Source organism: Ruditapes philippinarum, unplaced genomic scaffold (assembly GCF_026571515.1).
Source record: "Ruditapes philippinarum isolate M1 unplaced genomic scaffold, ASM2657151v2 ctg2927_1_1_1_1, whole genome shotgun sequence".
Lineage (NCBI taxonomy): Eukaryota > Metazoa > Mollusca > Bivalvia > Venerida > Veneridae > Ruditapes > Ruditapes philippinarum.
Genome location: NW_026866518.1, coordinates 49,889 through 121,977, shown reverse-complemented (window position 1 = coordinate 121,977; position 72,089 = coordinate 49,889). Strand labels below are relative to the sequence as shown.

At 31.5% G+C, this 72,089-nt stretch overlaps 2 protein-coding genes across 2 annotated transcripts; one reads left to right on the top strand and one right to left on the bottom strand.

The window, feature by feature from the left end:
• Window positions 1–17,470: 17,470 nt before the first annotated feature.
• LOC132732728 (uncharacterized) lies at window positions 17,471–44,819 on the top strand. Its single transcript, XM_060719209.1, has 5 exons — window positions 17,471–18,182; window positions 41,058–41,454; window positions 42,676–42,846; window positions 43,186–43,391; window positions 43,990–44,819. The coding sequence occupies exons 1-5, from the start codon at window positions 17,886–17,888 to the stop codon at window positions 44,218–44,220; spliced, it is 1,302 nt and encodes a 433-aa protein (XP_060575192.1). The 5' UTR covers window positions 17,471–17,885; the 3' UTR covers window positions 44,221–44,819.
• A 6,737-nt stretch (window positions 44,820–51,556) lies between these two features.
• Window positions 51,557–68,840, bottom strand: LOC132732738 (protein kintoun-like). The gene is made up of 5 exons (XM_060719225.1): window positions 67,188–68,840; window positions 57,638–57,799; window positions 56,848–57,017; window positions 55,731–56,050; window positions 51,557–54,397 (listed from the first exon to the last, which is right to left on the bottom strand). Exons 1-5 carry the CDS (start codon window positions 68,805–68,807, stop codon window positions 53,718–53,720), a joined length of 2,952 nt encoding a protein of 983 aa, XP_060575208.1. The 5' UTR covers window positions 68,808–68,840; the 3' UTR covers window positions 51,557–53,717.
• Window positions 68,841–72,089: the final 3,249 nt, after the last annotated feature.

Here is a 72,089-nt window from a genome sequence, read left to right as displayed (position 1 = left end):
CTAGCCACATAATTACTCTCCTGTGAATGCGGATGGACGGACTTTTCCGGGGAGCATAAAAAGCCCAATGAATACTCCAGCATGAATAAAAACTTTATTTGCTTTTTTACGTTACAGTAAAAATCTTAATGCTTTTATATTCAATATTTCATGTTATTCGCACACTATACATGACTAATGATATTCGAGTGTCATTTTTTTACTAATCACACATCCCAGTGAGTTCACGACAGCCATTTACAAAGGTCATGCTGACAAATTTTAAGTAAGTTCAAACAGACACAATACACGCTCCTACAGTCGAGAATTGGAATCGGCTTAAACAAATTTGAGCCGCGTCATGACAAAACCAACGTAATACGTTTGCGACCAGCATGGATCCAGACCAGCCTGAGCATCCGTGCAGACTGATCAGGATCCATGCTGTTCGCTTACAAACCCTATAACAAGTAGAGAAACTGACAGCGAACAGCATGGATCCTGATCAGTCTGCGCGGATGCGCAGGCTGGTATTGATCCATGCTGGTCGCAAACGCATTACGTTGGTTTTGTCATGACGCGGCTCATTTAACAACCTAACAAGAATTACAATGAGCTAAATATTTTGCTTGAGAGATGGTCTAACGAGGCATATATATATAGGGGAAAACTATCATACTCAACACGGCGTCGGCGTCGGCGTCTGCAGCTCCCTACCGTTGTTAAGAGTTTGTACCATTCTACTTTTTTCACGACCTATAAAGATGTGTCTTTAAAACTCGTAACCAAATAACGATTATCACATTCAGTTCTAACCAAGTGAATACAACATAGCCATAAAATTTGACACAATAATCAGGGCTGGGAATCAAAACTGCATCGTATCCTACAAAATGTAAACAAACGCCGCCATCTTGGAGCGAAAAATGTATGTTTTTGTTTATAACTCTTTTTGTTGGAAATTACTGAAAACAAGATATATGTATTAACACGCTACACTATTTTCCGCTTCGTTCGGTATATGTTGCTTGCACAACTATTTTGTAAAACAAAAGTTATAGCGAACTTGCAACTCGAAGCGGGGCAGAATTTTTACGAAAATGTGCGGATACGACGCAGTTCATATTGCTTTATCTATCGTTTTTTCCTTCAAATCAATTGCATACTCGTTTTCAGTGTTCACCATAAACTTCGAAACATAATTTTGCATAATTTACTAAACTTTCATTTAAAAGAGATGTTTATTTCTTAAGAAAATAATCAGTTTTACGAAATGATACGACTCAGTTGAAAATAAAATATGATACGACGCAGTTGTATTTTCATTGCAGTTAAACTATTTAAATTATGTGCTAGGTATGCTAATAACGTCCAACAACATTTCTTGTTTACAACTTAAGTTAAAAGCAGAGGTCACTCATTGGTTTCATAAAAATGGAAATGTAATACAATTCAATTCAGGCTGCATTTTTCGGTCGCATTTTAGTACTAATCATAAGCATCTTCAAATTCCGAAAAGCTGTATCAAATGCAATATACATTGAAACACGTGATCGCACACCCATATGACAACGTGTTCTAGTGTTGCCTTAGCATGCTTATAAACCGTGAGTTCGAAATGGGAGTGATTACTATTTTTGATACCAAATTCAATATTCCAGTGTAACCTCTCCTGGACCCTGTATTAATCAGGAATGACCTTTTTTTTTTAAAAAAAAAGAGAAAGAATTACAAATTTTGAAACGGTCTCTCGCTATCGGGAATGCGCAAATTGCATGCCTACCTTTGTTACTTGTAATTAGCAATAATTTCCGTCAATTCCGTTATTACTTATGTCTTTTACGTGCCGATTTATTGTATTCATTTTCTTAATAATCGATGAGAACAGATGAGCTTTATTATTTGAAACTGAACATTAAATTTTTAAAATTATATTATAAATGGTTAAGCTACAATATATTTTTGCAAGTAGAGGTTATGCGTTCCGTTTAGTCATTTTATGTTCAGCGCCCTGATTTTGTCGTATTGCCATTCTTTATCGCCGATGAGGAAAGGTCGACGGAATGTATTTTCTATATTTGCACTTAAGTATCATTCTTCTCCATCAAAAAACTTTAAATTTTCAAAATCGTGTTGTAAACATATGATACAACTACAAATTATTTTGTAAAAAAGGTGTCCGTTTTGCAAAGGTATTTTACGCTATGCACCGATAAATTTGATACAGATATAGGCAGACATGATCTTTCAACAGTATTGAAGAATTATTAAGTTTTCACAATATTGAACAGAAAATTTAGGTCAGATTATCGTATCGAATTTTCAACAGACTAGAGACATGACATCTTAACATACCTTCATACTAAAGTGTGATTTTTATTTGATAATGAATTGCCTGAAAACTTAAACGAAAGTTTTCAGAAAATGACTTCACAGAGGATTACCCCCTGTTTACATTGAAAATTTCTCTGCTAGTCATACCGAAATAAGAAATTTAAATTTTATTCTCTTTATAATTAATTCAAATATTTATAATCTTAAAACTTCACGCCAGAAGTTAATAAAAAAAGCTGCTTATTTGTACAGCTGACGTTAACAAATTTTGTTGAAAAAACAAATCAGACAAATTGTGTCCGACCGAGGCCGAGCTGTTTATGTTTACTGAATTCAAATCACTTGAACTGAACTGCTATGAATTCGAAAACCACCAGGGACTTTTTATTCTTTCGTGCGGAAAACCTATCAAGCTAGTTTCAAAATGTCGATGGTTCTCTGCAGGTACAACATTTTGCCTGAAATAATGGACAAAGGCTGAGGTCCTCGCCACTAGTAAAGCTTATGTGTAGAGTGAAAGTTTGAAAAGAAACCACAAAAAGCAGTCATTACCCAGAACATGCAGAACCATAGTTAACATAGAGCGTAGCTAGCCAAAATGAATTCAAGTTAATAGATTTCTACAATTTTTTGCGAAAAAAATTAGGGATAATATTGAACATACAGGAAAATATAAGAAATTATTTCAGATATTATGATCAATAAGGTAACATGTTCATGTTTAACTGAAAAGTAGCTTCCGCAATGTAAACTTTCAAATGGACATATAGATAATCAAAAGCAACAGAACATTGCTATACACCGCAAATAATCTGTGTTTTTTTATTAGCGCAAGTGATGAATTATATTGCCAAAAAATACAACTGCGTCGTATCATATTTTATTTTCAACTGCGTCGTATCATTTCGTAAAAATCATTATTTTCTTAAAAAATAAACATCTCTTTTTAATGAAATTTTAGTAAATGATGCAAAATTATTTTTCGAAGTTTATGGTGAACTTTGAAACAAATATATAATTGATTTGAAGGAAAAAACGATAGATAAAGCAATATGAACTGCGTCGTATCCGCACATTTTCATAAAAATTCTGCCCCGCTTCGAGTTGCAAGTTCGCTATAACTTTTGTTTTACAAAATAGTTGTGCAAGCAACATATACCGAACGAATTGGAAAATAGTGTAGCGTGTTAATACATATATCTTGTTATCAGTCATTTCCAACAAAAAGAGTTATAAACAAAAACATACATTTTTCGTTCCAAGATGGCGGCGTTTGTTTACCTTTTGTAGGATACGACGCAGTTTTGATTCCCAGCCCTGATAATGCCCCATTTACGAGCTCTCGTTAAGATTTCCGTACCAACACACGTTTATTGAACCATTTGAGTTATTTCTTTTTACATTATTTATAAGTATAATGAAAACTTATAATTTGTTTGAACCATTTTCAAATCCTCTTTCCGAAATCGACCAGTATTGATGCCATTGAATGAAACTTGGGACCCTCGGAGCTGAGAGGCAGACACTTTAACCACTGGGAAACCGCTCGGTTTAGTTGTTTTGAACTTGTTGATGCTTTAAGTCGAGAGGACATATCTAATGTCCAGTTTAGAATTTCGTTTCGGATTATGGTACAATTTGACTTATGTACTAAATATTTTGACACATCGGTAACAAGTGGCCTTTACATCCATTTCTAAGCAAGCGTACATTAACATTGATTTACACTATCAAGCACAGGGAGAAGTCGAGGACAACAATGAATCTACGATGAACGAAAAGGTAAATAATGCCGTTTCAACAATCTACAATTGAGAATTTTAAATCCAACTATTTGTTTGATCATATCATAACCTTTACATTTTGTATATGTTATATTATGTCACATTCTAACTATATTAAGTACGTGCTTTTCTCCAGAATTTTTCTAAATATGATCTATTAGAAATTATAAAGATTGCTATACATCGCTTTCAAGTTAGCAATGGATCTTGTTTGTTGAATGAATTGGCGGTATTCGCGTCATATAAAATAATTATTGCGTATATTAATTTTTTATCAATCTAAATCCTTTGAGCAATGGAAGGGAAATAACTTTACGAGTGCGATATGCGTGTTCATTGCTGAATTATACGCTTTTACAATATCAAATGCTTTAAGCATTGTGTCATTTATTTGGGGTTACAAAACATTCTATCAAATAAACATTGTAGGGATATTTTTGAGGTCCTCCGATACGCATACATATTTGCAATATCCGGCGATTGAGGCTGTGTTAGGGTTAGGTCGTTTCCGTTTCCCTATGCTAAAATTCTGGAATAGTTTGGTCAATTTTAACAGTGGTTATTAAATCAGCGTTCGATCAAGATTATGTGTTCGTAGATTGGTCTTTCCAGTTGTTTAACTTATGACGGTGCCAGATGAGTCGCGTGTCCAAAATGACGTCATTTTACGTAAGGATGGCTTCACTTTGTTATTATGACTGAAGTTGTAAATTCATAGGCTTCTATGAAAAATAGTAACGGATGAATGATATTAAATGTCCATGAAAAATTTATTTATTAAAGTTCAATGGTAAAAATATGATACAATATGCAAGCAAAATAAGTAAGTGGCGTGTGTTTGCCGTCCAACGCGTACCTGCACATGTTACAAAACGTGTTACCGCCCAAAGCCAGATACCCGATGGACAAATATTCCGATCGAAAGTGGACCACACCAGATATTGATACTAAGTAACGGTAATTAATGTTACAATATTACATACTAACATGATTTGTGATTTTGTTACAAAATAACCGATGTAAATTTGCCAATAAATATTGGCTGTTCTTTTTAACATTTACTTCTTCCAGAAAAATAGATATTAAAGGCATCATGTTGATATTTTCCTTTACTGTTGTGCTTTCTTTTAAATAAACCTTATATTAAGTAACACATAGCAGACACTAAATCGACAGATAAAGGTTTCATATTAGTTGATAAAATTTACCAAACTCTTCAACAGAACAGAACAGAAACTGAATTTCTCACTTGCACAAAATATATCTTCATTCAAAAATAATCATTCAAATATTTCAAATATAAGTCATATCTCATAATCATATCAAAGTCAATGTTAGAAAAGTACAAGGTATTTTATTGCTTTATTTATAACTTCACAAACACAAATCACTTTTGTGTTATCAATGTAAGCATTTAGACACCATTTTTCACAATATGAATAAAGAAGATTTAAACTTTTGTTAATCTGTTCTGGTGAATCACCCAAAGTAACCATGTCATCAGCAAAAAGTAAAAAACACAGCTCCAAGAATAACTCTACATCATCACAAACAGAGAAAACAGTATCGGTTACTTCCCATTGACGAAAGCCTAGAGCGTTTTTCAAAGAACTGGAAATAATCGGAATAAATATTACAATGCTTTATAACGTTACAAGATTTAACCTTATCATACATATCTCTTACATAATACCTAGCAATTTACCTCTAATACCAATATTATATATAATTTGAGTTATAGCGCATTTCTGTGACAAATACACAGTATAAACGTTTAAAATAACATATTTAAACTTTGATGGTAAGAAAGAGAATGATTCTTGTTCATACACTGGAAACAATTCAGGCAAAACGTTTGATAATTTTTTATAGATTGCAAGGATCGTACTTACACTTTAATAAGAACTAAATAATGATAACAAATTTAGAGTTACCATTCATATAATAGTTCTTGAAGTATATATATATCAAATTTATTTACAAGGTTTATCAGCATGACATTTTCTTTAAACATATGTTTGTTTAGAATATGTGTAAGCATTCTAAGTCATCATAATAAATAAATCTTCCTCTTATATTGTGAAATATTTTGTGTAATGATATCATCATATGACCAACCGTTCTTTTTGTAATTGTATTTGAATGCACATTCAAGTATTGTTTTCTAACTTCCTCCTCCATGTCATTGTTTGTATTTGGGATGTGTCTCTATGCCAAAAGAAAATTAATTAATCATGTAACTTTAAGTTACTTAATAAAGAAACTTGAATATTATTTACTATTTACTTTTCACATAACGTATATCGGAAACATCAATTATATGCATACTGTTAGAATGAATAATCACTCCAAATTCTTGTAGATCGATTACATGTTAAATTACATTATATTTGTTTCATACGTTTGTGACTGTCTGTTTTTAAAGCAGACCAATTATTGGATCTCTTCCTGCCCGCTGTGATTTTCCGACACTGTCCCACGTAGAATGTATTTCGTCAAGATGGATATCCCCAACAATAAGAACATCGATTGTCAATTTCTGGCGTGCACGTGACCATATCTTCCCATTAGTGTATTCAAAAAACGGATTGTTTCGCAAGTTGATTTCTTTACATGCTGTCTCACACCATCTGATCACCTGGTCAGGTGTACATCTTCGAACAAGTAAACATCGAACGTATTGCATGTTGCCATAGTAATGAGCACATTCGAAAAACAGCCTCGGCTCTCGGGACTCGTTATCAACCTAAAAATGAAAGTATCTTTTGATAACGCCTATTACATACGATTACTTATAATGTAAATGAAAAAAAGTCATTTATAAAGGTTTCTAATATAGAGAAAAACGGAATCCCTAACGAACGCCCGAAAGGGCAAAATTAAAAATGTTGCTAGCACCGTTTGGTTAAGTTCCTTGATGGAAGTGGTAATTGCAACTTAACTTCCCCACCCACATCGGTCTAAATAGCATTCAACATTTAATCATGAAAGTAGTGAACTTTTGAATTTAGAATTTAGAATCAGCCGCAGATGTGCTCAAACAACATTTACCATGGAACATCCAATATGACCCGTTTGTATCATACCACGAAAAGCGGGATGTGATCCAAAAGTACAAGAATGTTTGTGCATTTAACGAAAAAACAAATGGACGAGACTTAATAAAATATAATTTTGAAAGATCAGAGGTAATGAACCCTGCATATCATAGCAATTACTTATTCACTTACCAGCAGATGCTTATGCGATTGTCAACTATTTTTTCCCATTTAGTTCAATAAGTTTCCTTTTAAACAGAGGAATATATCATTTTTGTATTATACCGGTTAACATTCCAACTGCAAATTTTTTCTTAAAATGTGCACACGTTTTAGGACGAGAATTTAATATTATACAAATAGTCGGGTAACTGTACTTTGCAATGCGTCATTTGTTTGGATATGTTGTAATGTCCATAAAAGTAGAACTTTTAGAAATGCATTTGAAAATCTGACGATCTCACTCAACCAACATGATAATGATTAGTTATTGCCTGTAATAATATACGCTTAAACACTGTCAATGACTCGTAACACACCTCCCAGAAGTTGCAAGCTAACGTTCAAAATTCTGATTTGTTCTTGAATATCTAAAAAAAGAAGAAGTGATCCCCTGGAAGCATTTAAAACAGCAAAATTACATGAAAATTGCAGACTCGGTTTAATTGAGTTTGTACATGAGGGATAGTGAAAAATTGCAACATCTCTCAATCCCCATAGCGACATGAGCGGTACTCAGTTCTCAACACTTAAAAGTGCTGGACTCGATTACTATTCGGTATTAAGGATCAGTATCCTCGGAAATGAGTTTTTTTCCATCTTTAGAAAGACAACCATGAATTTTAGAATGTTTAAATAATGGTTTTAGAGAATGTTAGATACTTATCACCTTAAGAAAGTAGCCATGAAAATGAGTAGCAAAAGATGTTTCAAGTACTTGATCAATGAGTAAAATTCTGGAAACTATAACATGACACTAAAAATAAAAAGCTTTTGAGAAATTAAATCAAAAGCATTTAGATCTATATGGCATAATGGACCTTTAAGTAGATTAAGTAGAAATGTGTAACATTAAGTGTTTATAAAAATCATATACATGTATGTACATCCAAGATTCTTTAAATTATATATTTCATTTTCATTTGTAGTTTTACAAGCAAGCAATCCTTAAATCTGCTAATACAGTTCAATGCTGAAGATAAAATAAAGGAGATTGTTGTTGAGCCATCACGTAATAGTGTCTTTATATCATATTGGTTGAGTTTAGAATATCGATGATAAGTTCACAATATCGATCAGAATAAGATACTGATAAATTTATATACTATATTTAAGTCGGTATTTATGAGTCAATGAAATTTCTAAAATGACGCTTGTGCTTTATTACACATGCTTACGTAATTAAATGGGATTCCAGTTGTTATTTTTATGGGATTCCAAACTATAAGAATCTTACACTGGCTGCCGGTACATGTATACCGGAATATCTAGCTCGAGGGTAACTGTTAACATACCGGAATATCTAGCTCGAGGGTAACTGTTAACGGCGGTAACGAGGCTCTGCCGAGTTTCCGCTAAACAGTTACCCGAGAGCTAGATATTCCCGTCTGTACCGACAGCCAGTGTTTGATTCTTTTTCTTGCATATTACATATCAATTATTTCCAGAACAGAAATTATGAAAACTGATATTCTCATTACGCACTTTTTTCTTATAGTAGCGTATGAAATTACAACTTTATTCATAACGGTAAAATGACGTCATCCTAAGAACGCAATTCATTCATAAAAGGCGCGCGGCAATGACGTCATTAAAATACGCGCCTTCTCTTACATGGGGGGTGTAAGAGCACCGATGTAAACGGTAGATAATCCTGTCTGATATGCAAGAAAGGAATATCAGGAATATACGCAGACGGGAAATATCTAGCTCGGCAATGCCTCGTTACCGCCGTAAACAGTTACCTTCGAGCTAGATATTCCGGTCTGTACCGGCAGCCGGTGTAAGATTCTTATAGACTTACATTAGACATGTTTGTATCTGTAAGGTAGGACATCAAATCGTGAGCAGCAAACACAATCCTCTTTGACCCGTATGGTGATTTCCTAGGTAGGATATCGGAGGACACACTAAACCACGTTCCCTGAACTTCTGTGTTACTAGCTAATGGAGCGGTTGTTGGAAGATCCGTGTCACCTCCTTTAATCACACGTTCAGTGTTGATAGCTCTTCTAGCTTTTATACATGTACAATGACAGATATACACAACCTCCTGCTTCCGGTCAGTTTTAATCCTTTCTATCAGCAATGTCCAATACCTGGTAAGAGTCTTTTTATCAAGATACTTTCTTTTTACGTCAGCCATCATTCAATATAATATTATAATGATTTAAATCACCTTCAACTACGCGTTGATGTTTTTGTATGTTTTATAAGACGTAAAAAATTTGGAATGAGCACTTCAAGCAACGTCCGTGGACTAACTATCTTTATACAATGTTTATGTACAAAATGCATGATCTAAATATAAACAAATCTACGCACTGTAAAGTATTTTTTGAGTGACTTGGTTTGATAAATAGTGACTTAATGTAAGTTCTAAACATACATAATCTTACTTATCGTAATATTTAGTAGCACAATTTATTAACGATATTTTAATAGTCATACATTGATACGACTGGCTTGTAAAATTAATTTATCATTTCATTATAAAGAAAGTTTAAATGCTTATATAACGTTTCTTTATAGATTTTTTTTAAGTCGGAGCCAAACAATGTGTATCCATATCATTTACAAATACGGTAGTTATTTTTACCGTCAGTGCATTGTTAAAGTATTTTGACAATATTTTGTTCGACAAATGTGCTTTATAAATAGTAACAAATGACTATAAAACTTTGTTTGTTTTTATATATTTTTTTCTTCAAATTTATTACTACATATATGGCAAAACATACAAAAAATGTAAATGGGAAAAACAAAACAATAGCAACAACAACTACAATACGAATACAAAAAAGGAAAACACATGTGTGATAATATGAAGCCTAAACATATCTTTATGTGATTTACATTTGTCTATTTTGTTTGTTTAGAGAAAGCAATTTCAGCACTTAAATGTATAATTATACATTGCTTTACAGTAAAAATTAATATTAACAGTTCATTTGTAATCTAAGCTTAAAGTAGCACATACAATTACATAATAACACACTTTATTGTATACCTATACACCTAACCGCCTCCGTGGTCTAGGGTTAGAGTCGATGACTTCTAATCCAGTTAACTCTCTGGCGTGGGTTCGATCCCCGGGAGATGATTTGGTAGTTTAGCGCGGAGGAAGCTAGTCTAGTACTGGTGTAACTCTCCAGGAATGATGGTTAGGAAACTACCCGCCTATATGACTGAAATACTGTTGGGAAAAGGCGTAAAATGAAACAAACAAACAAACAAAACAAAAAACCTTTACACCTATACATATATTTTTTCCCTAAAGTGCACGCAGATCTTGAAGCGCGCATACGCTTCTACGGACAGAAATTATGTTAGTTTCATGTTAGTGACAAATACGGTACCATATATGGAAGTACCGGACTATTTTCCACGTTGATTCCCATCTTAACTGTGCATTGCGTAACATTTGGAAACGGGAAGCAAAACTATTGAAGACGTGGCCACTTTTGCAAAAATCACATATGCATCCATCATTCCTGAACTTTATTTCTTTACAGTTATATTTCAATTTTTGAAATAACTGATTGAAGTTAAGTATACTGAAACTAGGTTTGTCTCAAAACATATAGGTATATGAGAATTATGTTGTGTTAACCTATAGCTCTTCAGCGCTTCTTATGTAAAATTCTTCCAAGTATAATTTCCAATAACCGTAAATTATACCATACCCAGACTATGGTATAATTTTCAGTTTTGAAGATCGAAGGAGTAAGTGTTTCTGGGCGGAGCTATAGGTTAAAACAGATACACCATTGGTGCGTTGACGATTTCTGGGTTTGCGTAAATTATACCATAATCACGTGACCTTTCTTATGCAACCTCACTCGACTTCGTCTCGTGAGGTTAAGGCATAAGAAAGGTCACGTGATTATGGTATAATTTACGCAAACCCAGAAATCGTCAACGCACCAATGGTATATCTATTACGTAGCTTACTGATGTCATGTAATTTGCTACTCGCAGCATGGGACAATGTGATATCTCATGACACCAATATCAAGTTTCCAACAAAATACAAAGCCACAGAAAGCTTGTATACAACATAATAGCCCGTGTGTATTGTTTGTCAACACTTGTATTTTATTTACTTTGAAATGAAGTATGAACAAACTAACTAACGCAAATTCGGTCAATGCGAACCGAAGGAGCTATTGAAACAAATTTAAAGTTTTTTAAAACTTAAGTAAGAATTATTATTGTTAAAGGGCATATACTAGTGATATCTTGATCATTTATATATCAAAATATTATCATACAATTCTACATTTTAACAATAATCGTGATATAAAACTTAACGCCAACTATGCTTGTCATGGAACAATATTCATCATGACATCTGTCATTGTGCTAGCACACACCTAGCTCAGGATCGTTTCCTGCACGCCTTATATTTCTACTAACACTGTCCCATTGTGGCTTTCTTGGTAATAATTTAATGTCAATATTGCCAACTACATAGACATCAACCGTAACATCTGTTTGAACTGTAGGCCCACCTCTTCGATGTGTCCAAATCCGCCCATCTTTGTATTGAAGAAAAGGATTATCCGTCAGATCTATCTCTTTACACATCTCTTCGCACCAAATAGCTAGTGGATCTGCTGCACGAACAAGAACAAGTCTAACATACTGGGCGTTCCTGTAATAATACGCACACTCAAAGAATAACTGCGGGTCTGTTATAACTGGTTCCTCTTCAGGTTTAGGTAACTTATGTTTTAAGTAACACTCTTTCTGTCGCCTGTTAATAGGTCTGTCTTTCTTCTTCTTATCTCTACTAATTTTACTTTTCTTTGAACCTGGTTTATATTTAGACCCATTTTCTTCGTCACTAGAAGCATCCCAGCGGTTCTCGTGATCATATACTTCTGGCTCTTTTATTTCCGTGCTCAAGTAAGTCATGAAGTCGTTCACTTTAAACAATGCCCTCTGAGATCCATATGGTGACTTAGTAGGAAGATCTTTGGATGACACTGCAAACCAAGTTCCGATCAGACCTTTGTAACTCGCCAATGGAGATAGTGCTGGCATATCTGTAGGAAAACCAACTATGACACCATTTTCAACAATATCAGTTTTAGCCTTTATAGAGGTACAATGATAAAAGAAATGTATTTCCTCTTTTTTATTCATCTTAACTTTCTCCAACAGTTCCTGCCAGTGCTCATCCAGTGTATCCTTCGTTAAACCTGGTACACCCCATTCTTTACGATCTTCGTGATCTGCCATTTTAACATTAAGATGAATTTAAAATAATTCGAATCGAAAGTTGATTTTTATTCTACTTCCTGTTAAAATACTACTTCCCGTTAAAGAACACTATGTAAACTGGTACTGTGTGTCTATATTTTATCGGAAATTAAACACTAAGGTTATCAATTGAATAATAAAATTAGTCAATACCTAACTTGATCGATTTTGAACACTGCGTTCGACGACTTAATGTTTATCAAAACTGATTATCGACAATACAAGATACGACTTGTTGTATGTTTAGTATGACATTATATTATCTTTATATCCAAAACATGATACATGTACTTTTGACATTATCATTTGATTACACATTATACAGAGGAAGTTTAAACGGTTATATGACATTTGTTTTTAACCAATAACTTCAAAACTCCATTTGTGAAAAATGGCCGTTTTCATTGAAAAGTCTCCCGTTAAAAGTTCAAATTGCCATAAAACTATAAAAACTGCTTCAATTCTTATCAAACTTGGCACAAATGTTGACTGGACCATTGCCTTTGTAACAACATGCTCAGGCTTAAATTTCCTGTTACCATGGCAACGAGGGGACATCAAAATTGCCAAAAAATCACTATTTTGCGTTGATTTTTTTTCATCAAAATTGATTTCAAAGTGCTGCAACTTTTCAATGGATTGAGATAGAGTCAAATGCTTTTCAGCGTTGGTTAAACGTTACCTAATGATCGATCTGGGGTCATTTTTAAGGCTCTCACAAGTCCAAAAAATCTTGGCAGGACACATTTCTTTCAGTATTTGAGGCCTAAAAGAAGGGGGGGGGGGGGTCGAAAGTGCGTTGTTTCGCGTATGTATAAGGTAAAGGGTTAAATGTTACATTTAACCGTTTTGATTGATAACTTTGACACTAGCATTTGGAACTTCACCGAGCGACCTAGGTCTATGTCTACCTTTCTCTTTAAATTAAAAAAAATAAAATAAACGCATACATTAATAAGAACTGTCGGAGGACAGCAACGCGTGACTATTCGTAAAAGTTGTCACAAGGGTGTTTCATTGAGTAAAATAATGCTTACCTATATGAATAAATTGTCCGAAAAAGGTACAAAGGCTTGTTATTAAGATGTTTTATCGAGTAAATCACTGAATGCATAAAATTGCCCCCCCCCCCAAAAAAAAAAGCACAAACCCTTCAGTAGTTATGGAGATACCAGCTTACTAGCAAAAACTTTACCAAGAATTTCTTGCCGAAAAAGGGACATTATTATGCAAAAAAGCAAATCAGAGTTATGGGACTTGTGCCAATCATGTTAGATAATCACATAGGTGTGTGAAGTTTGCATAGTTTAAGTTTATGCTAACTTTCATGAAACTCTTGAAAATGTGTTTAAGATCAAAATATTGTTAAGTGAACAAAGGAAGTAATAAACACATTGTAAACGACACTTACAATCCATCTAAATTACCAAAAAGAGGTAAAAATATTCATTTATTTATTTATTTATAAACAAAAACTCATGGTCCTTAAGGACATAAGAGTGAACAATCAAACAATACAAATAATTATACAAACATGGCATAGAAGTAATTTAAATTATCCCTTACTGCGTTAGTAACGCAGTAGAATTATGGTGATTGATAATGCAAAACCCAATCTTAAATCGCACATAACATGCAAATCAATAACTGATTCTTGAATCTCTTTACTTTTCTAAAAATCTGAATACATTTTTTTTTCAAGTTTGATTTTCTTGAAATATTTTGGCTCATCTGGAGGCGTGCAGCTTTAACTCATTCTATTTCCTTATCCTTTGTTTACAAATAAATATTATTTACCTCAAAGATGTAAATTGAATTAATTTTGTTTTCTTCGAATTTCCAATACGCTTTACCCAATGGCGGAGCCTGAATAATGCATCTCATTATAATATTCTCATGTTCTAAGTGACGTCACCGCGGACGTCGACACTTCCGGTGCGACTGCATTGGTATGCAAGAAAGTTGGATACTGAATAAAGAAATGTAGAAAGGAAGTCTAATAAAAAGAAACATTGCAATGTCAGTTACATATGAACTATTTTATAAATGTTGAACACTTTCATAAGAGATAAAGTAGACAGATTTTATAATTTTCAGTATTTCAAATACTCATAAAAAAACAACAAAAGAATTGTATCATTTGGATAATCTTAAAATGTTGTTTGAAAATAAGATAATCAAACTCTGGTATGACCATCCTAATGCGGAAGAGTATTTAAATAGGCTCGAACTACTGTAAACTGCATTGACATTTAGGGCCGTGGGTTCAACCCCATAAAGATTTCTTTTTTTTTTCTTTCTGTTTTTTCCTTTTAATATTATTAATGTATCTCTCATATGCTTTCGAAAGAAAAGGGTGTTTAATTTTGTTTAATTGTTTAGGTATTTATTGGCTAAATAACGATTAATCGTACAACAAATATTGTACGTGATAATTTCAAAGTCTCAAAGCTACAAGTTAAAAGTATTTAATTATTTACAAAATCAAGCAATATATTTTGAGAAAATTGAGAGAAACTTATAACAGCCGCTCATTTTGGTTTAGAAAAGTGTAGTTAGCGAAACTCTGTCATTTATTTTCTTTGTTTGTTTTGTTTTTCTTTTAGTTCAGTGTTGTTACTATAATACAAATCAAGTTTTGTTTTTTAACGTCTTTATTTGATCTTTGATCTCATTATTATTATTGTGATTTACATGTCATTTAACATGACCCTTGATTGGAAATAAAAGTTATCATTTTCTATTCTAATCTATTTTATTCTATTCTGTTTTATTCTATTCTATTTCATTCTATTCTATTCTTTTGGTAAATTTTAGGGATTGATTTAATTACGCTCTGGTCAAACTTATGTTAAAAGGGTGGGGTAGGTTAACTTAATACATTTTGAGTAGAAACAATCATTTTGCTTGTGTGGATTGTTAGCTGAATGTTATTATTTGTTTCTTAACAATAATTAATGGATAAAATAGGTTCATCATTTCTTAAAAAGGGCGCTCCTAACATCCAAGCTGAAGTTCAGAAAAATGACCATAACTCGTTTTCTGTACGGTAAAGTTTGTTTAAAATTTTGCATTGCAAATAGGGTGTCCTTTAAGGTATATATCTGACCTATGTCGTCAAGTTTTCAGTTCATAATAGTGCCCGTTAGGGTTGTCATACCTTAATTAAATGACGTTCAGTTTTGACGCCACTCACCTCCGTGGATGTATATTTTGCTGTGTGCCTTGATTCATTCGTGGGTCTTCATTAATATAAACAAATTGTTCGCGTAGTTTTACTCAGTTTGTGAAACGGCTATGCTCATCTTTATTTTGGTTCAATCTATTCAAAGGGACTTTAATAATTGAGCAACCAATATTACATGGCCTGGTCAGACTGCATGGATGTAGGTACTCGTGGGCAAGGGCCAACCACGTATGCATGGAATGTCAACCGATGTATTCCTAAAGTATTCCTTTAGCAGTAAAGCTGAAAACAAAAAACAAAAACAATATGATCTTGACAGTGAGTAAATCAAAATCGAAAAAAATAATGTAATACATCGGGGATAAATTATTCTCAGTTGAAATCACCATTTAGGACTTACTTTTAGTTAACACCAATTAGGTCGATTGTGTTGGAAGCTATAAGTTTATTGAAACACTCTCGAATCCGTTCCTGGAACCAACCAGTACTAGGCAATGAATGTAAATTTTCTAGCTCAAGGAAACAACGGCTTGTCCATGACAGGGTTTGAATCCACACGGTCAGAAATCCTTAGATTACTAGTCCGACGCGTTAACCAGTCAGCCACGCCGTCGCTTACTTTTAAAATATACTATGCTCAAAAATATTGATAATTGCCCTTAGTTTATAAATATAAAATAAACTCACAAAAGTAGATATGTAAAGTTTCAGTAGATATGTTATGTTTCAAGTTCTACGCACTATAGGTGGTCACAATATGAATGCATGTATTTTATAGTGTCATTAAAAAACTGGCAGTTTTTCTTAAAAAGGAACAACTTTAATTTACACGTAAAAGGCAATGCAGCTTCCCATGCATAATTTATTAATTCTTTTATTCAAATTAGACATATTCAGTGAGAATTTCATAAATTTCAATAAATTTCTGTGATTAAAATAATTTACTCAAGGATGATGAGCATAGTGCATCTGAAAATAAGCAAGTTAAACAGAAAAAACATATATATATCTTTATCAAAATACCGTATATTAATCTACATGTATTTTATAAAATCAAAAGTAGAAAGGGATAACTCTTAAATGCAAATAAACATCTGAAAATTGTGTTATCTTTCTTTAATGTCTTAACAAGAAAGATAAAAAACCTTGAATATATAATTAAACTATAAAGAAGAAATATGATCGACAGCGAAATAAAAGAAATAAGATATTTCTTAATCCATGTGAAAAAAAAATTAGTTTCTACAAATGTTGCATTTAAATTCTAATTCAAAGTAAAGCTAGAACAATGTTTTTCGTATATTTGATTAATTTTAAAAAATAAAATTTAGAACCTGTTAATAAAATATCCCGATTATTTTTTTTACAAAGTTATCATTGTAACTTTGAACCATTTGTCATTCTAACGCGGCGGCATTATTTCTAGTAATACACCAGATTCCACAGATTCTCTCAATATGCTTTAAAAGTCTCAGCACGAAATTAAAATTATTTTTAAAACATTTTACATGGACTTTTTTTTTCTCAAGAAATCAGTAAATATACAGAAAGTAATTATAAAACAGACAGCACGTTCTGTATCCGCCAGAAATATCAGTGGTGCACATATGCTCGAAAGATGATTAATAAAGATTATTTTCATGTCTCTTTTTTATTTAGCTGTTGAAGATGCGTATCAGTACGCCTCTATGGTAGTAGTAAAAGAGTGTAGATGCTGAAAAAACTCGTGAAATGATTTCTGTGCGGGTAATCAGAAATGTCAGAATGTTAGAGTAACTGCATCACTTACATGCGGGGGGATTACTAAAACTTGGCTAATAGTCGTGTTCTACACCGTGTTCACATAGGTACGGAGAGAAATGGATGTTATTGTAAGAATAAGTGCCTCGGCTGACAAAAACTTGGAATTATCTGTGAAATAAACAGAAGGTTATTTCATAGGGCTAATAAAACACAAATATTCGCTTTTATTTATTTATTTGATGGAATAGAAATTCTTAACGAATATACCGGAAATTAAATTTTGATTTGTACCGCATATATAGTTAAAGTTTATTTGTTTTATGTGCATCCACGATGTCCGCAGATCTTGATAATCAACCGTATGATAATGTGGAGTTTCCTATACGGAGACCCGCACCTGGAACCCAAGGGGGCTGGATTAGTCCAAACATGACCCAAGCCCAAAGAGACCATTTGGTGATGGGTTCTGCCACCAAAGAGAGGACACACACACTGGCACCAGTTGTTGAAAGTGGGACGGCAGAAGAAGAAGGAGAGGAATCAGAGATTAAGGTCGAAGATCAAAGACAAAAGATCGGCACTCCAACAACTTATACAGCCGGTTCTACAGCGTCTTCACAATTCAATAACGTAAGTTATAGTTGAAAAACAGTATTATCTTCATTAGTATTGGTGTCATCATATAAATTAATCTAATATTTTAGATAACTTAAGTGTATTAGTTATAATATTGTTCCCGACATCATCATCTCCATCATCATCATCGTCATCGTCATTATCATTAACCGGAAAATTTTCAAAATATTTATAATTTTTTCACCAGGATTATTTATTTATTAAACAGAAGTGTGTTTTCGTTTATCTTCAGTTGGTCTGCATCTTACTTATTTTATACCTAATTCTCACAAATGTGTTTCCACTAAATATAGTTTTAATACTTAACTTTAATAATGAAATTTGAGAATGATTTCTTTCCTTTACTGGATGTTGCATTAAAATGACCACATTAACATAATTGCATAGGTAATGTAATTGTTGGTATACCAGGTGTTTAATATATCCAATACTATCTCATCAGGTCAATATATCTGATGCATTATACAGTCACTCGCTAAGTTAGACAATACTTTTCATCTTTTACATTTATCAAAATATGTAATCTGTTAATAATCACAAATATTATATCATTTGATCAATATATTTTATGACATGGACTCTTAGTGTTTTATGAAGAACAAATCCCAGCACTTGTCCCATTAAAATGTATTTTACATATTTGTAATGCCAAAGCGTATTCATAAGATATATCATGTCTTCGAGTTAAATTGGAAAGTTGACTTCCACTCCTATTTCGCTGTATAATGCTACAAGGTGAAGTTATTTAACTACAAGGTATCGAGGTATATATTGTATAGATAAGTATATACAGTGGGGGAAGTTTATCACCTGCAGAAACCATTATAAAGATGATATCTTACCTTAGATATTCACAATGCACTCATTCTGTCTGTAAATATTTGTTGTAATGATAAAGGAAGATTCTTAAAGCTCCAGTCTTTAACTGAATAAAATTCTGATAAATTTGATACACATTTTGAAAAATATGATTAATCAAGGGCTAGTAAATTTCTGAAATCCGTATAACAATTATATAAATTTTATCTATATGTAAGGTATATGTTAGATATATGTCTTATGTATTTGTCATGTATATGTCAGGTATATGTCACAGGTTTGGTAATATCTCCTTTCAGTTTCTTGCAATTTTACTACAATTCCTTTTCTGTATGAATGTATTTATGTATATATATGCTATTTTCATAAGCGCATATTGAAAAGCGCGATTACTTGACCAGCTCCTATCTGCTAATTTAACAGAATTAGCAAAACATCTTTTGTCGTTTTCATTGCATAGTCTTTAAAATGAAATATACGTCTTGATTCAATACACATTTTTTTTCATTTGAATACGACAAGAACATTTAGTTAATTCTAGGTTAACTTTAAATTTACCCCAACTGAACATCAAAACCTCTTCGTATTTCGATGGACGCTGTTATTGCTATAAAGTAAAAGCAATAAACTCCGACAGAGGAATGACAAAAAGGTGTCGGAGTTTGAGTAATGTGTAGTTTTGTTTGGCAAAATTACATCTGGAGCTAATAGTAAATGCTCAAGAATAGTGAAGAAGTCAATTACACAGGTGATTTTAATACAATAAATGTGTTAATATACCTTTACCAGTTATAATAGTACTTCACTAAACTCATGGCATTTTCTATTTCTTTTCTCACGAACGTTTATCTGATTCTTTTTGATAACTGCTGTAAATTTCTTTAGATAATTAGAAAACTTAATCGTTTCGAACTTCTTGTTTATAGACATAACCTGAACATTCAGCACAGCAGGTAATTGTTATCAACAAGACATCTTATTTTTTATCCGACGATATTTTCACAATGAACTTTAGAAATGTTAGGTTGTATCCAGTAAAGATAAGAAAGTTTGAAGAATGTTTTTAACAGAGACTGTTTCTATGACCATTTTGAAAATGCACGAAATGCGAAAAAAAAACTAGCAAAAAGATAAGATGAAATTAACAATCAGAAACTCATAACCATGGCAAAAGCAATTCTACTTCCAATTAAAGAAACATTTTTTGATTTAAACATATTTTATTGCTCTTTTTTTTTACACATTTATAACATTATATTATCATAGTATCAATACAAAAGTAGCAAAAGGGTTGAACCACGAGTTCTTACAACATCAGCAAACGGTTCTTCCCTGATATATTGAATTATCTAATAATAATAAGACAGTTACAAACCAAAATGTATGATAGTAGAGCAATTAGGGAAAAATGCACAAGGAGAAAGAAGAAGAAAAGCATTACATAAAAGGAAAAAAAAAAAAAAAAAAAGGGGGATAGAGTTCAGTAAGTAGGGATATCAATTAATCGTGGCAAGTAGTACAGATAATATAAAAAATTAAGATTCAAATCTACACGATAATTTAATAAATAATTGTACCTTATCAAAAATAAATAAGTTATTCTCATCAGAAAGAGATTCTTTTCCAAACAAAAGGGTCTTTACGCTTAAAGGATGGAAAACTGCGAGTTGAGCGGAATAACTGCACTCTTATTTCGTTATATTTGGGACATTTTAAAAAAGTAATGTTCGGCATCTTCAATACTGGATGTACAGTAGCTACAAAGTGAGTTATCTCGTAGATGATTTTTACAAAGATCCGCATTAAGATTACTACATTCGTTTCTAATACGTGCATGGTAAACAGATAAACTTCGATCTCCGTATACAAAATATTTAGGAAAACAGTATGTGGTTTATAAATTTCTTTGAGACGAGATTTAAAAATATTAAGAGAAGCCGCATGTCTAATATGATCATCCAAATTGTTCCATAACTCTATGGATGAAGGAATGAAAGATTTTGCGAATATTTGTGTTCTCCGTGCGATTGTCACATAGTTGTTATCATTTCGGAGGAAGTATGGAGTAGAATTAGCGACCTTTTTGGGAAAAATTTAGTAAGTATTTGGGAACATTTTTTTTAGGGTTTTGAAAAACTATTATTTTTTTTTGCAAAATTTTCTATCCGAAAAAGATCCCCACCCAAATTTTCTCAAAAGAAACGGCTATAATACCATCTAGAGGCCTTTGGACAACACCCCGTGTAAAATTGATTTTTCAAGAGAATGTTTATATTTCATACAGCCATCCCAAAAACAGGGGAGGATTTTTCAATTTGGCGCATATATGATAAAAAAATTTGATTAATGATTTCGTTTGAGTTTAAATTTCAATGATTCATTGAGTTAAACTTTAAACTGATGTCATAATATTATTAATTTTTTCTGCCATTTTCCATTTTTCAAATTAAGCCCAAGATTTTTATCGTTTTTTACATAAGAAATTGGGTTTTTTTCAAAAAAAGAAAAGGGGGTTTCCATCATTTAAGGAAAAAAAACATTACTTCTGTTTTATCTGGATTAAATTTAATTAACCACTTATGGGACCATTCTTGAAGAGTATGTAGATCGGTATTTAATGTGTTTTCTATAAAATTCATATTGCTAGAGGAAATCGACAACGAACTATCATCTGCAAAGAGGGGGTTATGCTTAATAGATTATCCGCAATATCATTAACGTAGATTAGAAATAGTAACGGACCCAGGACTGATCCCTGGGGAACGCCCGCAGTAGTTATTTTCTCACTTGAGAAAGTTGAATTTTACAAAAACTTTTTGGTGCCGATTTAAAAGATAGTTGCTCAACCAATTTAATATATCGCCATCAATACCGTATTGCCGCAATTTAAATATAAGCCCTTTGTGCCATACCCTATCGAATGCTTTCGAAATGTCACAAAAATATCATACATGTAGATTGTTTTTTGTCAAAGGCTTGAGTAATTTGATGATAAATATCAATAAGTTGAAAAAACGGTGGAATGACCCGGTAAAAAACCCAGACTGTTGGTGATATATAAGATTATTAACATGTAAATGATTATAAATGTGCTTAAAAACAATTCGCTCAAATACTTTACCTACACACTTATTAGAGAAATGGGTCTATAATTCATAGGCATGTTTTTACTGCCCTTTTTTATATATTGGCATTACAACTGCTGATTTCATGAATTAGGGTAAATATTTTCGACTAGAGATCTGTTAAATAAAATACCTAGTGGAGCACAGACAGAATATCTTGTTTCTTTTAGCATTGTATGACTAATTTCATCTGGTCCACTTGCTTTATTTGTAATTAACGTTATTAAGATATCACTTATTTCCTGATCGCTTATTTGTAAACTAGAAAATTTGACATTACTTTTAGAAACAAAATCTGGTAGGGACGAATGGGTGTCGTCTACAGTTGAGACTGAAACAAAATAATCGTTAAGACAATTTGCTTTTTCTAGATCGGTGAAGAAGTAAGTTTTGCCAGGCGAATTTTCTATGTAAAGTGGGGGAATACTCTCACAACCTTTGTTTTCTTTAATTAACATTTTTTACGGTTTTCCAATATTGCCTGGGATTATTACAATTAAGATCAGATATAGAAAGTTCTAAGTTATTATAAAACTTCTCCTTTGCATGTTTAATCATATTGCTCACTTTATTTCTATACCGTTTGTATATTAACCAGTCAGATTCTTTATTTTGATCTAATTGCTTTACATTTCTGTCTATCCCCGTTTACGACTCATATTTCTTATTACTGAATCATACCATGGTTTATCCTTAGGCCTTATTGTGATGATATTTGTAGGTATACATTGTTGAGCTAAATTATGGAACCTTTTTGTAAACAAGTCACAGGCTTCGTCAATAGTATTTAAATTTAGAAAAAGACCAATCAGTTGTGTTAATTAATTCATTAAACTTTACAAAATCCGCTCGTTTGTAGTTCCATATACGTCTCTTATAAGGTATAGAGGGTAAATGGGAAGATTTAATAAATACATACGTTCCAAAATGGTCACTTATTTCTTTTGGAGTGCAATGAATTCCTGACGTTAAAACAGTTAAATTATTTTGAAATTACTATTGGATCTAATAGGGTTGATGTTCGAGCAGTAACACGTGTTGGATCAGTAATAATATTACGCATACCATTTAATAATAAGATATTTCGAAGATTATAATTACTCGAATTTAGTTGGTCTTCGTTTATATCACCAAAAATTGTTATGTTTGGACAAAGTTCAAAGGCCTTTTCTATACACAAGTTCATTTTATCCCAATAATCATTAGTAAAATTTTGAGGTCGATATGTGTAGTACATATCAAAATTCTTTCTTGCGTTTTTCTTATTTCAACCCAAACAGACTCTTCAAAAAAGTTTCGAGATCATTTAGTCTTTTTGAGATAAATTTATCAGATACATATATAAGCATTCCGGCAGAATATGAATTACCGTCTTTTCTATACAAATTACTATATCCGTCTAGAGAAATTGAAGAGTCAGTGACATTATTACTTAAGTGAGTTTCTGTGAAGCATAAAATATCGTAGTCTAGCCAATTATCAGAAATGAAATTCATTTTGTTGCGAATGCTTCGTATATTTTGGTGAAATATGGAAATACAGGTTTGAATTTGTATCTCACTATCAGGGCCAGGATTTATTTCTACATCTCCGCATAACATTATCTTTAAAAACATAAAATTTGAACTGAAATTGGTTTCGCATAACGAACTATTTGTGTCGCGGGTGGTCTTTAAGTAGGCTCTTTTACTGTTATTTAAATGATAAAATTTCTTATAAAAGAATGAGCAGACCAGAATGTAGCCATATTTGTAACGAGCGAAATATCAACCTAAATAATTTTGCACAAAAATGAAACAGTACGAATTTCTCACGATAAGAAACAGAGTTACGTTCTGAACTTATTGCCACACAAATTAAATAATCCGATTGCCGCCCGATATGAATTTAGGCAATTACCCATTTGGATATTAAAGAAACATTGTCAGATTGAGGGCGTGTTTATGTTGCACGTGCAAGTGTGTCCATATTTAACCTCATATCATTCAGATACATGCTTCACCGAGATAAATTTGCATTTTGAAATAAATATACCAATATGTGACATCATTAATGATTCAGGCTTCATTCATGTAATGTGATGATAGTGAAAATCTCTATGCTCAATTACTTTTAAACATGTATATTATACATGCATTTATGCAATCGATTAAAATAAACAAAATAAAGCAAATGTTAATATATACATAATATGCTAGATGTTGAAATTAGTTAAACATCATACAAACACAAGGCATGTGAAAATAGAATAAGGAAGAGAAAGTTAACATCTGTTTAAATCATTATGCAGGTGAAAACTTATCGTAAAAATTTACCAGTGAAAAGTCAGGTCTATTTTCATATGGTTGGTATCCACAAAATCCAGAAAGCTTACAGACTGAAATAATTGACCTTGTATATGTATTTTACAAAATTATGTACACATTTTTAATAGCATTACTTAACTTTCTTCATATATATATTTTTTCAGAAAGCGTATTTTAATGTTATAATTGTACGAATAAACGACTTTTTATACAAAGTCTCAGTAAACATTTTGAAAGTTTACATATCTATGAGTTTACCGTATATTAAATGTTAGGAAATAAATGCACATTGCAGATTTTTCTTAATTAAACAAAAGATTTACCCTCGATGCATTATATCTTCACATTATTTTAATTTTCAATGCGTTGTAGTATAATAATGCACTTTTTTCGTTTATGCGTTGTAATTTACCATTCAGTTATTATATATTACTGCGAATTTGAACTCGAACAATGTATTATTCTACAACAACGAACTAAATATTGGTACACAGTATTAAAAAAAGGCAATTTTTCGAATCAGGTATTTTAGTGTTGAATTATAATTTTAAACTCCTGTTGCTCATAAGTAATTGATTGACCAATTAGCATTTAATTGATTGACATTTATTCCTCATTAAAATGTCTATTATCTCCCTACCAACCTGTGAGTTAATGAAGCATTCTATACACCAGTAAACTCTGTTAGCAATTAGGTACAGAGCAGCAAAACTTAGGTATTATAAACAATAGAATATAGCCAATGATTATAAACACCACATTGTTTTTCCACTAAAATAGAAACACAATTTCTGACTCTGTAGACAAAAATAACTTTGTTAGTATGTTTGTGGAAAGTAGGTTATAAAATATGAATTATTACCAGAATAATTTGTGATATAAAATATCGTTAATTCAAAGGCTTTGTACTCCTCTGCACTTGATCAAAGTTAAAATTTTACAAGTTGAAACCAAAATCTAACTACATGTATAAACACTTTTCGTTTTGTAATTATAAACGTATGATAACAACTGTCCTCTCTTTATTCAGTTATGTTCAAAATCTTTGTTGAAATCTCTGTCCAAATCTTAACGAAATCAATAAATGTTATAAATTGTATCACATGACATTTTAGGTTCGTATCTTTAACAAACCGTCTTAAACATGAATATATGTTAAAAAAAATTAGCTAACTATTTCCAGATGTCTCATGAAAACATCTGTTTACTTACTTTACTAACAACGTTTCTGTTGCATTTTGAAATATCATTTAAAATTATAGTTTACGTCAATTGAAATGCTGTCATAGAAATGACGAACAAAATGCAATATTCAATTCAATCATTAACATATGTATACATTAGATTCTGGTTTGTATTCTCTGAAACGTAACATGTGTATAAATCTCATCGTATATAAAGATGAAACTTTTAAAAACATCTAGAGTTTAGATTAATGTAAACTCAAATCTTTATAGCACTTTATAATGTTTAGTCTGGAAACTCAAATATTTGTTACAGTTAGTGCAAATGTGCATGTGTATTTGTGAAAAGGAAAAAAAAGAATTTGTGTTACACATAACTTGTCAAGCAGGAGACGCTTGATAATTGTACGAATTAAAGCGGTTTCTTTCTTGTCTTTTTTGAAATAATGTTCAAGTATTATAAAAAAGTAAATGAGGAACGCCAGAATGTTTCTATATAACAGTGATAATAAACATACCTGACGTTTTGTAAAACACGTATGATATCTAGGTATATATAGAGAGACGGCAATTATCATGTGGCACCACACGTCTACCAGTGTAATTACAACGTTCATATTTTATGATAGTAAGTTGTTTATGTACCCTTATAATTATCTCAATGTCTTACCCCTACATTAATAAATATTGTACAAGAATGCTACACCATACAACAAGTACACTACAGTCTATTGTTTTAGATCAATGCTATAGAAGCACAAGCTGGTTATCATTCGAATTTTGTTTCCAAATTACACTATAGATCATCTATAGTTGTTTTTTTAAATGCGTATCTTTGCGTTTATATAAAATCAAATATAAGAATACATAATTAGATTTAAATTGAATACATACATTGCTTTAATTGTTGTAGTTATTGTTATTTTTTACAGTAGCTAGTGACACAATCTTAAGTGAGGTTTATAAATTCTTCATGAATATATCAGATATCCCTAAATATACGAGTGTTATGTAGAGAACTGATTAGATAAAATGATATATAACTGTTCAAAATGAGTTTTTCTTAAGTATTACGCACGCTAAAGCTTACTGTACATTAAGTTTGCTTTGATTTTCTTTCCCCACAAATTTTGTATTACTCTCTGAAGAAGAATTTAGCAATACATATGATGCACATCTTTTTAAAGATGTTTTTTCCCGATACATTGTGTATTCTGACGTGGTGATAAATTTGTATCATTTTTTTTTACTTGCTTGGGTCTTTATTTAAAAATTAATATTGGATAAACAATAGTAATTATACGTGTTGATGTAGAATTATCAGCACCCGTTCATTAGGTCATATATAGCTTAACACATATAATAAGAAAGTATATGAATATTTACCATAACAAATCAACTACGTTATAATTATGCACACCTGTATATAGCATACCTGTACAGTTTTCTCTGACCTTAAAGACATTTATTTATCTAAATGAACTAAAACAATCTGTCAGTATTCTCAGGAATGAGACTGTTATCAAAATTACTTCATTATGTTTCCAAAACTGTAGATAAGATGTGTCTGCAAGTCTGCAGTATTGTCTGAACGTATTTGAGAACGATGTATACAACTTCTTAATTCTTTCTGAGTCAAGTCAGAAGAAACGATTATGTACGTTGGTACGAAAATATCAGTTTTCATAATTATTTAACTGCTAACAAGCATATTACAACAGTTGTCTTAGGTACGATAGAAAGTGTGTTTCTTTAACATAATGCTTTAAAAAGCCGTTTATAAATACACTATATAAATGAAGGCTGTCATTTACAAAAAGGCACCAATGATAACATAGCATGATAACAGCTGTTTCATTTTAATTTTGGATTTTACATGAAGAAAATTTATATTGATATAAATAACAAAAACAGCAATATATTTTAGTTTTCGTCAACGATAATTAATATCCAAAAGCAATATTTTATAGTTCTTACTCATTTGAATTAATTGTATCATAAAAATCGTTAGAAACTCATGCCCAACCCCCTTGCATATTACGTATGAAGACCTTTGATTACTTTTGGGTCTGGGAGATAAGATTTATATTTGTATTCATGCTATGCACGACGCTTGTTTAAATTTGCCTTACATTTACGTTCACGTTTAATGTTAAAAAGAATAATTAAAAAAAAAGTTATTCTAATTTCATGATAACTGTAGAATTTGAATTTGGTACCGCCATTACATGAAGTAAAAGCTAAACTGAAATCAATTCAAAACATCTATCAATTCCATGATATCATGAAACACGGGTAACTATATCACTGTATTCAATTATTTTCCACATTTTTGTGAAACATGAAAACAATCCCTTCGCATGAAGTAGCAGGTGAAACAACGTAATAAATTATCGTCTGCTAAACTGGCATCACTTCAACATAAGTTGATGAAGCAGTTAAAACATAAAAAGTAAACAAGCTATCAACAAGTGATGACACACTGAATGTGTATAATGGCAAGCAACAAAAAAATAAATAGAATTAAAGCATAATGCCGAGGGTTTATGCCTTTAGCAACTGATTTAATAATTGATAATTAAACAAATATGTTGCTTTTATCGATGAAATTTGTTTCACCTGTTTAAAAGATTTATTCAACTTTATAGTTCGTTTGAGGCTATATAACACCGCTTACATAATCATCTATTAAACACATTAATACTACGTGCATGTAATCATTCTAATTATCAAGCTATCAACAAAATAGTACTTGACTTCACAATAGTGTTTTATAATTTAGATCATGAATATTTAATGCGTTTAATAATCTTAACAATATAATATTAAAGTTTATTTGAATACCTATATTTTTGAACCAGATGTGAAAAGGGCAACATTTGTAAAAAACATTTGTAAACAAAAGATTGCACGACGGACTAACAAAAATGTTTTTGCGATACAATCATAACCTAACTGAGACCTATAATCACAAATATGCAACCATTTAAACATGCATCTCATAAATTACAAGTCTGAAGACATAACAAAATCCTATGTTGCATTAAGACTTACCTGAATTTTGGGAACATTAACGGTTTAATCTTCCAGGCATAATAAAAAAGAACATTTGAGAGGATGGATAGTATGCCACAAAATTCACGGTTAAATTTGAAAATGGCATGGTAACTAGGTGTAATAAAAGTCTTGTAGTCATATATGAGTTCGCCCGTTTAGCTCAAAAGGCAGAACTTTATAATCCAGGGGTCGTTGGTTATAGAAGCGTAATTTCTCCGGGACAACTGATCTCAGAGATTGAGTCTGGTATGTGTGATAATTGACTGTATTCGCATGTATATAATAATTCTTTTGATATCTCAATTGTTTGTCATAACGATCTCAGATTGATAACCTCTTGATAAAACGAACCCAACTACTGCATGGTCACTTGCAAAACTCGTTAAAATGAAACCATATCAAGTAAGTGTCAGAAGACTAACTTGATGAGAAATACATGCCTTTCAATATCGTTTGTAGTCGGCAACCAAAGCACTGGTAACTTTAGATTTGGTAACTTTAGTTACTTTGATCAGTTACAAAAACGTCTCCGGGATAGATCATTTGACTTGACTTGTTATTCTTGTGCTACCTTACTTCCGTCCATTGACAGACTACCACTACAGATAATTTATGTTGGAAACTAATGAAGAAGCAATCACGTTGAATAATTAGTGTATCTATCATCTTTGCTCAAATGATAGATGTTTCTTTGACTAGTAATTTCCGTGAACAATTAAGATAGGATTAAATACGCTCTATATTTTAAACAGTATCACAAACAACAAAATACTTTTTTCTGATTTTTTATTTGTTCCTTTTTTTACTGAACCACAAGATACCTATTCGCCTGGAATGGTAAGCTAGTACAAGATGGTTTTTTACTTATGTGACAGAGAGCAAGAAAACGCTGTCTTGTACAAGATATAGTCTTCGAATTTCAATTTCGACAAGTTATTGAGAATTATATAATGGAGAAATTACAAACACAATGTAATGTCGATTCTTGTACATCACTGATCTGCAGTCATATTAACCACATTTTGCAGTTCTGTCCATCATGATCTGAAAATAATTTCCAAAATATAATTTAACCAGTTCACTGACAGTTGACTGGCCTATCTATTATGTAATTACTCTGATAATTGGATTTGAGATCTGTGCAATGTTGTTTCAAAGGCAGTCATAATTTACCTAAATTATCACATATAAGTATATTATAGAAGGATATCTGGTTTCATTTATGTAACATTGGAATGAAGTTTATTATCAGAATGATATGAAACACGTGCAACGTACAGACATTCCTCATGATCAGAAGCTTCCACTTAATGTTGTCTATACTCGATGTTACTAAAGCAAACTGAAAAACTATAATTGCTTTTAAATCACTACTGTATCTTTAATTAATTGTATCTAATTTAAGAAAAACGTAGGTTTGATATAGAGTTTAAGTCAAGTACGAGTACTAAAACAATATTGATGTAGCCACTTTAAAATGTCTTTGAGACTATAGTTATGCCATTTGCACCATTGTACGTAGCTTTATATCTATCAATCCAATACTGTTAAATCCAATATTATCACACCAGTCTAGTAGATTTGCTGCATGTAAGAAATTCTAAAAAAAAACTTATTTCTTTGTTTGATACTGTAGTAACAATTAAAATATCAATATGTTAAATTGTTGTACTTGTAATTACTGAGGAGGCACAACACGTAACATATTCTATAGGAGTTTAAATTACAATAATAATATTCTAAACTTTACTTTATGCCATTTGAATATTTTACATATTTAGTGTAACGGAACCTTTGAGACTACCTGTTACTGCAATGTGGTTGACATGCTTATTGAACTATTACAATTAAAAAAGTGATGCCATGTGCCCCTAATTTCAGGTTAATCATGATGATACTATTATATAAAACTCTTTTCATCAACAGATTTACACACATAATTTTCACTTTTCCTTAAAAAAAACAACAGATATGTTGAAATAGAAAATAAATATGTTTCAATCAGTTACGTTTTTTCGGACAGAATACAAGTGTATACAGTACCCATTACGTCTTGTGCTTTAACGTGACATGCAACATGATTAAAAATTCTGATAACATGGTTATAAATTACTGTACTTATTCCTGATTCACGAAATTTTATCATCAGATATCATGTAAAAAGAAAATTTTCCTACGCAATTTCGATTATGAGCAATCATGGGAGAATATGAGGAATTCGGGAGTTACCGGCTTGTTGAAAGTTGAGTACTTTTTTACTCATTGCCTCCACAAATATGTGGCTCCAGTAATCGATAAAACATGCCATGATTTGAATATTATGTGGCTATGTTAGTTAATAAAACACATAATGGGGTTTGTACATTAAAAGTACTACAGGTTTAAAACTCCAGACCCAAATTAAAAACAACAACAACACAATATTGATAGAAAATCTAACAATAAAACCATATACATGTTGTATATTGCTGTAAAAACTTTAATGCCAATATTGCGAAAAAGAAATTCTTTGTGTCATGAACAAATTGTGCATACAAATAATATGAAGACATAAGTATAAAGCTTTTTAACTTGCAGGTAGATCTACAAACTTATTCCAACGTATAGTATATTCTGTTAAAATCCATTTAATCAAAGTAACATTCTAAGAATGACAAATTAGTTTTTGTAAGTTGTTATAAATTTTATATCCCTAATGTATATTTCAGATAAGATTTTTTGGCACTGGAATAAAAGTTATAGCGCAAAAAACATCATTACAGGATTCCAGACACAAAATGAATTCCGGGATTGTTTTCATCCTGAAGAAGTACGCCTAATGTGATTCAAATTTTAGTGAATGTTCAACAACAAGCATACAATTTATATATTAATAGCGCTTTCTTTGTCACCGTTATTCAACTTATATTTGTAATTAATCGACAACATTTCTTATTACACTTGTGTTAAAAGTTTAAAACATGAATGATTTCAAATGTACATACTTTCAGATATTGATTCACGTTGTATAATTTAAAACATTGGTACATACAGTATATGTTCCTTAATTTAATAAGTAAGCACAAAAGGAATGTATTGAATACCAATTTTCGCAGTACTACATTATCATTACGTGTTGTAGAGAGATTGTATTATATCATGTTCTGTAAACTGTATCTTCTCAAAGCATTATTGGGCGTTTTGAGAATTGTTCATTGTTAGATATAACAATCAGAATATAATCAATGTTATAGAACGGGGAAGACCCTTGAGATATCATATATTCAATAATGATATTATCTTAAATCTAACAGTTGGTGTTTTATCATTAATTTAATGGTAGAATATTTGCTGCAACTATAAGTCTATTCATCAATATAGAATGTAATACAAAGTAGTAGGAGAAATAATAGACACCTGGTGTGTTTATGCATTATGTTTAATAACACTTTAGATGTTAATGTTTATTTGAAGTGAGGTGCAATTTTGGTATGAATTGCACCTTTAGTGTTGTTTTATCAAAGGTTCTTGGAACAGAAACAACAAACAAATTGTCAGACATTTAATAAGTCGGTGTACCCGAAATAAATGTCGAATGATAGATAATAAACAGAACAGAACAGAATATAAAATAAATATAATATACAATATATTATAAAGTAGTAACAATTATCGGAATAGTCTAAGAAGTCTTATTCTGCATGCAGTATGATAAAATTGACAATATATATTATATTAGTACATTTTTGGTGTCGTTTTTTGGCAAATTAATATTAAAATCTCACTATATATTAATCAAACACTCCCGTGAAGTAAGCTAATGCATCGCACTTTGTGGAAATAAGTTATAAATTAAAAATGTACATTGATATCAATATTGGACAATGATTATTATTGGTGCTATGTTAGTTGCGCTGACTTTATAGTTCTTGAAGTCATTTATTATTACAATTTTACTTGAGACCACAAGGTTTAATGAGATGATCATGTAATCTTATCATGGGATCATCGGCCTTAAGATCGATGAACAGTAGAATTACAATCTAAAATGAACTTTTAAGTTAGTCTCGTTTAATTTACCTGTTCTACTGCACTGGGACACCTAGTTATAGACAATGCTCGCATTTTTATAAGCCGTGAAAACTGTGTAACCAAAGAACCGTGATGATATTTTGTCAAAACTGAAAACATAACGTACGAAATCATATATGCAAAATCTATATACAATAAAATGTGTACAAGGTAATGAACATTAAAAAAAAGATTTTTTCTACCTAATTATTACTGCACAGAACATTTTGTATATCCGAGTATTTGCTTGGATGAACAAGAACAACTTTATCCAGGGAACTAACCAAATACCCCTTATATTATATATTATATTAACAAATTATACCTTTACATTTCAAACAAATAGAGGATCCATATGTTCTTCCAATTACAATATACATATTTTTATTACGGAAACCAAATCATTATAATGTACTTGATAGAATACACGATAATCTTTACAATTATATCTGGATAGTTTTTCCTTCCTGGTTCACTTTTTATTAGCAGACATCAAGAGGTAATAAAATATATATTACTCTGATTGAAGTTTTGGTTACTTTTCATTTGTTTGACTGATTTATATACTGAGAAAACATTCACACATGTTATGAATAATTTGGGCATCATTTGAAAATGAACGCCGGCATTAGATAACAACCATTAATGTCATTTTACAAATAACGTCAAAAGACGTTTACGTTGTCAATGAAAAAGTAAATTACGAGGGTTGTTCGGAAAGTTTTGAGACAATATGATTTTCTCTGTTTTATGCATTATGTTTAATAACACTTTAGATGTTAATGTTTATTTGAAGTGAGGTGCAATTTTGGTATGAATTGCACCTTTAGTGTTGTTTTATCAAAGGTTCTTGGAACAGAAACAACAAACAAATTGTCAGACATTTAATAAGTCGGTGTACCCGAAATAAATGTCGAATGATAGATAATAATACAGAACAGAACAGAATATATAATAAATATAATATACAATATATTATAAAGTAGTAACAATTATCGGAATAGTCTAAGAAGTCTTATTCTGCATGCAGTATGATAAAATTGACAATATATATTATATTAGTACATTTTTGGTGTCGTTTTTTGGCAAATTAATATTAAAATCTCACTATATATTAATCAAACACTCCCGTGAAGTAAGCTAATGCATCGCACTTTGTGGAAATAAGTTATAAATTAAAAATGTACATTGATATCAATATTGGACAATGATTATTATTGGTGCTATGTTAGTTGCGCTGACTTTATAGTTCTTGAAGTCAATTATTATTATAATGTTACTGGAGACGACAAGGTTTAATGAGATGAACATGTAATCTCATCATGGGACCATCGGCTGGGCATTAAACCTTAAGATCGATGAACAGTAGAATTACAATCTGAAACGAACTTTTAAGTTAGTCTCGTTTAATTTACCTGTTCTACTGCACTGGAACACCTGGTTATAGACAATGCTCGCATTTTTATAAGCCGTGAAAACTGTGTAACCAAAGAACCGTGATGATAGTTTGTCAAAACTGAAAACATAACGTACGAAATCATATATGCAAAATCTATATACAATAAAATGTGTACAAGGTAATGAACATTAAAAAAAAGATTTTTTCTACCTAATTATTACTGCACAGAACATTTTGTATATCCGAGTATTTGCTTGGATGAACAAGAACAACTTTATCCAGGGAACTAACCAAATACCCCTTATATTATATATTATATTAACAAATTATACTGTTACATTTCAAACAAATAGAGGATCCATATGTTCTTCCAATTACAATATACATATTTTTATTACGGAAACCAAATCATTATAATGTACTTGATAGAATACACGATAATCTTTACAATTATATCTGGATAGTTTTTCCTTCCTGGTTCACTTTTTATTAGCAGACATCAAGAGGTAATAAAATATATATTACTCTGATTGAAGTTTTGGTTACTTTTCATTTGTTTGACTGATTTATATACTGAGAAAACATTCACACATGTTATGAATAATTTGGGCATCATTTGAAAATGAACGCCGGCATTAGATAACAACCATTAATGTCATTTTACAAATAACGTCAAAAGACGTTTACGTTGTCAATGAAAAAGTAAATTATTCTTGAAATGTTAAAAAGTAAATATGAAAAGATAACGATAAGCAAATTTCAGAAATTTTATATTTATTTCAAGAGCTAAAGAATTGAATATCTTAAAGAATTCAAAATGTCTATTTGAAAAATAGTGAATGGTGTTAAGTGTTGTTTTCTCATGCCGGCGTTCAATTTGTAATAGACACGAAAAAAGCAAAAACCGAAAACCTTACTTATACAAATATGGACACTGACTTCTAAAAGCTTTAAAAATATGATCAATGGAAATCTGAACTAAATAACAAGTAAACAGTACCAGGCCCTATAGTTGCTAACAAACGATAAATGCCAAAAATGGAACAAATTTAAACTATATGCTGTGAATTAATACATGCATGTATGCAAGTTGTATGTATTTATATTACATATACAATTTAATATACAGTAATATCAGCTATTACCAGCAGATAAACATCTTTATTTGAGGATTCATCTGACAAGAATTATTATAACCTGTTGTCTATTGCACACCTGTATTCTTTGCAATGGTCTTATATACGACCACAGACTCATTACTTTATCTCTACAAAAACTGAAAACATGCCAAAATGTACAAGATATATATTTGTTCACTTTGAAATAATTATAAAAGATAACACAACTGATAATATTGGGTGGTCTTTTTTCATATTTTGAATAATTCACATTAGTTGAAAAAATATTTTTACAAGTACAAGTTCTTATAAATACTATAAGTGAAACATCACGCACGCACTCAGGCACGCACGCGAGAATGCAATAACTTATATATAAGTACGCAAACCAAAATGACCATGCCGTAGGTATTGTTGTTTACACAATAAAATCTGCCTAATTGTGTACCGTCTAGTAAGTATAGTTCTAGAAGACATTGTTGTTGTATAATCAGCCTAATGAAGAAAAATAATAACGAATTAATCTATTTTCCCTTGTATATTCTAACATTTTCTGGGTGCAAGACAAACTGCTTTATCTTGAGTTTATATGAACACTTTAGAAAATAACAAATCCTAGGTCGTTTTAATCTTGTTGTTTATAAGTGATTTTTATTTTCTTCCGAATTGGCAAGGTCTTTGTAATCAACATGGCATCTTAAGAATTACAAATTAGTTTCTGGTAAATTGTTATGAATGTTTTACTCCTGATGCACTTAAATGATTCTTGGCAGAGAAAATCTAAGTCGTAAAAAGGCAAAAAAAAACACAACAACATTTTGAAAAACTGCTTTAACTCAGTATTGGTCCTGAAATTTAAATTAAACTAACTCTGCAAAAACCACCAATCCATATCCAGTAAACAAGTGTCACAATTATGTTTGTATAAATGGTTTTTGTTTTTTTTGTAATAAAGAAGCCAGTAACCGATTTTCTGTGTTTAATTGAAATTTACAAAAGTTATATTAACGTGAAAAGGAACGCGGACATTGAAATGAATTCCTATAAAAAGCGAATATAAATAGTTATCTTATATACATAACGAAATGTATGATATTTCTAAGTCGTGTAATTTGAAAAAAAAACATTTACGGCATATTCATGTTAACAGCATAAAATGAATGACAGTGTATAACAGATTCCCCGAGAGTCTTGAACAAAAGAAGAAAATTAAAAGACAAGGTTTGATTTTAACAAAAAGAAAAAAAAACTAATGATTAAAAAATGTGAAAAATAACAAAAATGAGCTAGGGCTTCTTAAACTATATGAATTACAAGAGAAATGACAAATGGTTATTCTTCATTCTTTCATGTCAGTCTCAAAAGATATTCCTATAAAGGTACCAGTTCTACTTTATGATGGAAACGTTACTACATTTTCAAAACATCAGCATTCTGTTTTATATGTGAGCCAAAGAAAGCAAAGTTGCTACAATGTTCTAACGCTGTTGTTTTTCTTTGGTAACATTCGCTGTTGTTTTTCTTTGATTACATACGCCGTTGGTTTTCTTTGGTTACATGTATGTTTACAATTCTATAATATACATATACTACCACAATGTATGAACATAATAGAGGTTATACCAACAAAACAAACACAATAACATGAGAGACAAACACAATGTTTTATAACAGTATAACACTTCTTACACATACAACACACACATTTACAATATCATTGTCTGACAGGTACTAATGATCTACCAATTATTGCTCTAAAATGTGAGGGTGTCCAACCATCGAAATGTTGATGAGAAACACACATTCATGTACAGTTATTTATTTACGTTCTCTACCCTATTCGAAGTCAATTAACCTGAAGCTATTTAAAATATTGTACAAGTACTTACAGATGCTTAAAGATCCCGTAACACAATTTTTTCATCGTTTTATTTCATAAATATGATGCTCAAATTAAGATTTGTCAATATTGTAAGTTCAAATAAGCCTTATTTATAAAGATATTACCCAATTTAACATTTCATGTAAATAAAGGGAGGTAATTAGAAAATTATTTTTTATAAATTCTAAATCAAAATTTCCTATAAGAAATGAATGCATGTAATTTATTGATTAAATATAAGGTGCACAAATATTTGCAGTACACGTTTTACATATTCTTTGATGTTTGAAAATTGTTTTATTTGCATAATTATATACATATAAATTTTTTTGCAAGTGTGGTAAACATACAGTAACTATATCAATCACAAAACATACAGGATCTTTAAAATGCAAATAAAACAATTTTCAAACATCAAAGAATATGTAAAACGTGTACTGCAAATATTTGTGCACCTTATATTTAATCAATAAATTACATGCATTCATTTCTTATAGGAAATTTTGATTTAGAATTTATAAAAAATAATTTTCTAATTACCTCCCTTTATTTACATGAAATGTTAAATTGGGTAATATCTTTATAAATAAGGCTTATTTGAACTTACAATATTGACAAATCTTAATTTGAGCATCATATTTATGAAATAAAACGATGAAAAAATTGTGTAACGGGATCTTTAAAGACTTTTAATAACTATTAATAACTTTTATCTAGGACGTGTTTATTAGGGTCTTTCAAATAGAAAGACAGTGTGTTTATCAAAGCAGTCTGAAAATCTGAAATTGAAGACTTTTATGTACATGCTTCAAAACTTTATGAACAGGGCATAATTACCAGGCAATTTCCTATCCAGCTCAGCTGATTGCTTATCTACAAGTATCAATGACGAACGCTGACGAATTTTGACTGAAGAAAGTTTAGGTTATGAGTATTTTTATGTTTTACACATGTATATTGTCAAAGTACAGTGCAGTGTTGAACACAAAATATACTTTACATAACTTTTCGTCTTAATTGCATTAATGATTTCATTGATATTCAAAAAGTACGTTTTATCTACATGCATAAACGTAATACAGTTGACATCTTGCTAAGCTTTAACACATTTTTTCACTTTAAACTTTTATTCTTTTTGAATAAATTGTAAGTTGCATTTATACAGTACAAGTTCGTTCACCGTACTACTGCAATATTTTATTCTGTCATTTATGTACATTAAACCAGGTAAATTACATAACTTGGCTTCATCTCAAACAACGACAACGGAATGTTAGCACTCATAATATACATGTATACATGTATATCTAATCATTGTTTTTGTTAACATTATATATTTCCTAGAAAATATGTGAGTGTAATGTTTTCGGGACATACAGTGGAATGTCACGGTTAGTATTTTTGTATCCGGTTGTTCGTTTGCTTTGATGCTATGACAAAGATATATTTTTTTCTGCTTTTGTATGTTTAAATATTCACTTCGAAATAACAGGCGCTCTTATACTTTCTTAACTAGTCGATACGTAGTAGGTAATACCATTGTATTGATGGACATTTTCCAGTTGTCTTGAAATGTATTCTAGGTAGTCATGCTTGGTGCAGGCCTTCTTTGTGAATGAAAATATCACATCATGATTCATCTGTGAAATGCATTGTATCTACCAATACACTGTATCTTAGAATTCGTTTTGAAATCATTGTTAATATGAAGTCGTCGGAAAATTAATAAATATATTTTCACGTAATTTCATATAATTGTGACAGAGTGACTGCAAAATGCACTGTATCTTAGAATAATCACTTGCAATCATCGTTAATGGGGTCGTCGGCACAGTAGTAAAAATATTTTCTTGAAATAGTATATCATTATATTGGATAGGACAAATAGATCAAAACCAACACAAATTTAGATATCATTATTTTGAAATTATCACTATTGAAATGATTTAGAACAAATCCCTGTCACATTCAAAAACTACACATATAAATTAATCCAATAGATTAACGTGATATAATGTGATGTAGAAAACTTAATTAAAAATGTTATATCTTCAAATTGTAGCATCACTGAAAGAAACTTTTAAACAACTGAAACTTATTCAGCCAATGAAAACGCTTGGAAAAAATTAAAGTCTTTTGCACTTATCTAATCTACACACACGACCATTTTCAAATGGTTGGTTAACAATGATAGATATCTTTATTCAAATAATTAGAGAAGTATGATTACATTAAAATAGTTTTGCAAATGAAATCAGTTTGCTTTTGCTACGAGTTTGAACTTGATATTGCGTTTATTGAGGTAACATTAGTTTGTCCAACCGCACTAAACGTTTTGTTTATATACAAATTACTTTGTACAAAACTTGGCAACGAGTTAGGGATGGAACATTAAGGATGATAGCGGTTTCGATGAATTGTTGTGGATCTTAACGACTGCTGTACTAATAAGATAAGATTCTTGGCATTAAAATGGCAGTCATAAAATGTTAGAGAACGAAAAAAACCCACCAGGAAACGAAACTGTTGTAATAATAATCTTTCAAGTATGCGTTAACTTTATAGACATATAAATCACGTTGTATGATCTAGGTATGTTATGTTATGATATAGTACTTTAATTTTATACTCTGTATATCATTTCATGTTCTGTGAAATGTTACATGTCGAGTTGTTCTATATAAATAGTAAGAGCATAGACCAGAAAGTTTGAAATTGCTGTCGTTATTGTTATATATAATAGCTTCTCTAAGAGTATTAAATAGTAACATAATAGTGTTTATGTGTAAACTATATTAAAACATTTTCAATTCTAAGATCAGCTTTCATTGTAAGACTACTTGTATCTCTGAATATATAATCAGAATAATGTAAAGATCAAAATACGTATCAAACATAATCATAGCTTCTACTACACTTACTTATTTGAAAACTCGAAATGCTAAGGAAGGAAAGTAGGAAGTGAACAGGAAATGTACAAAAAATGTAGCAACAGTGGTCATACGTTTCCGACCATTCAAAGCCTTAAGTATATATTATAATTAACATACATGCAAAGTTGCAAAATTAATCATGTCTGTAAACGTTCCCTCCCTCAATATGCATTTATCTCATATCCAAACTCTTCACAATAATGGTGAAGAAGAAACACAGTTTCATAGTTAATGTTGTTTTTCGGTACATCATCAAACAATTACTTGAAGCAGATCTTGCAAGAATGATAATTAAATACCAGGTGCAAATCTACAAATTCTGCACGTCTGTAACAGCGTAACTGTGGCCTTGGCTTGCATTGAGGAATTCAGACAACATTATCTAGATATCGGTTATCGTTTTCATATTTTAAAATTTCAGCAGCGTTACAGTAATGTTGAATCTGCAAATGTATGATAAACTGTTGGTCCTGATAAATAAAATTGCACATTTGTTTTGAGTTTCGTAGAGATATTTTAACTTTTTGAATAATTTAAAAGATCATCTTCAATTACATATAGATTTTACATTTTTATTTAACATCACAACAAAGTACTGTACAGACATATGACGTATAGTTTTATGATTTATTCGTTTCATCCAAGAATCCTTAACTCGTACATTGTGTAATTTGCAGTGCATATTCAAAATCCTTGAAAAGGATATCATACGCACTGATTTATATGAAGCGAATTAAGAAAGTGTTTATAAACCTGATATCATAGACTGATGTTTAATTCAAAGTTTACGGCAAAAATAACATAAAAATACTGATGTTTCCTTTGTTTTGATTTTAAAATAAAACAAGATGAAATGTAACTATGGGTGTAATTGAGGCCGACTTCTATATTTCTTTTGATACGAGCCTGATTGGTAGTTTATGTCCATTCCCAGACTCAAGCTGAAACGGTACTACATCAGATCATTCAATTAAAATGTTGTTTTTTATATTTCAGATGAATAATTCAAATAAAGTTATAACTACACCACCAAGGTCGACAAAAATGAATCACGTGACAACACCTTCAAAGGGCAACCAGTTACACATCACCACAGACAAGCAGTCTAATAAATCAGACACTTTCTCGCGCACAGTTACAAAGCCACCCCCATCGCCATCACGTGACAGTCGTATATCATTCGTTTCTGACCAATCAAATCCGCCAGAAGATTTTACTTGGAGCGCATTCACGCCAATGTCTCAAGATGTGTTCGAAAATGCATACAAAAGACATAAATATTTTTACAAATTTAGTGACAAAGTTTTGAAACAAGGAACAAAAATGAAGACCAATGTTTGGGACGTTCCAGGAAAACCAGGCGAAACTATGACATATGAACAGTTGCTTCAAGGTAATATATAAGAATAATAGATAGTCCAAGAGCTCTTTGAACATCTCCATGTATATCCCATTTTTATCTTTACAATATTGTATTCCGTATTTCTCTATTTTAAATTTAAAACGTATACTGTAAATAATAAATTCAAATCACAAATTTTAAATACAACTGTAGTATGTACAAAAAATATATAGAAATAAAGGTAAAACTCGTTAAATAAGGGTAACTTGTAAAAAATTGAGAACTATGAACATATATCATTATAGATTAACTTGTTTTGTCCGTTTCGGGTTGTCTAAGCGTATATTGGCAACACATGACGTTTCTCGGACACGTGTGGATTATGCCTAATTTTGTTATTTATGGGGCATGCATGTTGCTTCGAGGAATGTTCCATTTATACAACAACACGTGCATCGCCTACTAGTGGAAAAAATATTTAACACACTCATTCTTACTCTATTTAGGACATTGTTTTGCAAAGGTTAAATTATGTAAGCGTATTGGTACCAGCAATTCAAATGATTCATTATACGTGTTAAAAATGAGGTCATATGTTAAAAATGAGGTCATATAGATATGAATAATTTTATTGAACAAAAGGCAAATGCCTGTGAGTACATATCAACAAGTACACGAACCACGAACACGAACCATCCGTTCATTATGTTGGTTATTTTTCATTATTTATCAAGTACTGTGACGTGACTTCTTTTATAATTTTTGTACCCCATACTAATATAATGAAAAATCTGCTTATAATAATGCCGATGACCTCTATATCACAAAACGCTGACATTGAAATAATCTGATTAGCACTCTTATGTTAAGAAATACTTTTACAAAATATTCAATAAAAAATTATGATTTTCCTCTTAAACTTCAAGTATGCAATAAAATATAATATTTTCTTGATTTTGCCTTCAGTAAAAGTGCAAACTATATTTCAAAATCCATTGAAATAGTGATTTATTTGATATTGAAAAATTGGTGAAAAATAACATGTTGATGTTTTTAGATGTAACTTGTATCTTTTGGCAGGAACGTGTCTATGCATATATAAGTAAAGTTTGCAGGAATATTTTACTATTCTATTCATAGTTAGAATGACAGATTGTTTATGCATGTGAATATTCCATTTATCAGATAGCTCACATTTGTTTCCGGAGGAGAATTTTCTCTCCCCGAGGTACAGATGTGCCAGATATATCAAACTGTGTGAACATGTTACAGGAGTGCTGGCAGATGGAGAAAGACTCATTCTAGGTGGAAGTTGGTTATATTTCCGGGCGGTGGAATTTTTCGAGCCAGAATGTACTAAAGAGATCAAGCCAGCACTAGGAGAGGGCCGGATTTGTCTGACTAATCTGAGAATGTTGTTACTGTGTGCCGAAACAGCGTCAGGTACATGTATATATCACTGTATTGTGTTTCATAGTTCATGACTTTTCGAAATCCACAAAGAAAATGTAGGTTCGAGGAGTACAGTCACTACATATAGTTAAAGCATTCAATGTCACACGAACTCAAAATTTCTCTGGTTGAATACAGAAGTACATTTGTATTTAAATAAGAAATTAATACTTCATTTTTATTGATTTACCTTTTAACAAATAATTGTCAAATTCCACTTCTATTATCTGAATTGTACAAACCTAAGGTGTTTGTAATACAATATTTATCATTATTTGTAATATATTGTCAAGAAACGTTCTTTTAATTTTAATGTTCGTGTTTTCTAAGACGCTAACATTGTGGAGTATGGTGATGAGAAGAAAGAAGGAGGAGGTTACAAACTGTCTGTGTCCAAGTTAAACAACGTCTTCTACCAAAACATTCCTATCGACTGTTTCGAGAGTGTAGAGTTAAGCTCTACTGTAGGGGTCGTGGCTGAGAGTAAACTTATAGAGAGAAAAGCAAGTTGTTGTGGCCTCTTCTCCTGTGTTGGGGTAAAATTTGTCATTTTATCATTATCATTTAACTATCCATCATAAAATATCTGGTTTATTTCTTGTTATTTACTATTTTACATTTCTGTTTTGCTTTTGTTTCTGTTTTTTTTAAAGATCTTTTTTTTTTAAAATAATAAATAGCAAAGGGTTGTGCTCAAGTTACTACAACAATATCGGTCAGCCTTCCTCTAAACTAAAACAAAACGTAACATGGGAATGTGATTAAAAGGAGTAAATGAGATGTTTTTGATAGCTTTCTCAATAGTTGCTACGAATACAAAATGTATTTTTCTACTTCTTCTTTGAGATACATGTATAGATATGTGTATAGGTAATAAAGTCATGTAATGTAGGGCTTATAATGTAAGATAAAACATAAATCAGGTAAATTAGTTAACAAATTTACTGCAGACAACCTGTCTTCGACATTTTTATATGCGAAATATGTGCAAAGGCGTTCAAAATGCATGATTGAAGATAACAATAAAAACCATTAACTGTGGAAACAAAACATAAACATGACTGATATTGGTAAAATGTGTTTTATAGTATTTGTTAGATCATGTTTTTACATGGTTATCATGTTTTATTCCAGGTTGGGCGTTGTGGAAATACATGGGAAGCAAGTCCACCGTTACCTATGAATGTAGTGAAGAGATTTGTCCGGCTTGGTGTATACTTACCGCCGTGGAGAACACCAGCAATAATGTTGGTACATCTTCACCCTAAAATGTCACTAACATCAGCACGTGATTTCGTTACCAAGCTACAGAATCACGTGCCACAGATGCAATACCACAACAAACATGGAGCGACCTTGTTATAAGGCGACATATTTTTGTGAAAAAGCCTTGTGACAAGGTTTTTAAAAAAATATTTTATTTCACATCGTAAATAGTTCATTATAAACCGACCCAATGTGTAAGAAATACAGAACACATCTCTATTCTTTATTTATTCAAAATATTATTATTACACGCATGGGATCAATAAATTTCAACATCTTAATAGTACTTCGATCACGTGTTCTATTAAGGTTTGTGTGGGTAGTTACAACACCATTTTGTACTATAAGATCATTTTCGTCGGTGTGAAGTTTGTGTGTACGTGTTGTTGCCTGCTGGTATGAACTTATTTTATTTTTGTATTGATAATAACAGACACATAGCTCATTCATTAACGCTTACTACATGGCAAGATGTCCAAAAAAATTGTCCATTTTAAGTGGATTAGGCTGACGGACTGTGCGCAGTTTCACTATTAACACTTTACATGTAAATAAAAACACTATAAAGGAAATTATTATAATTGTATATTATGTATGAAAACTTATTTATCTATGTAAATGAGTTTTTGGTGGGCAACTGTTTGTGCAATATACGTGGTGTTAACATTTATCTTATAAATAAAGTTCTGAAACTGTAATGGGTTATTATGTATCGCCTTCCCTGTCTAGAAATTACAGAGGTCAATACTTACCACTTACACTGATTCATACGCAAAAGTAATAATGTTACCAAGTTTTCTTACTATTAAATGTTTTAATATATACTTGTTCAACCAGTTTGTTATTTTTGAACATTCAAATTTATTGTATAGCATTTGATAAACAAAATGGTTATTGTGGCTAAAAATCGCTCACCTGAGATCTATTGCTAGAAAATGCCAAAGTTTCCAGTTTACAAGTAGGTGATTGGGTTACTTCAGGGCGGCACAATTCTTAGCACATTGGCCATTAACAAAAAACTAAATGTTTACTTTACAATGCTGTATACACATATAAACTCTGCAAATGTGGCTTCGGAGGAGAAGGATTTTAAAACTTTTATCTAAACGTCATTTTAGCTCACGTGACCTGCTTATGCATCAGACTGGACTCATTTATATAATCTTTGTAAGAGAACTCCCTTAGAATAATTCCTGTGAAGTTTGATCAACAAATTTACCAAGTGATATATTCGAACACGTTGTTTATTGGATAACGATGGGTTACGGACATTATGCTATATTTATGGCCAAATTCTGTATTCTTTGTGCATAGGTGAACTATAAATGAACATATTAAACATATTTTGGTTTTTTACCGTGGACATATCGGGAGAAAAGGTTCACCTGGTTGAAAAAACCCAACAACAACAACAACAAAACAACAACAGATGTTAGAGAAGAGCAGGTGATATAAATCACACACGTGTAAATCATTTACTTGCTGTGGCGAGAATAAACAATGCATCACATGCAGCAATAGCCATAGAGTTAGTGCTTAATTTATCATTTATAATACACATGAGTGGCGTATACCAACAATGAACAAATTACCTGTCTTTTACCTGGAGAAAAATAATATATACTCTTTATTTCATCTTTTCATAGATAATAATATATTTGACAAATATATACATGTGCAAAATGTAAACAATATCATTCTTCAATTACATAACAAGATGAACATGGTTGAGAAAGGTACGAAAATGCATTTAATATAATAACGTCCGATGTGAATATTATGCACGTTAAACATGTTTTATATGTCGTTTTGTATGGATGAGACTTTAATAAATATTATATATGATAATGTGGTTAAGGCATTCAACATTTCACAGAATGATCATGTTAACAATAGTTTCAATTACTAGTATCATTCAAACAATACTACAATATTCTAAGGACTTTATTATACTTTATTTAGGGAAAATTTCTAAGAATACTTTTACAAAACAAACCGTTTCACTCATATTTAGATTACATATGAACAATATAACAGCAATTATATAACGAGAAAACATCATCCAAGTATTTGATTTTTATTAAGAAATAAGAGTGTTATAACTGTACAATATTATACAAATATGGACTTTTTAGCTGTTGAATATGATGTGATATGTACTGAAAAAATTAATATTGACCGAGGCGATAGCCGAGGTCAATATTAATTTTTCAGTACATATCACATCATATTCAACAGCTAAAAAGTACATATCTGTTTTATTATATAATCTATAAATAGCTATTATATGGCTTATCACATCTGCCATTGCATACGACGGAAATCTGTTTCCATAATTTGGCCCTTTCCATTGGCATGCTAATCCCTATTTTTCTTAAAAATGAAAAATGGTAACTAAAATAGACTAATTTGACTCTCATGTACACTAAACTCAATGTTTCTTCAGAATAATAGCGACATTACTTGGCGTGACGTCATGTCAAAGTCTCGCGTCTTTTAGGGATTTCCAGAAAATCTATTTTTAGAAGAAAAACCAGTGAATATACTCTGAAAATCTATTTTTAGGGAAAAAAACAGTGAATATACTCTGATATTGACCTGTTATTTTTTACAAAAAGTTGCTTGTTAGCCAATCAGGGAAAGGCATTTCAAAGCTATTTATAGATTATATAATAAAATCAGATGTTTTATTGATAGACATAATAGGAAAATATCAAACATATAAAAATCACATTTAAAATAAGATTTGACAAAAACAACAACAGCTATTTATGACAGTTTTATATCATGGGAACATGCAATTCTACTAAGATTTCTGGGATATGTCTAGTTTTGTCATTTATGATATATATTTTCTATAAATGTTGCGATAACGGCCTTCCATATCTCCTCCAGTAGCACGAGAACAATTTCAGTTATTACACGTATATCTCCTCACGTGAACCAGCTTGCCAATTACTGGAAATATACAACAACTATTGTTTGCTTATTCACCCTAAGATAACACTCTAAAACAATAATAGCCTGTTTATAACATATTTATTCTAAGGTTAATACAATAAAACACTTCATTCATAGGGAAAACTTGAAATACCTCAACAGCTAGCTATACTTCAGACCTTGAAAATGAAATGAAACGTAATTACTTTTCCAGATTCCGATATTTAAAATGCTTTTTTCTTGCTTATTTTTTTTTAAACAAATTACAAGTGTAAGTTCATTATTGCAATTAACGAATTACATACAGGCTGTACCGTATCCGTGAGAAGTTTTTATTGTAATTTTATCAATTTTCAAATAGCAAGGACATTTCAGTGACCAGTACCACCACCACCACCATCACCATCATAATCATCACCACCACCGCCGTCAGCACCACAATAATCATAATCATCGTCAAATTCATGTCGTTTCTGTAGAACTCTATTATTAGCTCTTTAATGAATGGTTGGAAATGAGGCAAAACAAACACACCTGTGCCCCATCTGAACTATTTTGCTGTATACGTTGAGCGCTGTCGCATTAATGTGGTCGACCTGTTTATGCGTAAACGAAATCGACCACGTTTATGCGGCATCGCTGTTATGCGGCTGTCACGGGACTGGTGGTGTAGTGCGGCGACTGAAATAGCAAGGGACCTCAACCGTGGCAATGGATAAGCACAGGGCAGGGATATTTAACGTAGATTTTAGCGCCACGCCTGTTCCCGCATGGCTTGTCCTTTAACAAAGATATGCTTGGCTTCCTGCTATGCACTGGGATTTGAGCAGTGGTTATAAATGACTAGTACATACAAACATAATGAACGGCAGATGGATGTGATGAACCTCTGTCAATCATCCGAGTCCACTTGTAAAATTGTCCAAATTGATGTTGAGTTGAAATGTATTGAAACAAATAAATTTTCAAAAAATTTCGTTCGTTGCCACAGTAACCAGAAATATACACAGGAAGCCTAAACGTATATGAAACTCACAATCGCATAAAAAGCAGATGTGGGGCTGTAATGATTTTTCTGGAAATAATTGAAATGACGTTGCAACGGTAATGACGTGAAGTTTCATCTCATACGACGATTCATTTTCTGATTGGGACAAATGACTTAGTCGTGCGTTGACGTAACATAACCACCCGCTTTTTGTCGGGCCAAACATCATTTCAAACGTTTTTTAAGAAAGATCTATTGGCTTGATTCACATTTAAACCGATCTCACTTCATGATCTCAAGAGGTTCAAAACTTTGTCAGCTTCTAGATCCGATTATGATGAAATTTAATTGAAATAACTTATCACTATCGTAAACGTTTGAATTGGCTTTGTTTAGACGGCGTACATTGGCCTTTTGCGACATAAACTGGTCCTGTTTATACGTTAAAATCATCATATAAACAACATTAATTTATGTGGAGTCGCTGTGATACTGCATCACACATCTAATGTCATCTCTCACAGACACAGGGAAATGATATGGTCTTACAGTTTGGCTTTGAAAAAGAAACAATTCTGGTTAATGGTAGTTCAGGAGTCAAAAGTTTTGTGCGGAAAAATTCAACAACCACTATGTTATTAGGCTATTAACCGATATGGAGAAAGTAACAGCCTCCTCCACATCTTTTGGCAACTTCTTGAATGCCAAGAACAGATTCTCAAGTCATTATCCTTCCACAATCACATGGATAAGTCATGTGGTACGAAAACTTAACTGATACCGGTATTTTAGTTGGAAAAGGAACGTCAAGTTAGGATCTCTTGCATGCAGTTAAGGAAGATAGTCAGAACCAAGAATCTGTAAGTAAAAGATCAAATGCCATCTGCCTTCACTAAACCGCACAGGGGGCATAATTTTATAAAAAAAAATGCGGGACATTCTTGATGCTCAATTGAAACTACAGCTCTAATAGAAGATTCAAAGCAATGGCGATAAAAGTAAGATGGTGCGAACTTATTATTCAACATATGTCGGTAGGACAGCATGCTAGACTATTGTGCTTGATTAGTAAAACAAGAGCCTGGATGATGTAGATTTTTTTAAATTCAAAATTTTGTCAAAAGCCATGTTTGAGTAATAATGTGCCGTGGACAGTGACAAAATATAAATAAGTATAAAAACTCTCGTACGGGTTTATGTTTCCATACCCACTTTTATTCTTCTATATTGCAATAAAAATGCAAAATGTGATATTTAAATTACTTGCACAACTCATCATATCATATATAGTAGAACGACCGAACGATGTAAACGTTACCGTGTTCAACACATTTTTATAATAAATTGGAGGTAATTAGTTCTTTCCAAAATCTGTATTGCCAAGCGAGTTATCTACCTTTCATTGAGGCAAACGGGTTTATGACGAGTTTATCAAAGTACACAAATCATGGCCGGCTATAGTGAACACTTAAAACTTTTAACTGCCAAATGTTTGAGTGTTTATTGAGTTTTCTTGCAGTTTACTGATAAATTTTCATATGATAAACACAGGATAAATCTTTTAATTTAGTGCTAACTGGAAATCTTCAATTCTCAAGATATTCTCACAAAATCGCAGATCTCGAAATCAAGCACGAATACGGATCTAATAGGAGTAGCATACATTCCTAAGTCTTCTTACAGCCAAGCAAACAAGCAAGAAGCATGTTCAATAAGGTTACATGTTACATATATGCCTGTGTGCGTATATAGTGCAAAGCTATCCTTTGTACTTAAAAGGGTTTTATTTTTGAAACGTTAATTCTAACCTTCACATACAAACACTGGTAAACGTTAACAATGAAAACAAACATTTGTCGTTTTAACAATTCATTTTATTATCATAGTACCCAATGTTACAAAGATTGTCTCATCTAACATATCTTTTCCATACAATATACATATGTATCCCACTATATAAATGATAAACACATATAATGTATTTCAACTTGTAAGATAAAACATCTAGTCTCACCATAGATGCTACAAATTTCATCTTCCTTTTCTTACATAACTAACACTCCATCCCGTTACCCCTACATTTTTTGCCATTTGAAACAAAGATGGCTGACATTGTACATCAAATCTGTTAAGCAAACATGTTGATTTGTTCTTTAATGCAAATATGTGCTTGAATATAATCCATAGTGCATCACTGTATAACAATACATGTTGTGGAACTTGATTGTAATAAATCAATCACGTCCATCTCCATACTTCATGAACTTAATACTATATGATACAATATTACATCATAAAACACTATATTTTAATATTTCCCTAACTTATTGTATTATGATTTAATTCACATTATAACATAATATTTGTTGTAACTATTACATTGTCAATTTTGTGTAAAGGATTCACAAGAACAGTTGCCATTGGTAGTCTAATGGATTTCATTAATTTGAGCTGCCAACAATTGTAGACTATATGGATGTACATGTTGGCCTAGATTTATTCCAGTGATATAAAAGCTTGCATTAACACAGTACAAGGTGACACAGCCAAAGTTTCATCTCTGCACTAACTCTGGACAAGCTGGTATATCAGACAATCAACAATGTATGTAGGCTGAGATAGTGTGATAACTTTATACCAAACATCATCTACCATCATTTACAAGCAACATTAACCAGCTATCTATCGTCTCATAAAGTCAGTGACTAAAAGTGTCTCTCTATAATCATCAATTTTAAGGTTGCAGACTTAATTTATAAATCATACAAAATTCAAAACTGTTTCATGCAAATTCAAAACTGTTTCATGCAAAATTCAAACTATTTCATGAAAAATTCAAATTGTTTCATGGAAAATTCAAACTGTTTCAAAATTTTCCATGGAAAAGTTAGATGTGATATTTCATCACAACATGAAAACAATAAACTAGACAAAATTTATCTCTTTTTTTAATAAGTAAATACAAAAATTGCCATTTCATTAATCAATTCCTTCCCTGAATCATTATATTTTATCTATGTACTTAAAATAAAAACAAAATATAGATAACAACAGTCTCCTGTGACTATCTTAAACAACATACGAGCTGCGTCTCGACAAAACCAACATAGTGTGTTTGCGACCAGCATGGATCCAGACCAGCCTGCGCATCCGCGCAGTCTGATCAGGATCCATGCTGTTCGCTATCAGTTTCTCTACTTGTAATAGGCTTGGTTAGCGAACAGCATGGATCCTGATTAGACTGCGCAGATGCGCAGGCTGGTCTGGATCCACGCTGGATTGCAAACGCATTATGTTGGTTTTGTCGTGACGCGGCTCATATCTAAAGCAACACCAAATCATGTGATGGATAAGATTTAGTGATGTATCTAATAGCCTCCTTGTCTCAGAAAATAGACAAAATCTATGTTCCATAAAAGTACAAAATCAAAACAAATACAACAACTTATTATAATCGTGACTTGGTGGAAACAATAACAATGTAAACACATGACTATTGTGTCTTGGTGGAAATAGTAACAATGTATATAAATGCAATATTAGAATTGTGTTAAAGAAAACATATTCTTGGTCAGAAAATGAAGGTTTCAAATTAAATTAAATATGTATCAACAATGTTTCCCTAGTTCACTTAATTATTACAAAATTATCTCATGCAGTAAATCATTATCTTATTAAATCAAATAATTGTTATTTTGCAAATATGCAGAGAAATATATCTTACTGGTAATACTTCCTCTATCATTAAATCTTGACCTTTAAAATTACACCAGGGTCCAGCCGAGATTCGAGATAGAACTCTAGAAAAAGTTTAATAACCTCAAGGCTAGGCGAATATTTGACTTTTTAAATTGAAGTTTTGAAGTTTAAAACGTCCAAAATATTTTGGACGAAGTTAACTTAGACAGACTAGCAAGTTTTCTCTAGAGAATGAATTTACATTAAATGCTTTATTCTATGGAAAGAACATCGTCATTAAACAAGCAAAAGTAAATTATTCAGCTTGCAGTAAATACATTTGGGATTAAAATAATTTTTTATAACATTTTCAGAAAAGGTCAATCTTGAGTTGAGAACCTAAACTTCCTAAAGGCTAAGAATAACCATTTCTGATGAAGATATATGCAAATGATTAAACAAGGTATTTAATCACAACTAGCAGAAGATTATCTGACTGAATTAACAGATTTCGTGAACTTTAAAGAGAACACATTTTTAATACAACATTCAAAATTGAAACACATTCACTACTTATCAAATTTCAAATTGCATGTGAATATATTTCTTTGACAACATCACAGAACAGACAGAACACTTTTCATTAACTATCATGTTAACTTGAAGCACACTTTTTAAGATAACCTTGGGAATGATAAACTCTAGATGAACAAATCACAGACTTGTGTCATTAAATGACTAGAAAATACTGTTGATGTGAATGGATAGGCAGCAAAATTACGTTTTCTTCAATAGCAACATATGCTTTTCTAATACGACTTGTGAACAATCTGGAAAATAGTATTCGACTTATTAATAATTTAGTTTTTCGTATTGACTGAGAAAACTGCTTTAATCATTTAAATTAGCTTAATCTCATAGTGAAAAAATATTTCAACAAATGTGCTATTATTAATAGGTATTACACTGATCAAATGATAATCTCCATAACAAACAACATACTGATAAAAAAGGCCGAAAAGGAAGATATTTTCCTTTATCATTTCAGCCATATGTTGAAGCCATTGAATCGGATATCTTCATAAACATGTTAAATGGTTTGAAACCATTGCCAAGAGATTAAAAAAAAGTCCACAAAATACAAATATCATAAATGCAGACATGTAAGTATACAGTTCTCATATAATCATGATATTCTTAGAACATACCCAGTGACATCAATAATTTCATTGTTTTTTTTATATATATATATAATTATTATATATACATGTATCATTGTATGTGTAAGTTTTCTGTTAGTAAAAAATACATGATGAAATAATTCGTGCCATATACAAACACTTATATACAAGTTACAAATGTACAAAATATGGTACACTTATTTTTTTTTTGTATTTTTTTACAGAAATCAAGTCAGAACATATGAACAATTTCAAACTAAATATCACAAAAGCTCACAAGAAAACAAATAATTTTACTCATATAGTTCCTGTTCAAAATATGTACTTAAAAATATAACCAAGTACCGAGAAAAACACACCAAAAAAAAACCCCTTTCTTTCACCAGGAATATCAAAGTTTTATGTTTAAATGATTAGACATAGAGAAAAAAGTTGATAGTCCCTCGAGCACAAAGTTAAACTATTGACGTATCTTTTTTTCATATAATTTTGTCCTATTTAATAATTATGTCAACTTGTAAACAAAAATAGATCCATGAAAAAAATCAAACGTTAAAAAACGCAGAAACAATCAAGGTAAATATTCCAGAACTAAAGAGCTGATCATTGACAAACAAAAACATAACTACCAATTTCTTAATTAGACTTCACTCAAAATGTACACATAAATTCTACTTTAGAAGTGTTCTTATTTCTAATGTTATTTACAATTCCTTTTCAAAAGATATAAGTAAATTACAAACCACTTGTGTCAGCATTTGAATAATACATAAAACCAACAGAACTTCACATCAACATGAACAACAACATTAATCAATATCAAGATCAAACATAACATTATTGGAGAAGTTGAAGGCACACTGAGTTCTGTGCTCATTAAAGGGAGACGACTTGTTCCCTTCATTCCAACTCAGCTCTGTTTCCACAATATTCTCTATTTCTGCTTTCTTATCTTCTTTTTCTTCTGCTTTATTTCCTTTCACATCATCCTTGAACTTCACTCCCTTCTGACTTCCCTTACCTGATTTGTTTCCCTTGATTGCACCTTTTGTATCACCTTTATTTATTGTCTCCCCTGAGTTATCATTAGCTGCCATGATTGGAGTTTTGCCATTTCCTGCCATACTGAGATCACTTTCTTCAACTTTCTTATTCTCAATTTTACCACTAGTCAAATTTACTTTTTTCTGCTCATTTTCATCTTTAGTGATCACATTTTTTGCACCATTCTCACTAGTTCTTTCTACTTCACTATCATCTACAACATCATCATCATCACTGTCATTATCCCCTGCACCAACTTTCATTTTCTCCATATTACTTTTCACTTCAGCTGCAAACTTGCTAGATTTATTCTCAGATTCAGAATGTATCTGATACCCAGGGGTTTTACTGACATCACTTTCAGCTTTACTTTCCTCTGTTTCATGTTTTTCATCAACATCTTCTTGGTCCTCAATAATTACACCATAATCTTCCACCTTCTTCCCTGCAATTATCAAACCAAATCATAATTTTAAAGAGGATACAAAGTGTATTTTCACATGGAAAGACAGGATATGCAAAGTCACAAATTTAAGATTTTTTCATCATATAACCCTCTCGAAATTCCAATTTCATTGGGAAGAAGTTCTTGACCACTTTATTGTTTATTGTCAGTGAAATATGCAGTTAAAAATAAGCCAATAAAATAGCACCCCTTGTGTATTTCAATATATTCATTCAACTTTGGCTATGGAATGATTTACTTGATGCTATAATCTTCAATATAACTATCGTTTCATGTAAATCATCAATGAAATAAATCAGTTTAAAAATAACATTAATTTTTGACGTCTTAGTTTGTGATCTCACAACATTGGCAATGCTAAATGTACATGTAACAATGTATGCCAAAAACTGTGAATTGTTTTAGCTTCAATTATTATTTTTCAATTTTGTGTTAGTAAATGATGGTTTAGACTAGATTTAACATTACAACAATCCCTGTGGATTTAATTAGACCAGGGTTATAGATAACATATCCCTGATTGTACAGACAACAACCTGAAAAATGCCTGGAATTCCACCAATGTCCGTGAGATTAATATTTGACCTGGAATGCTTTAAATTTGATTACTGCAAGGCTAGTTTTTTGTCCTGATGTGACATCGTTATTGTTGATATAAAGATCTCTACAGGCAATGGGGTATGTGATAGAAATTAGAATTAGAAATGAGTTGTGTCACGACAAAACCCAACATAATGTGTTTTCAAGTAAGAAACTGATAGCGAACAGCATTGATCCTAATCAGACTGGGTGGATGTGCAGGCTGGTCTGGATCCATACTGGTCGCAAACGCACTATGTTGGTTTTATTGTGACGAGGCTCAAATTATCTGATTATAGTCAGTGTTATAACCCAATAACCCATGGCCCAACATGCTTTTTATTTCGTTGACAGTTAAGTACAAATATATAAATAAATTTTATCAGCGTCATTTGCATCGTTATTTTCCTAGTGTGATATTGCTTCTATTACATAGGTTCATTACATTCCTTCACTGTGATTTATGTGATAAATTATCTCTAATTATTGTAGAGAGTATAACACAGTAGATATGTAGATATTCATGTTAGCTAGGCTAGCAATGTCAGGATAAACTGCACAAACACTTTATCTTATTTGCATAGATCCCTGAACTATCATTCTTATTATCAGATACAATAACAATTAACAAAAGTGCACATGTCAATGGTTGTGGTTAAATCTGTTATTATTCAAATAAAAGGTTAGAGTAGGGATCTATCAATTCCAAAATGATACATGACATATTACTAACCAGTGTCATGCAACTGTTGGGCTAAATCCTCTGTTTCTGGGTCTTCTTCACTGTGAGACTCGGAACTATGCCTTGCATCGTGCTCATCACAACTGCTACACTCTGAGCCATTGCTGTTATGTCGTCTTCTACCTTCACGTTCCCTCTTCCTCTCTTCTCTCTTACGGTTCCTCTTTCTTTTACTTTTCAATGCTTGTTTCATACTTGTCACTGTGGCGTTTGTTTTGAATGTTGTTTGGTCTATGTGACTGTTAAATGTCACTGATCGTCTGCCGGAGCTCCCATCACTATCTCTGGGGCTGCAAGCTGTTGGGCTATCACTGCAATTTATAAACATTATATTTATATTTGTAATTAATGGATTCTGAACAGGTGAACTATATCTAATATATGCAACAGACACTGTATTGTCGTAATGGTGGATCTTTAACATTACTAGTGAAGGATACCTCTGCCCCCTACTAGGCCAGCATCCCTACAAAACTTAAGATAAAAGTAGCATCCTAGTAGAACAATCAACCTTCTGTATGTTAGCCAGCTAACTTACATCTGCAAATGCTGGCTACAAGAATATATTAAGATATGATGACAGTTGTTTTTTACAGTTTTTTAGTTCTAGAAACTATTCCTGATCTGGTGTTGTTTTTTCTTATTTTTTCTTCTTCAGTAATTAAAGATATCAAAATTATCATTTTTGTTTGTTTTTGTTTTACGGCTCACCCACACAATTTAGGAAATATTCATGTGATACAGCTTTGTTAGTTAGTGACTGTACAAGGCATTATCTTCAACTGTTTTTTTTTAAATTTCAAACCAGAAATTTCACTATCATCCTTTGACCATTACACAGATAAATTTTAGCAATAATAATGGCTACATTCAATACATTTCCCAAAATGGTTGCTCTAAAGTTTTATTTAACATCATGTTTTATATAATTCAGTGGTGGTAAATCAATTGTCCATATTGCCAAGGTTTTCCAATAGCCTGTACAGACAAGTGGAAATTTGTAATAATTTACTACATAAATATACAAACAAGTTGAGAAATGCTTCAGATAAAAACGGACAAGTAAGTCAATATCAGATTTTGCCAGCCCTGTAAATGAATGTCATACCTTGACAAACTAAGATGATCTTCACTAGATTCTGATATAGAACGTTGTTTAAGGATACCATGTAGACTTGGAGGTTTATAGGAATGTACCACCTCAATACCAGCTGACAGGGGCGAGTCTTCACCATCATATGCATCCTCCTCCTCCTCACTGAAACTCACAGTCGGCTTCTGTAAACAATTTATTAAAATGCTTATATAATATGAAAACAACACTTAAAAGGTAAAAGGGACTCTACTGAGGTTTCTTTGACATTATAGTCTGGAAATATTTTTCCGTGATTTATGTACCATTTAGTGTAAGTGTGAACCTGTGAACTTGTGTGCAAATTTTCAGATCATCCCTCTGTTGTTTTTTCCAGAATGTACAAAATGACCCCAAAATGAAAAGCATTGCAATCCTTTTTACTCAAATTTAGCTATGAATCACACAAAAAACCACATTCATATAAATACTAAGTGTACATCATAAATTTCCTTTTTTTATTGCTTCCCTTGATCTATGTAGTGTAAGAAGTTCAAATCTTGTGTTAAGGCTTTTGGACCTCAGAGGACCTTTAAATAATCCTCCAAGAGTAATAGAATCTCAGTTTAACAGCAAGTTTTCTATTTATAATTGAAAAATATTTTGCTTCTTAATATTGAAAAATTCACCATTAATGTACATGTATCTCCTACACCTTGTGCACCTATTTTATGAGCACACATAAGTAACATTTACATAATAATATATAAAATATATTGGTAAGATGAGATATTGAAATGTTGTAAGAGATATGTGAATAACTTACCCTGATATTTAATGTCAGTCTTTTTTCATTCATTTCAACAACCTTGATGTTTGCAGCATGTTGCTCGGGGGCATGTTCGTCTGTCTGTCCCATGTTTTCTCCCTCCTGTTGTAACTGATCAAGCTCCTCTTGCAGATTGTCAGATGTCACAAATACCTTCTCCTGAAGTCACATGACATTCAGTATTACTCATATATCAATACAGTTATATAAACTTAACAACAAAGCTATAAGTTTAAGGATCTAGCAACATCTGTATTTATTGGGAACAGCTGCTAGCTGTGACCTAAAATCATCTTACAGCTTCGTGAGAAAATTGTTTTTCTTGCATCAGAAAATGCTAGTTGCAGCACATGGTTATGCCTGTAATTATTTCACATTTTATTTCTTTTGCATTTTACTCAATAATTCCTTTTTTTCAACTATATTTGCCATAAATACAAGTTCAACTTACATTATTTTCAAAAAAAGTGAGATATTTTGGAAAACTGCAAAATGAAACTACACATGTACAACAAGAAAAATCCAGCTAAATCCGGTGATAAGATACAGCCCTAATATCTTACAAATGTTATGTACAATCTTTACTCATACCTATTAACTTCCAGATTAGATAAGTTGTAGCAAAAATAATATCTTATCCACAATTTCACTGCAAAAGTTCAAAATATTTCACCTTTGCACAAAGCGTCTATAAACATAAAGTGATGTGTATATTTTGCAATATAAACTTGAGCTTCTGGGTTTACTGCACTGAGATTAACATCCAATGAAAGAGATAAGAGTGGAAAACCTGCCAACCGTAAACAACAAATATCAAGGTCAGAGATCAGTTTGACCCACTAAGTCCTTGCAATGTAAGTAAACAATATTACAAGGTCAAATAAAACTACTGACCAAACAAACCACAATTAACTGACCAGTTGAATTAATCTATATTTAAAACAGCTGACAAGATCAAATGTAAACACTAGTTGCTCACTTATTTCGTAAGAAATATTGTTAGGTTTATTTTCCTTGTTCAATAAACCTTCTAGATTGTTCTCTTACAACTGATGCAGAAATAATGACACGTAATGTTAGCTGATAGTGTATTATAGTGTATGATGACATAAATGAATGTAATCTATACTTAAGATCTTCCGCATTGTGAGAGGATATCCTTTCATTTCACAGGACTTCTCTTGTTAAACTTATGCAAAATTTTAAAATAATTGTTTCCCAAATATACAAATATAAATGCATGTGTCCAAAACCAATCAACTTTCAAATACTCATCATACATTAAACATTTTTTCAGTACCACAAAATATCAAAAATATATTAATACAGGAAATGGAAGAGAGAAAATTGTAGTTGTCAGAGTAGGACATATTGAGGCTAATGTGTTATCAGGAACACTTCAGACATATTGATTATACTTTTTCTCTCTCCTCTTCTACTAGATATACCTGATACTAGGTCACTTTAGTTGCTAGCTTCAGATTTATGACAAGTTCAGATACTGTATCTGTATTTGCACGACCTTCCATCAAATTGACTCAAAATTGTATTGAGCTGATCAATAACTGCTTCATAAAAATAAACATTGCTTCAAATTTAGGTACTGTGATGCATTTTCTAATCTGACAACAGTGAACTGCATTTTCTTTTATGTTTTTCAACAAAATGAAATTTTAAATAATGTAGAATCTATCTTATAAAGATGCTCTTAATTCTTAAACAAAGATCTGATAATTTTGTACCAAAATGAAAGGAATGTAGACAAGCAGATACACCATAATTATATGATGTATAATAATCAAAAATGCATATCAATTTACATCAACTTTGCAGAATGGTTTTCCATTATTTCCATTTCCATTACATTAAATGTTTAAAATCATTGGAATTAATGAGACAATTCAACAATTTATTAACCATTTAACCTATAACACATAGCAAGTCATAATTATACTCAATGATCTACAGTACACCAACTGTTAGTACAGACCAGATTTTCTGCTTGGAAAGGTACTGTTTATGGCAACAAGAGACTTGAACAGTTTTTGCCAGAATCTGAGTCTGCAGACTCAGCTATTCTCATCTTTAATAGCACATGATTGTGCACAAACCTGACATACAGGAAAACTACTAAACTATGCCAGTTGAAATAGAAGTCAGCCTGCACCTCTTTGTTACTCTCCTTAGTTGCAATACAAAGATATATGAGCCGTGTCATGACAAAACCAACATAATGGGTTTGCGATCAGCATGGATCCAGACCAGCCTGCGCATCCGCGCAGTCTGGTCTGGATCCATGCTGGTCGCAAACGCACTATGTTGGTTTTGTCGTGATGCGGCTCATATGTTCTGACAGTTCTGTTTTATTACACATGTAGCTAAAACAAGACAATAATCCACAAAATACAATGTTTAATGAGGACCATAAATCTGTTATAAGTGTAACTATGTTAACAAATGAACTCACAACTGAATTCCATAAGTACCAAGGTAATGTATTTCTACAATATGTTATATATATTCTCAGTCAATCACATTGGCACAAACACATTTATACTGGAAACTTTATGGGGTTTAGCCTATAATTATATAGTGTTTAACCCAGGCAAACTGTAAACATTTCTTTTAAATTCAGTATAATTACTTTCATATATAAACTTACCCAGACTTTCATAAACAGTATCCAAATATTCCAGGTAATCCACATAAATACTCTGACAGGTAACAATAACTTAATAACATCCAAACGTTCACCTGATTTTCTATGTTTAGTCTCGCTCATATTGAAGTTTTAACTATCCTATAATCATCATTACCTAGCCCAGAACATTAATTAACACAACAACCTATTTCCAAGTCAAACTAAACATCTCCATTTTTATCACATTAATATCATCTCAATGCATCACAACTGCAAATTTCATTCAGCAACATTATTATTTTCATTTCAAAGTGCAGAAATTAAGAAACAAGGTTTACATTGCCAAAGATTGCATATTTGATTAAATGGAGATGTACAAACACGATATAAGTACATAAATGAAGTGAGTCAATCATACCAGAGTTACTAGTACTATCTCTTTACACTGTTGCTTCCCCAGAAAATTGTTACCTACCACTTTAATATACAAGCTACAGTAAATGTCAAACTTGATACATAGTGAACTGATAGTTGCTATTCATTTTTCTATCTATAGCCTATATTCCTGGTAATAGGTTTACTATAGAAACACATTGCTAACTTGTCACCATGGTACCAGTATTCTCTTATAGAAAATTCTGCACAATATTGTAAAATACTTGTAATAATTTACCACAGTGATATCCTATACAATATTTCCAGCAATATATATGTATATGTCAAAAAGAATCCTTATAATTAGCAGTTATAGTCATGTACAATGTTCACAAACAATTATACATATGCTATTGATTTTTTAACCATGTTGACTGAAATGAAACTGGGAGTGTCAACAGGTATCTTCACATAAGTCAATTTTTAAAGAAATGTCAGTATGTAATACAGAGCTCCTTTTTTTCTTAACATGCCTAACAACGACTCCTCATAAACAACAACAAAATATATATCTGGACTCCAAAAATCAAGTTCAACACTTTTTCCCCCAAAAGCAATCACAATATTCTCTTTATTTCTTCAGAAATTAAAATTTACAATTGCAATTAATTTCCTTTTACTTTAATATAATAACAATATTGTATGATAATTATTCAAAGAATCCAGTGCAATACTCCAAAAATACATTAATGTGTTTATTATTTTACTTCCATTTTATTTTAGGAATACCATAGGTTACAATGATCTTGGTCCTTAAAATAGTTGTATGCAGTACTTTCCTTATTATATATCTACAGTATTTTATGTTTAAGCTTGTTTAAGTAAATATCAATGTACAAAACTACTTAAAATGTATTTAACTTTAACCTATATATAGGAAATATACTTGTCTAAATCTCATTTGTTCATTGATTTTATTACCAATATGTAGACACACCACGGGCTATATATATTTAACTTTATTGAACAGTATTTATATATACACTACCGTACATATAGAGCTTTATATATACTTGAAAATAATGATTTAAATTCTTCTTTTTTTCAAATGAACATGACTGCAGCAAATACTTTATACATGTAACTATAAATATATGGGTGTTAAAGAACATTTTGTTTGTTTCATTTTACGCCTTTTTCCAACAGTATTTCAGTCATATAGGCGGGTAGTTTCCTAACCATTGTTCCTAGAGAGTTACACCAGTACTAGACTACCTTCCTCCGCGCTTAACTACCAAAGCATCTCCCGGGGATCAAACCCACTGTTAGAGAACATATAATTGACACAAAGATTATTAGATAACAAGTAGAATTTTAACATGAACAATTATCTAAATATAAATGATTTCCAATGTAAGCAAATTCTACCAATATTTTTTTGGTCATAATTAAAACAAACTGTGAGGGAAATATGAAATGTTTAAAGCAGTGAGATACTAAAACACTTTCATGAATTTTGGGGGCCATTTTTAACAATTATTATGGCAAATTTCAAAATAAAGCATTTGAAGAAAGGCTATACAAAAGATTTTTTTCTTCATATACTGAATGTTTTCAAGAAACTTTGCATTTCAGCTCTTTTCTAACCAAAGTAGTCCTCTGTCATACATCATGTTGTTTTAAAATGCACCCAGGAACATGATTTAATCAAACCATAACAGTCAGACCACTAAATGATGCTAAATGGTCAGACCAATTAAATGTCATTAATAATCAAACTGTAATGCTCCATAACTCTGTAATGCATGACAGGATCAGGTCATTTTGTCACAGGAGCCAAGACTATCAGACTAGAGCTGTCAGGAGTGACAAATAACTACCACCACCTCCATGATACATGATTTTATGAAGGTCCATTGAACAGGGAACAATCCCCCAAATTTAAAGAATATAGAATTTATAGAGCGGAGACACATTTGTCTGGCATTTGACCTTCAGGGGGGACATCAAACTTGAGCCAGCACAACTTACAATTTAGCAAGAAATGAAAGACAACTCCTACTTAATCTGTCATAAAATCCTGCCAAATTACTTCCCTTTTATATATATGGGGAAAAATGTTTTTTTTATTTATCTTTGTTGACTTTTATTTGATTTAAAAAAGAAACACAGACTTTTTCTTAATAACATTAATATAATGATAAATTTCCTTGCTATTTATGTAATGGTTGTTATGTAAACATATGAGTTTTTGTGATTTATGAACAAATGATTTTTTTGTCTTCATAACTTTGCTAGATAGTTCATGACTTTTCACTGTTGATTACAACTAATATTTAAAGCATGATTGACCTTTTTTCCAGATAAAAATCCACTTCTTATAATTTAAGATCTAACTATACAGATTTAGCTAAGTGCTGTAATGGCAAGAATATTTTCAGTATCAGTAGTCGGCCATTTTGTGACTGCTAGGTAGCAACCACATTGAAAATAAATTGGTGTGAACAAGACATGGCAAAGTGCATGCACCTGCACTGACTTCCTCCATATTGAAATAATGAAAAGGCATAAAGTGAAAGTCTGTTAGTGTGCATAGTGTCTGGTAATTGCCTTGTCAAGGTGAACAAATTTTGAGGTTGGTTTGAAGAGAATCCAAGGGGTAAAACAATTATAGAGAAACTGACTGACAGAGTCTACTGTGTTTTTGTCAATTTTCCAGTCCTCCTGATAATTCTTAGTGTTTAAATGATGATTGATCTATAGCAAAGGAAAGGACAACAGGAATTATTTAGTGCAAGTCCTTATTAAAGTTATCAGACTTGGTGCATGACCTGAAAACTACTGACAAGTCATTATGCTCTAGCCAAAGCAAGTTAAGTAGAATGAAACTGCAAATTTTTTACAAGTTTTTTAAAACTTTACACACACTTAACACAGACACCAGGGTAGGTAATATAGCCCTACTATTCTTAACACTGTGAAGATAAAAATCAATTGACTAATGTCCACATGTTCAACTGTTTAAGTGCTAGTTCTGATCAGTAGCATCTGACAAAACAATGGCAGTGGTTTTGTTAAACCATGAACTAATTAACAAAGATCAATTAATATTATGTTGCACTAGAATTTACATTTCTTAAGCAGAATGGTTCAATGAAACACACTAGAGTGAACTACCAGTCATCCAAATTCCCACAAGTCATAATCTACCTTAATTGTATGTCTTTTCATTAAGTTTTTTTTCCCTATTATTAGCACCATCCGGTTTAAATTATTGTTTCCCACAGTTAAAACACCAATTATAAAAATTTGCACTAGCCCCACATTTAAGCAAGTTATTCACAACTTATTGAATTCTCATACTGAAAATGGGTAAGAGCAGTGGTTTAATCACAATTATCCTCACTATTTTTCTTATCTATCCAAACCAGAACAAATGCTATGTGTAAATATCAGTGATTTTTTTTGCAATTTTCAAAACAACCTGTGGCCTTGTGAAGGGGAAAATATAGCGTGATAAATCAGAAAAGGGGAAATCAAATACCAACAACTGAGAATGGAATTTACCCAACATTTTATAAAATTTTCAATTTCATTTCAATTTAATATATATGGTACATACCAGAGGCTATCTATAGGAACAGCTTTATCTGCTAGGTGATATTTAAGTCAGATGCTGTTAAGTCGTGGTTCTGGTGAAGAATGTGCACAGGGCATTTTAGGGGAAAATATTTGCATTTTTAGGGGAAAATATACCTTTTTTGGGCTAGGGGAAACAGCCTTTATTCGGCTGTAAAATACATGAAAAAAAATCACTGAATATATATGACAAAATGAATTTCCTTAACTTAAGAATAGATTTGGCCAGTAATTCACTGTACATAAGAAAATGAACTGTGTAGTTTGTAAGAGTTTGAAAGTCAGCATATGATCAGATTATACAAGTGTGTACCCCCAAAATTGGACAGAAACATTGAAATACAATTTATGCCATTTGAAATGTGTGATAACTATAATACCTCACAATATTGTAGGTTTAAAAAGTGGTAAAGCCGAAACACAAACAATCCTAATTAATGCCATACCAGGGCTCATCCGGAAGGGCGATTCAGGCGAAAACTTCGCCGTGTATATTCCAATTTCGCTCTTCCGATTGATCAAAGAGAAGTCAATATCGCCGATAAAATCTTAATTCCCAAATAGTAATTACTTAGCTATGTAAAGAGAAGAGGTTGTATCCGCCCATATGACGACCGCTAATTATCATTATCCAATCAGAGCGTCGCTTTATACTACCCTTCTACCTGTAAGCGAAGCGATAGACCGCCTACTCTAAACAGTAAATAATGAGAGCATCGGCCCGAAACGGTATAATTGTGTGATAGTTTTGCGAGATGAATACGGGATTTTGCAATAATTATACATTGTTTTTTCCCCGATTATCTAAACACGTGCTATCACAAAACTGTTAAGTCAATTAAAAATAATCAATTTCATAATGATCAGCGACCGGATTAAAAACTTAATCTTAGTTTTGAATGATTTCAGTCTGTTAACATCAATTTTAACTAGGGTTTCTTAATCGGACAAAAATCATAATCGATCATCGAAAATAATCGAACAACCCTTTTTGATCAATCATCGATTATATAATCGAAACATTTATGATAACAAAGTAAAAAAGTATAATGTACATATCATGCTTTAATATTTATAAGAATTCCATTTCCATGTGACCACCACTTTATCAACTGAAATAAATCAGTTTTAAGATAAACTATGCTCATCCTTGAGTAAAATATTTAAATGAAATAAATTCATTAAAATCTATGAAATTATTATATCTCACTTTCTATAAAGGAATGAATAAACTATGTATGGGAACAAGTTAAGTTGGTCGATCTGTTCTTAACAAAACTGCCAGTTTTTTTTTTAATGACACTATATATTGATATTGTAGTGTGTAGAATAATTTTATACATAACATATCTTCTTTGTGTGAAGTCAAAACATGTTTCTTTTATATCTACAAATAGACGGTATAGCAATTTTAAATATTTCTAATGTCAAATTTGAGCATAGTATACCTTTAAACTAGCATGCCTGATGTCAACTATTAACTCAATGGTCACCAGTATGCCTTCATATTCAATTGAATGAAAATTAATGTTTCAAAGAAAACAGGCTTTAATTTAGAGTGTTGTTATAATACAGTTAGTCACTTAAGTAACAGCGAGAAAATAAATTACCGATGATCGATTATTAAACTTTGTAATCGATCATCGCTAATCGGTTCTATAACCGATCAATTTTCGATTATACTCGATCATCGTTTAATCCCTAATTTTAACTGTAAATTTGTTACGTCGCTCACGTCATGGCTACAAGGCGAAACCGAGCTGTAAGAAAGTTACTGATTCTGATAGTTACAGTACACCTATGCGAAAATTTAAGAAAGCCAATTCGCAAAAATCTTGCGATTGGTATGTTGTAGACAGTGGAGCTGTTTGGCATTGTTCTCTTTGTAGAAATGCCAAATTTGACACAGTTTAGCCCGTGGGCAAGACATCCTGGCTGAACTACATATCTACATATCGGTCGTATATCATGTAACGTGTATATAACAACAAAATTTGTCAGGAAAGAAGTGTTCTTATTGTTTTAATATATATATATATTTGTTTTAATGTCGTAAATATGACGCTCAGATTAAGATTTATCAATATTGTAAATTTTAAAAAGCATTATTTATAAAGGTATTACCGAATTTAACATTTCATGAAAATAAAGGGACGTAATTAGAAATTAATTTTCTACAATTTCTCAGTCAAATTTTTCAATAAGAAATGAATGTATGTAATTTTAGTGATCAAATAGAATGTGCACAAATGTTTGCAGTACATATTTTACATATTCTTTGATGTTTGAAAATTGTTTTATAAGCATAATTATATGCATATAAATCTGACATTACAACATACAACACTTTGAAAGAAATTTCTGTTACCAGAACAGAATTGAACAGATATTATTAATCAATATCCAATGTGACTTCATCTTCTTTGAAAGGTGAGGAAAGTAAAGTAGAAAATATGAAATTGATTTTATCATCATATCTTTTCTTACACAATATTATCAACAAATGTACATGAAAATATATAAACACATATTTAGAGAAAGCTTATAAATAGCTGATCAATAGATATCAAAAATAATTTTTTTATATTCATATTTGCAGCTCAAAAACATTTAGATGCCATTGCCAGATCTACTACTAAATAATTAATCTACTTTTAATTAGTACTACTATTAATTAATAAACTGGAGAAATATTATAAGTGATGTTAATTGTGTTTATATTATAATTAAAGGATGTATAGCCATGCATGTTAATGCATACACATTGGGTTGTTTCCCTTCTCCCTAATTTTCGCGAGGTCGTCACTTCTCCCTAAAATTTCCCCCCAGGATGAGCCCTGCATACATGTCAATTTTGTATTTTGTATGACTTATACTGCTATAAATACATACCTCCATGTTTTCTTCATCTGCACCAGCAAAAAACTTGTTCCACATAGTTCTGCTATCCTTCTGCTTCAGCAAAGTGAAGGTTAAATTTCTGTCTGAAATGTCCACTGTACAGTGCTCTGCTACAAGCTTGCAATCTTCACCAAAAGAACTAAGGAACCGGTAATGCATGGGGAATCCTCCAGAGCCTATTGATACAAACTTAATCTCACAACTGCCTGGACATGGAAATGACTTGCAGACAGAATCATCACTGATGTTTCGTACATGAAACACAAATGTTATAGTCTCTTGGTCTTGATTAAAGTCATATTCAGGCAAGTTATAGGATATCTTGGTCTTGTTGGCTTCCATAGATGATTCTGACAACTTGTTATCCATACATTCGGATTCCAAGATAATTTCTTCTAATATAGGCAAATCATCTGCCACATCATCTGCAGAGTTGTTAACTTCTTCCAAAGGGGGCAATTCTTCAATGAGTGATGGAATATCAGTTTCATTCTTTGAATCTAGAAAGGACGGTATTTCAGGGATTTCTCCTGCTAAAACTGGCAGAGTTATTACCAATGACTTCTTGCTTTTATCAAATCTTGCAGAACCATTTTCATCGTCCACTGGATATGGCAGCTTGAAATCAAGTTTGTAAGCTGGTTTTTCACTTTTCAAAGAAAGTTTATCTTCAAAAATATCCAAATCAACCCCTGCTGCCGATTTACACAAAGGTAACTCAATGTTAACTATCAGTTCCTTTGGTCTTGTAGTTGGTCTTGAATCAGGCGCATTTCTAAATTCTTGCAAATCAAGATTAGAACGATGAGTAATTGTGTAACTCGGAGTAGTATAGCCATTTTCTTCCTTTATCAAATTGTTTGATTTTGTTTTGCTCTCTTTTGATGCCTTTTTATCAGCTTGTTTGTTCTTTTCTTCAGCTAATTCAGAACTTGTTTTATCAGGATATGGATAAGGCATAGAAGATAACGGATCAGTTTCATCTTTTTTGGCCTTGTTTTTATCAACATCCTCTTTCCTATTTCTTATCACAGTTGCCACAGGTTTGCCCTTGCACTTCATCTTAGGACGGCGGATATTGTTGCGGTCCAGTTTTACATCAAACTGACGTTCTATTCCTTCAACAGCTGTATCCTCTACAAGTTTTAAGAAATGGGGATTCGATGTCATGCGATATGTATCTGGATGGAATACAACATCGTAAACCATGCAAGTCTCTTTCGACTTGTCAAAATCTTCCCTGGGTGGTGCAAAAGAGTGAGGGATTTGCCAATGTAAACCTCTTTTTCCTTCCTTATTTTGTTCCTTTCTTGACGTTGGTTTACCCATCTTGTCACTTGTGCAAATGTTAATGAAAGCTTTCTTGCCGCCGGTAACTGCCGTTTTCAAGACATGACCCGGTTCTGGGTTAACAAACTGAACGTCCATACCTCGTTCATTTTCCAACATTGCAATCTCTTCTTCGTATATTCTGCGGTTTTCCGGATTGGAAATCTCCTCTGCATACTCAATAAACATTTTTCGGAACTTTTCATCTTTCAACGCTGTCTCTATTCTCTTAATTTCTTCGCGAGAGAGATCTAAATCTTCGAATGTTTTCGACGACGCCATGCTTGTTTGTTGTTTGTACTTGTTGCTACGAGCATGCGCACAAAGTGCGTTATATTGCAAGGGGAGATTACTTTGTAATCTAGAATTTTCTTCATATGGCTTTAAGGTACTAAATGCCTTAACGATTTATTAACGATTCATTTAGAGAAGCCTACAGTAAGATTTAGCAGAAAACATGCAATAAGCTGACGAATGAAGATAAAGTGACAAGTATAGTACATATTGTAGGGGGTTAACAGCTTAAATTAATATAATAAATAAATAGCATAAAGGGGATATGACATGTTTTTATTGAAATCATAGTCGGCTATAAAATTACATGTAGCAAAAGCGAAATAATTTAGTATTAAGTTGATATCTTGTGTATATACATTACTAAAAATACTAACAGGTTTTAATTAACTTAATAAAAAAGCACATAAAGTAAAAACTGCATGAAATAAAACACATATAAAATTAACTAAAAAGAAATTGCATGCACAGTCTCATGGATGGAAGAATTAAAACAAAAAAACTTGGACAGCACGGATATTTATAGCATAAGAAAATACAAAGTTTAGAGGTAGTTAGATTTGAGAGTGTTTCAATAAGTTTATATCTTCCAACACAATCGAACTAAAAAATTGTATAAAGTAAAGGCAGTTAAGAAGTAAAAAATATTGAATTGATCATATTAGCATATAGCTAGGTCATTTGACAGCGATAGGTAAATAAAAGTGAACCAAGCCAATCGATTCTATGTGCAAACCTTAGGGAAATATACCCAAGAAGTGATCAACATACGCCACATCAGTGTTTTAGCAAAGCTAGTATCCCATTGGAAGTAAAAATTAATGAGTGTTTTAATTTATCTTCTTGGTTTTATATCAGTATATTTCAATAATGTTGAAAACAGCATTCTATTTGAAAGACCCAGGAGTCAACGATATTTAGAATAACATATTTATAAAATTCATAAGCATGCTCTCGTCAAACATTTCTCCCTGGATTTACAACGCCCACGCAGTGAGCGAATCAATTATTTTTTTCTTTAAATGAAAATAAATCGCTATTCCATTCAATCAGATGCAAAAAAACGTTGGATGGTATATCCACGGATTTATATTATTTTGTAATATAAATCCGTGGTATATCTAAAATATAATTTGGTGCTTTCATAAAATGTAACCATAAACTCGCAAAACAAAATTTCTAAATAGTACTCTCTGTAAATGAAAATATAGAGTTAACTCTCTAAAAGAACAGCAGAAACAATACAAAATTTAGCGTTGTACACCCCTTACAAACTGATGCAAGTAATAAAGTATAATTACTATAACGCATGAAAAATAAGGGGATCAGGGTCATTAAGATAAGGGATCCCGGATTCAATCCCTCTGATATATACTACATTAATAAAGGAATTCGACTCACTAAAGAGTACTACATTAATGAGGGTATGACATTATAAAAAAGGGAACCAGGCCCATTAAAATACAACACATGAATAAGGGAATAAGGCCCACTAGCACACACACCATATGAATAGAGAATTAGGGCCACTAAAATATACTACATGAATAAGGGAATCCGTTAAGACCGCTAAAATATATCACACTGATACGGAAATCTGGCCCACTAAACAATACCACAGTGGATAAGGGGAAAAGACCCATGTATATCACATCGAGTAGAAAATCACGCCCACGAAAGGATACAAAACGTATGAGAGAATCAGGCCCACAAAGGAATTCCACATGGCTAAGGGAATCTGACCAACTAAGGTATATTGCGCAGGATATAAAATATTTTAATGTAATATATGTAATATTAAAGAAAAATGAAATTAAATAGTACAGTCATATTAATAGTAAATTCAATTCAATAGTAAAGCCACATCGATTGCAAATATATTTTAAAAGTAAAGTCACATCAAAAGTAATTCAATTTTTTTTTTAAAAAGTCGCATCAATAGTAAATCAAATTCTATAGTAAAGACACCTGAATAGTAAAGTAACATTAATAGTAAATCAAATTCTATATCTAAACCATATCAATAGTTAATCAAATTAAATAGTATTGTCATATTAATAGTAATAAAATTTTATAGTAGAGACACATATAAATAGTAAAGACACACAAATAAAAAAGACACAAAAATCAAAAAAAGACACATAAATAGTAAAGACAAATTAATAGTAAAGACACATAAATAGTAAAGACAAATTAATAGTAAAGACACATAAATAGTAAAGACAAATTAATAGTAAAGACACATAAATAGTAAAGACAAATTAATAGTAAAGACACACAAATAAAAAAGACACATTAATAATAAAGACACATTAATAGTAAAGACACATAACTATTAAAGAGAAATTAATAGTAAAGACACATAAATAAAAAGACACATTAATAGTAAAGACAAATTAATAGTACAGACACATTAATAGTAAAGACACATTAATAATAAAGACACATCAATAGTAAAGACACATTAATAGTACACATTAATAGTAAAGACACATTAATAGTAAAGACACATAAATAAAAAAGACACATTAATAGTAAAGACACATAAATAAAAAAGACACATTAATAGTAAAGACACATTAAAAGTAAAGTAAAATTCAATAGAAAATCAAATTCAATAGTAAAATCAATAGTAATACATCAATAGTAAACTTTACATTATGACTATCTAAGTGTAATTAGTAGGTGTACAGGTCAAAGTTAAATAACTTTAGATTTTGCCATAATTTTTCTTCAATTTCATAGTTTAGTTCATGTGTATAAACAATAACCCACGTAACTCACAGAAAGTTCTATAAATGTCCTTCGGCATGTATTGTTAACTTTCAATTGATGAGAAAAGTGGACCAGCCTTTTTATATTTTACGCAGATGTTATGTTTATTGTAAATATTTTTCGTTTTCAATTTCTGGTCAATGACCATTATAGTAATCAATATTCCTAAATAAATATAAATATATTCTAATAGCCAATACAGCTCCACTCGAGAAAGAAAATGTAATGTGCATAATGTCACTTTAATCAAACACAAAAGTAAATTACTTTAAGAGGCAATCCAATTCAATATTAGAGCCACGTTAGATACATCGGTGGTAGAGGAACATCAGCAGGAATTGAAATTCAATAGTAAAGTCACAGAGATAATAATGTAACATAAATAGGAAATCAATAGAAAATCCAACTCAAAGGTATAGCCATATCAATGGTAGAGCAACATCAATATGAAAACAAAATCGAAAGTTAAAGCACATGAATAATACATCAACATCA

Excerpts from the sequence above, each read along its gene's own strand:
- LOC132732728 (XM_060719209.1), top strand. The coding sequence starts at position 17,886 with ATGTCCGCAGATCTTGATAATCAACCGTATGATAATGTGGAGTTTCCT. Across the intron at positions 18,183-41,057 it reads CGTCTTCACAATTCAATAAC|ATGAATAATTCAAATAAAGT; the intron begins GTAAGTTATAGT and ends TTTATATTTCAG. Across the intron at positions 41,455-42,675 it reads ATATGAACAGTTGCTTCAAG|GAGTGCTGGCAGATGGAGAA; the intron begins GTAATATATAAG and ends AACATGTTACAG.
- LOC132732738 (XM_060719225.1), bottom strand. The coding sequence starts at position 68,807 with ATGGCGTCGTCGAAAACATTCGAAGATTTAGATCTCTCTCGCGAAGAA. Across the intron at positions 57,018-57,637 it reads GACTGACATTAAATATCAGG|AAGCCGACTGTGAGTTTCAG; the intron begins GTAAGTTATTCA and ends AATTGTTTACAG. Across the intron at positions 56,051-56,847 it reads GATCATCTTAGTTTGTCAAG|TGATAGCCCAACAGCTTGCA; the intron begins GTATGACATTCA and ends TATAAATTGCAG.